The 72,089-nt window shown below is 38.8% G+C and overlaps 1 protein-coding gene across 1 annotated transcript; it reads left to right on the top strand.

Annotated features, from left to right (window-relative positions):
* Positions 1 to 15,027: 15,027 nt before the first annotated feature.
* SLC5A7 (solute carrier family 5 member 7) lies at positions 15,028 to 49,975 on the top strand. Its single transcript, XM_070405840.1, has 9 exons — positions 15,028 to 15,200; positions 16,459 to 16,686; positions 21,989 to 22,102; positions 22,841 to 22,996; positions 29,804 to 29,952; positions 35,684 to 35,827; positions 38,814 to 38,967; positions 44,057 to 44,274; positions 45,244 to 49,975. The coding sequence occupies exons 2-9, from the start codon at positions 16,509 to 16,511 to the stop codon at positions 45,871 to 45,873; spliced, it is 1,743 nt and encodes a 580-aa protein (XP_070261941.1). The 5' UTR covers positions 15,028 to 15,200; positions 16,459 to 16,508; the 3' UTR covers positions 45,874 to 49,975.
* The last annotated feature ends 22,114 nt before the right edge of the window (positions 49,976 to 72,089 follow it).

Genomic DNA, 72,089 nt, shown 5'->3' with positions numbered 1-72,089 from the left:
CTGCTTTCCCCTAACGAATTCTGCCTTCCAGCCCATTTGCCCCCTAACTGCTCCCTTGCCAACCTGATTGACAACTAACTGCTCCCTTGCTGTCCTGATTGCCCCCAACTGCCCTCCTCTGCTGGTCTAATCATCCCCAAGGCTTTTATTAGTATAGATAATATGTACATTGAAATGTACAGATGTATCAGGCCAGCAGGGAAGGCCTATCATGTAATAGTAGACCTTCCTTCCCTCAGCTGCCAACACTGGCTTCCCTCTGGTACCCGGGAGGGGGTCCCCTTGCAGCCCTGGCTTTGTCCAGAAGGATGTCCAATCTAATTAGCATATTATGCTTTTATTATTATGGATATATAAAATCTCAGGACATTTTCTTGAAATTTCTTGAAGCAAACAATAGAAATCAATTGCAAATTCTGAGAATCTCAGAACGTCCCAGAACTCTGATGGCATTACATTGCTAGGTCAAAGTCCTTGACCTGCCCAAACTGCAGTTTCCATTCTGCATTACCTGTACTGCTTCCTCACCTTTGCTTGTTTCAGAATGGCAGCTTGCCAATAATTGGATAATTGTCAAAGTCTCCTAGAAAGTGCCTAGACTGGAGCAGCATCCACTTTCCTTTGAAGATGCACACATATCATTTTGTCTCATTTCCAGCTCCTTCTTACACCATCTAGTATTTTTGGGATGGTCATCCACTGCCACATGCCCAGCTTTCAGAGCTGAACAGAAGCTTTCCACCCAGACAATTGTTGATTCAGACCCTGAGCCTATCCCTCCTTATCTGGAAAATAAAGTTTAAAACACACACACATCTATTTTATAACATCCTAATGATAGGAATAAAGTGTCTAATATGTGAATGATGCTTAAAGGTGACAGACCAGTAAAATAGCAAAGAGCTTATCCTTTTTGAGTGAGTCTGCTTTTCAGGGAGTCAGGCCCTTTAAGGGGGCATCACCCTAGTTTCCTATGTGAATCGTCCTGCCTGTCCTGGGGCTGGAGGCGGCAGCCTTGTAATCCAGAATTGATGGCTGTGAGCTGCCTGTGCTGCCAATCCACATCCTGGAAGGAGCGAGCTTGAGGCACATGAGCAAGTGAGTGATAGCGGTGCCACCTGCAGGTGGCAGTGCAGCTGAAGCCTGCTGTTCCCCGCCTCTCTCTCCTTGGAATTCCTCCACAGGAGGTGGGTGGGCTGTGTGCGGCTGTGCTGCTCCTCTTTGTGCATCCGTTCCCCAAATAGGGGCTCCTTATTCCCCACTGCCCACATCCCTACATAGCCTGGGCACTCCATCCACACACAGTGCCCCACTGTGGCGCCCAGACTGGATGTAGCATCCCCATCCTGCTCCCATCATTGCCCATTGCCTCAGAGGCTGGGGTGGGACTAGAGGACTTCAGCAGGGCGGCCGCTCACGCTGCCCTCTCTCAGTGGCCGACCCCCTCTGGGACTGGAGGACTTTGGCAAGGCTGAGAGGACTGGGCACCACCATCTTGTGGCTATGGGTGCCGCCATCTTTGTGACGGAGTGACAGTTAATTTGCATATCTCCCTTTTATTAGATAGGATGATAGAAGCCTTCTCTACACTATCCTCCATTTCAGGGGTCCTCAAAATACAGCCCGTGGGCCACATGCAAATACAAATATTGTATTTGTTCCCGTTTTGTTTTTTTACTTCAAAATAAGATATGTGCAGTGTGCATAGGAATTTGTTCATAGTTCTTTTTTAAACTATAGTCCGGCCTTCCAACGGTCTGAGGGACAGTAAACTGGCCCCCTGTTTAAAAAGTTTGACCCCTGCTCTATTCTTTCTGTGTCCTCACAAGAATTCCCTTTCATTTCTATATTTCTCTCAATAGTTTCTTCAAAGAAGTCTAAGCTGCCAGCCTTTACCTATTACTTAGTTCCAAAGCCACTTCCACAGTTTTAGGTATTTGTTTCAGCAGAACCCCACTAGTGTACCAAAGTATGCATTAGTAAAATTGAGCTGCAATAACAGAACCAAGACTGTGATTATAAATACAAGATCAAGATGCCAGCAAGGTTGATTTCTAGTGAGGCCTTTCTTCATGGTTCATGGACCAGACAACTTTTCACTGTGACCTCATTTGACCTTTTATCTTTGCACTCGCAGAGAGAAAGTTCTGATATCTTTTCCTTTTCTTATAAGGACACCAGTCCTATTAGATAAAAGTCTCACCCTTATGATCTCATTTAACCTTAATTATCTCTTTAAGGCTCTATCTCCAAATATAGTCATTGGTATTTAAGTTTCAACATATTAATTTTGGAGCAACAAAATTCATTATATAACAGAAGGGGTTCAAACATGCCATTACAAATTTTTTAGAGACATTTTGTCAATAAACAAAGGAGGACAATAACGGAATAAATGAAGTGCAAAAGAAGTTGTAAGACATACACAAAACAAATAATAAAATAAACTGAAAGTACCAAAATAATATTTGGAGACTTTCATCTTTTTCAATAACTGATAGAATAACCAGCAGAAGATTAAAAAGAATGCATAGGACTTGAACAATAATGTAACTCAATTTAACCTAAAGACATATAAAGAATATTCCACTCAACCACAGCACAACAAACATTCTTCTAAATGTATTTGAAACATTCTCCAGGACAGGACATGTATAGGGCCCAAAACAAGTCTTAATAAGTTTTAAAATATTTAAATTACACAAAGTATTTTAGCAATCACAAGGGAATAAAACTGGAAATCTACATCACACACACACACAAAAGAACACCCTGGAAAATTCAGAAATATGTGAAAATTAAAAAAATAAAACACCCTAATAAAAATATGTTAGGTCCTAGAATAAAACACAAAAGAAAGTAAAAATAATTTGAGATAGATTAAAATGAAAAGAAAATATACCCGTATATGTGGAATATAATAAAAACAGTGTGCAGAGGGAAATTTATAGCCATAAACACTTATATTAAAAAGAAAGAAATACCTCACATCAATAACCTAACTTTATACCTAGAAAAAGAACAGCAAACTAAGCTCAAAGATAGAAGGAAGTAACAGAGGTTAGAGTGCATATACATAAGATCAAATGTAGAAAATAATAGATAAAATCAATTAAACCTAAAGTTGGTTCTTTAAAAGTATCAACAAATGTGACAAACTAACTAGATTTACTATGGAAAATAGGTAGAACACAAAAATTACTAAAATTATAAATGACAGAGGAGACATAACTACTGAATATGTGAAAATAAAATAGATTATAAGAGAAGACTATGAACATTTACATGCAAACAAATTGGATAGATGAAATGGACAAATTTCTAGAGACACATAATCTAGCAAAACTAATTAATTAAGAAATGGAAAAAATCTAAAAAGATATATAATTACTAAACAGATTGAATCAGCAATCAAACTTTTCCTAATAAGAAAGGCCCTGACCCAAATGGCTTCACTGGTAAAGTCTACCAAACATACAAAAACATAACACCAATTTTTTTCATACCCTTCTAAATAATTAAAGAAAGAGAACACTTTCTTATTAATTAGATGAGGCTAGCATTAGCCTGATACTACAACCAGACAAAGACACTACAAGAAATGAAAACTACAGACCAAAATTCCTTATTACTATTAATACAACTATTTCAACTAATATTAATTTGCATAATGCAACCTACTAAAAGGATTTTACGCCATGACCAAGTGTGACTTAATCTTATAATGCAAAGGTCATTCAACCTGAGAAAATAAATCAGTGTAATATATTATAATACAAAAAAAGCCAGGAATATAAATAAAATTCTTCAACATGATAAAAGGTCCATATGAATAACTTACAATTGACATCATAGTGAAGACTTGGTGCTTTCCTGCTAAGATCAAGAAAATGATATCTGAATTTACCACTGCTATTTAACATAGGTTGGAATTTTAGCCAAAGTAATTAGGCAAGAAAAATAAATAAAAGAAATCCAAACTGAAAATGAAGAAGTACAATTATCTCTATTTTCTATTGAACATATCTTATATGTAGAAAAATCCCAAAGAATACACACACACACACATACTTAGAGCTAATAAATAGCTAATAATTAAATTCAGTAAAATAGGGTATAAGATGAATACACAAAAATAGTTGTGTTTCTATATATCAAGGGTAAACAATCTAAAAAAGAAACTTATAATAGTATCTAAAATAATAAAATACCTAGAAATAAACTTAAGCAAGGAGATGTTCATGGGTTGAAAGTCTTAATATTGATAACATGTCAATATTACTCAAAACAACCTACAGATACAATTCCTGTAAAAATTTCAATGCTCATTTATTTTGCAGAAGTAGAAGAGATAATTATCAAATTCTTATGGAATTATAATGGGCCCCAAATAGTCAAAACAACCTTGAAAATGAACAAAATTAGAGAAATGATACTTCTAAATTTCAAGACATACTACAAAGCTACTCTTAATAACATAAGGACAGACATATAAGATGAATGTAAAAGAACTAATGGTCCAGAAATAAACTCATATTCATGGTCAACTAATTTTCAAAAAGTATGCCAGAATCACTCAATGGGGAAAGAGTAATCTCTTTAACATATAGTTCTAAGACAACTGGATAACCACATGCAAAAGAATGAAGTTATACTTCATACCATATACAAAGTTAAGTCAAAACCATAAATATTTTAGAAGAAACATAGGGTAAATCATCATAATCTTGGAGTTGATGATATTGTCAGATATGATACCAAATGTATCAACAACAACAACAAAGAAAACACACACATAAATTAGACAATCAAAGTAAGAACATTTGTGCATCAAACATATTTTCAAGTAAACAACATATAGATGAGAGGAATTATTTGCAAATCATATATCTGATGAAAGTCTATATCCAGAATACATAAAACTCTTACAAGTCAAAAGGAAAAAGACAATCATCCAATTATAAATGGACTAGAAATTTAAAAAGACATATTTCCAAAGAAGATGGCAATGGCCAAAAAGAAAATTAGCAAAAGATGTTCAACATCATTAGTCTTTAGATAAATGCAAATCAAAACAATATAGAGATATCACTTCACACTCTTGCTATTATGTCATAAGTAAGAAAAATAAACAGGTCCTGAGATTTGGATGAATTGAAACCCCTATCCACTGCTGGTGTAAATATAAAATGGCCAAGCATTTTTGAAAACAGTTTTGTGGCTCCTCAGAATGTTAAATATCATTACCATATGAGCATGCGATTCAATCCTAGGTATATACCGAAGGAATTTAAAACAGAGACTCAAACATGTATACACACATGCATGTTTAATACCAGCACTATTCACAGCAGCCAAAAGGGGGAAACAAAGCAAATTTTCATCACCAGATGTGTGGGTAAATAAATCCTGTAATATACATACAATTAAAATACAATATTGTTTTACCATAAAAAGGAACAAACTACTGATCCATGCTACAATGTAAATTATATACTATGAAAACCTTATGCTAAATGAAAGAAGCCATATACATGGGGTCACATTTTATATGATTCAATTTACATGAAATATCCAGAATAGATAAATTCATAGAGATAGAATAAAGATTGGTAGTTGTCAGAGGCTGGGAGAAATGAGGAAGTGGGGCAACTGCTTAATGGATAAGGGTTTTACTTTGGAAATGTTTTGAAACTAGATAGAGGTGATGGTCACAATTATTGTGAATATACTAAATGTCACTGATTTTTTTACTTTAAAGTGGTTAATTTTATGTCATATGGATTTTACCTCAATAACTCTGAAAAAGAAACAAATGCTGTATTTGGATATGACACCAACATAGAGGGAATATTTTTTACCCTAAAATACATTATTCATCACTGTTGTACTTTTTTAAACCATGATGGAGGTACAAATTGAAAAATTCCTGTGTAACTTCTTGTTCTAAAATTACAAGGATTTAGTCATCCTATACCATTTATCATAAGAGCAAAGAAAAAAACAAAAACTTGGCATTTGCTGGGCAATAGCACTTGATTCTAATTAATTAGTAGCCAAGTGATTAATTCTAGTGTTATTATAATTGTCAGCACATGGAGGTCTATTCTAATAAGGTCTGGTCTTTATTCACTTTAAGACTCATTTTTTTTCCTTCTATAAATGACAAAGCAGTTCAATTCCACTAAGTTTTTAACTAGTAGTATTCCAGTGCTGAATATGAAGATGAATGGAATATGATCTTCTCATACACATAGTTCACAGGCTAATAGAGAAATAAACATATGATCTGCAGACAATTGATATGTAGTAGTAAGTGCCCCGGGTGAAGAGCTTCAAAAATAGGCACATTTACCCAGTCTCAGCATAGAAGGGATTCTGAAAGCTCTCTTTGATCCATGTCTGAGTTGAGTCTAAATGAATGTAAAGGAATTAGCCCCATGTAATGTGAAGAGGATGTCATTGAAAAGTTGCCGGGGATCTGACCGGTATGGCTCAGTTGGTTGAACATAGTCCCATGTACCCAGAGGTCACCTGTTCTATTCTGGTCAGGCCACAGGCCCAGGTTACAGACTTGATCCCTAGTAGGGGGTGTTCAGGAGGCAGCCAATCAATATTTCTCTCTCTTTTCCTTTCCCTTCTCTGACTAAAAAAATAAATAAACCATCTATAATAATAAATGCATAATATGCTAATTTGACTGGACAGCTGAACGACCTTCCGGACATCCTTCCAGATGAAGCCACGGTGACGGGGGCCAAGGCAGAGGCGGTTAGGTGCAATCAGGCAGGCAGGCAAGCAGTTAGGAGCAATCAGGCAGGCAGGCAGAGGGGTTAGGGGCAATCAGGCAGGCAGGCGAGTGGTTAGGGGGGGATCAAGCAGGCAGGCAAGTGATTAGGAGCCAGTGGTCCTGGATTGAAAGAGGGTGCAGGCCGGGCTGAGGGACACCCCCCCTCCCATGCATGAGTTTCATGCACTGGGCCTCTAGTATAGAGTAAATCCTCAGCTAATATCATCCTCAATGGTGAAAAACTGAAACCTTTTCCTCTAATATCAGGAACAAGGCAAGGATGTACACTGTCACTACTTTTATTCAACATAGCGCTGGAAATCCTAGCCAGAGCAGTAAGACAAGAGAAGGAAATAAAAGGCATCCAAATAGGGAAGGAAGAACTAAAACTGTCACTTTTTGGGAATGACATGATTCTGTATATAGAAAACCCTTAAGACTCCACCAAAAAAATAAAGACCTATTAGAAACAATAAACAAATACATTCAAGTTGCAGGATACAAAATCAATGTGCAAAAATCTATTGCCTTCCTGTATACTAACACCAAAACTTCAGAAAGAGAAATGTAAAAAACTATTCCTTTGGCAATTGCAACCAAAAGAATAAAATACCTAGAAATAAACTTAACAAAGAATGTGAAAATCCAAAATACTGAAAATTACGAAGTATTATTAAAAGAGATTAAAGAAGACACAACAAAATGGAAACATATCTTGTGTTCATGGATTGGAAGAATCAACATAGTTAAAATGCCCATATTACCCTGAGAAAAATACAGATTTTATGCAATCCCTATCAAAATCCCAAAGTCACTTTTTTTAAAGAAATAGAATGAGAAATCATCATATGTGTATGGAATCACAAAAGATCCCAGATAGCCAAAGCAATACTGAGATAAAAGAATGAAGCTGAAGATATCATGCTCCCTGACGTCAAATTATACTACAAAGCCATGATAATCAAAACAGCATGGTATTGGCAGAGAAACAAGACACACAGATCAATGGAACAGAATAGAGAGCCCAGCTATAAAATCACATGTATATGGACAGATAATTTTCAACAAAGGAGCCAGAAACATACAATGGAGTAAAGACAGTCTCTTCTATAAATGGTGCTGGGAAAACTGAAAAGTCACATGCAAATGAATGAAACTGGATTACAGTTGTCCCCATGCACAAAAATTAATTCAAAATGGATCAAAGACCTAAATATAAGACTTGAAACAATAAGTAACATAGAAGAAATTATAGATTCCAAACTTATGGACCTTGGTCATATAGAACATTTTATGAACTTGACCCCAATGGCAAGGGAAATAAATGTAAAATTAAATGAAAGGTACTATATCAAATGAAAATAAACTTCTGTACAAAGGAACTGACAACAAATCAGACATGCAGCCAATAAGATGAGAGATGATATTTGCAAACAGTATCTCTGAAAAAAGTTTAATTTCCAAAATATATAAAGAACTCATAAAACTCAACACCAAACAAACAAACAACCCAATCAAAAAGTGGGCAGAGGGCCTGAAAATACACCTCTCCCAAGTAGACATATAAACAGACAATAGATATATGAAAAGATGTTCAAACTCACTAGCAATTAGGGAAATGCAAGTAAAAACAACCATGAGATACCACCTCACACCTGTTAGAGTGGTTATTATCAACAAGACAAGCAATAACAAGTGCTGGAGAGGTTGTGGAAAAAAAGGCAACCCTCATTCTCTGCTGGTGGAAATATAGACTGGTCCAACCACTATGGAAAGCAATCTGGTGATTCCTCAAAAAATTAAGATTAGAGCTATAATTCCTCTCCTGGGTATATACCCAAAAAGCTTAAAATCATATACTAGGTATTTGCAAAGATATATGCACTCCTATGATAATTGCAGCATTATCCACGGTGTCCAAGACATGGGAAACAACCAAAGTGTCCTGTGACAGAGGACTGGATAAAGAAGACACACAATGGAATACCACTCAGCCATAAGAAAGGATAAAATAGCACCATTTGCAACAACATGGGTGAACCTTAAGAACATTATGTTAAGTGAAGTAAGTTAGTCAGAAAAAGCTAAGAACCATATGATTTCACTTATATGTGTGATATAAAACTGCAACTTGTGAACACAAACAACATTGTGGTGGTTGCCAAAGGGAAAGGGGTGGGGGTAAGAGGGATCTAATATATGGTGATGGTAGAAAATTTGTCTTTGGGTGATGGGCACACAGTACAATATACAGATCTTGTAACATAGAAACTTATACCTGAAAATTATATGATCATATTAACCAATGTAGCCCCAATAAATTTAATTTTAAAAAATTCAATAAAACCATTTTTTTTAGAAGAAAAGTTGCCAGGAACTGTTGGTGAGGCAGAAGAAGAAGAAGCTGTTTCTTTTCCACATGTATCTTTCTGAAAGTGTATTATTGCTCCAGCTCTAGCTACAAAAAAACAAACAAACAAACAAAAACAAACAAAAAAACAAAAACAAAACAAAACAACCATTGGATTTAAAAATTGGTCAAGAATCAGAAGTTACTTATTAGCCTGTGAAGTGGTTCACAGAACATGTGAACTCATTAAGCACCTCTGAATTAGTAGCAAAATACTTCTTTACCATCAGATAACAAAATAGGCTTAGACACTTACTCTCCCACTGGTTGTGAACTTAACCACTAACAGGGATGAAACACCAGCAGGCTTCTAGGAAAAGTCAAAGCAACTACAGAAGCCAGTGCAACAACAGTTGCTTGCCATCCACTGAGCATTAGTGTTTTAACATTTGCCATTCACATTAATCTTCACATTCCCATGCTATCAACACTAACCTGCACATTTATTATTGCCATTTACAGAACATAAAATTAAAACTCAAAGAGGACAAAATAATTTGCTGAAGATGCCTTAACTAGCAAATAGGAATTAGAGTTGTCTATTTTGAATTCAAAACTCTTTCCACTCTAAAACACAGCAAGATTTCCCCAACCTAGCTGGTCATCAGGATCAATGGAGAAAGTTTTTAAAACTTCTGTGTTCCTACACCAAGTGGAAACAAATTAAAAATACAATATCATTTAAAATAGCACCCAAATAAATGACACAGGAATACACCTAACAATATATATATAAGATCTACATGAGGAAAACTATATAACCCTGATGAAGGGAATAAAAAAACACTAAATAAATGAACAGATATTCCAAGTTCATGGATAATCTAGGAAGACTCAATATTGTCAAGATACCAGCTCTTCCCAACTTGATCTGTAGATTCAATGAAATTCCAATAAAAATTCCAGAAAGGTATTTTTTAAATATTGACAAACTTGTCCTAAAGTTTAAATGGAGAAGCAGAAGACCCAGAATAGCAACTAAAGGAGAGGAACAAAGTTGGAGGACAGATGTTACTTGACTTTAAGACTTACTATTAAGCTCCAGAAATGAAGAGAGTGTGGCACTGGAGAAAAAGGCAAACAGGATATACAACTTAGAAATAGAGCTACATAAACATAGTCAACTGATCTTTGACAAAGGAGTAAAGAATTATAATTGAGCAAAAACAGTCTTTTAAGAAAATTTTGCTGGAACAATTGGATATCCACATGCAAGAAAACAAACAGAAAATCTCAACACAGACCTTAAAACCTCCACAAAAATTAATACCAAATGAATCACAGACCTAAGTGTAAAATACAACACCCCAAAACTCTGAGATTATAATAGAGGGAAAGTATAGATGACTCAGGGTTGAAGGTGACTTCTTAGAAACAATACCAAAGGCACAACCAATAAGAGAAATAATTGATGAGTTGGAATTAAAATACAAATGTATGCTTTGTAAATGGCATTGCCAAGAGAATGAATGAAAAGACAAGCCATGGACTGGGAGAAAATATTTACAAAATATCTGACAAAATACTGTTATCCAAAATAGAAAAAGAACTCTTAAAACTTAATAAAAAAATAAATGACCTGATTAAAAATAGGACAATGACTTTAAAAGACATCTCCATCAAAATAAAAAAATAAACAGATGGCAAATAAACACATGAAAATATACTCCCTCTACATCATATATCATTGGGAAATGCAAATTAAAATAAAAATGCGCCCTGGCTGGTTTGCCTCAGTGGATAGAGCATTGGCCTGGGGACTGAAGGGTCCCAGGTTCAATTCCAGTCAAGGGCATGTACCTTGGTTGCAGGCACATCCCCAGTAGGGGGAGAGCAGGAGGAGGCTGATCGATGTTTCTATCTCATCAATGTTTCTAACTCTCCCTCTCCCTTCCTCTCTGTAAAAAATCAATAAAATATATATTTAAAAAATAAAATAAAATAAAATAAAAATGCAATACCATTGCACATCTATTAGAAGGGCTAAATTTTAGAACACTGACAACACTAAATGCTAGTGAGGATGTGGAACAATAGGCACTCTCATTCAATGCTGGTAGGAGTCCAAAATGCTGCAGCCACATTGAAAGAGAGTTGGACACTTTATTATAACTAAATCACTTGGGCATATACTCTTACCATATAGGATCAAGCAATCATACTTTTTTGTACTTAGCCAATGGAGTCAAAATGTATGCCCACACAAAAACCTGTACATGGACGTTTATAGCAGCTTTATTCATAATTGCCCAAACTTGGAGGCAACTAAAATATTCTTTACTAAACTGGTACATTCAGACAATTAAATATTATTCAGCAATGAAAATGAGCTATCAAGCCACAAAAGGACATGGAAGAAACTTTAATGCTATTACTAATTGAGAGAAGCTAATCTGAAAGGTTACTTACTGTTTGTTTCCAACTCTATGACATTCTGGAAAAGGCAAACTATGGAGACAGTGGGGAGGGAGAGATGAATTGATGAAACACAGATGACTTTTAGGGCAATGAAACTACTCCATATGATACTATAATAAAAGATACACGTTAATATACATTTGCACAAACCCACTGAAAGTACACCGAGAATGAACCCTAATGGGTACTGTGGACTCTGAATGCTGATGTGTCCCGGTAAGTTCATCCATTATAACAAATGTACCACTCTGGTAGGGGATACTAATGATGGATGTTAATGAGGCTATGCATGCATGGAGGGAGGGAGTATATTGACAATAAGTTCTGCCCAAGTTTGTTGCTAAATTAAAGCTGCTTTTTTAAAAAATGGCCTACTAAAAAAATATTTTTTTAATTCTGCCCAAGATTTAGTGAATCAGAATTCTTGCTATGGGGCCCTAGAATCTGCAGTTTACAAAGCACTCTATGATTCTGGTGATCACGCTGGTTTTGAAATGACAGGCCAAGTTTCAATTAAACCTAAATGTAATCAATTAAAGTTATGAAAAGTTCAAGTAAAAATTGTATGAGAAAACTGGGACATTATGAGGGATAAGGACTTAAAATAGAACCCCCAATATCATCAGCATTTACATTCATGTTCAATACATGTATGCCAAGTTATGTTCTTCTCAAATCACCAGTATTATCTTAAAAAGATGATGCTGCCAAAACCAGTTTGGCTCAGTGGATGGAGCTTCGGCCTGCGGACTGAGGGGTCCTGGGTTCGATTCCGGTCAAGGGCATGTGCTTGGGTTGCGGGCACATCCCCAGTGGGAGCTGTGCAGGAGGCAGCTGATCGATGTTTCTCTCGCATCGATGTTTCTAACTCTCTCTCTCTCTCCCTTCCTCTCTGTAAAGAATCAATAAAGATATATTAAAAAAAAAAAAAAGATGATGCTGACAGTGTTACTCCCAGGGCCACACTTCAGTAGCGAGGTTGTAGACCATTAGCTCATTGAACAGGGTTAATTTGATTTCAGTCACTTGAGTATATACCTAGTTCATATGATAATTCCTGGAACATAGTGGATGCTTGCCATGTGTTTGTTGAATGAATAAATCTCCCTCTCGTCCCATGTGATTAAGGACTTTAGTTTGTGCTTGCCTAACATCTGTATACAGATATGATACATCTTTCCATGGCATTTATAATAGCTTACTGAAGTAAAGCTTTTGTTTACTTTTTCCTTCTTTCCTTTCACAAAAGATCAATTGCTTAAGGGCAGGGTGTCTATATAATTTTCTACATGTTTCTTAGTTCTTAGGACAGTGCTTGGAACATAAAAGCCACTTAGAAAATGTATCTGAAATAAATAAATGATTTGGAAATGAAAAAAAACTGCTTTTTATCCTCCAAAGCTGCAATGGATCTTCAACTGACATGTATTTCTCTAACTCCAAGCATGATCACATATTCTCAGGAGACTGAAAACAGAGGTACATACTGAAGACAAAAGAGTAGGTGTCTGGGAGGGTACGTTCTGGAGCAGAAATCACTGCAGTGTCATCCTTAGATCAGACACAGGAGCTCAAAAGACTTGGCAAATGAGGAAATGTCTACAGGAGTAGACTCAGTGCATCAGCAGTTGTTATTTTCAACTGGTGCTTTTGTCATGAAAACAGCTACTCTGCCAGGTCAGAACTTTTTTTGGCCACCTTCAAGGTCATTGCATCTTCCTAGATTTGGCACTGAATCTAGTCTGGCAAGTCTGGCTTCTTAAAGTGGATTAGGTGGGACCCAAAGAGAGTCGTGTCCTGGCTGCATTCCCAATTCATATACCTAAAAGCTTTGGTGGTATTTCTGTGAGGACAGCCATCTCTTTTGTCCCTCTTTGTACTTGAATCTAGCTTCCTGACCTAAGCCTTGTGCAGATTTCACACACTGCCATAGCCCATGCCAGTCCTGTGACACCACTAGCTGCTTGTCACTATCACCTTAACTCTATTCTGGTAGGTAAGACATAAATTAAACCTGTGGTCAAAGTCCAGAGTCCGTTACTCAAAATTGCTTCAATGTATAACACTTTCATGTGAAAAGGACTATGTTGAGAGGCTGTCTCAGCCTTTTCCAGAAAAGCAGAAAGACATAGCTGTCCATGCAGGCCCTTCTCCCTGTCTGTTCTCTCTGAACTCCTAGAGGCTTCCTTATCTCACACAGGGTGGAGGATGCAGTTACTCTTTTTACAAGAACAAAGGAAAGGAATAGTGATATAAACTTGAGGGTTCATTTCTATATCCAGTGTAAAAAGATTGGGGGTCATCAGAAATTTTGCCTAGAAAGAGGTGAACAAGAGTTAAAAAATACTCTTATTTGTTCTGTCGGTTTAGATTTTTTATATTTTACTGTTTAATACACTGGTAGGTGAACTATGGAAATGATATAGATAGTTATATATACTATGGATATGTAACTATATCCATGAATATCTAAATAATCTAGGTAGCACGTAAATATAGATATCTAGGTGTGGATAGATAGACATTTTAAACTTCTATAGAAAATTCTTTGGAGTTCTGGAATAAATATTTGTGGGCAAGCAACCTAGTTGCTGTACAAGGAAAGCTGTCTTGCCTGCCTTATGTAGTAACTTTATGTGTTTTGGACAACTAGAATCTTTCATTTGATTCTGTTTAAAAGTGAAGGGGGATTTGATAAATGACTTTTGAAACATTCTGGAAATGTCTGCTGGATAGAACCCATCTCCAGGGAAGCCACAGTCAGGCTCCCTGAGGCCAGGGAGGCAGCAGGAGCATGCATGCCTCTGGGCTCTCAGTGACAGAAGCCTCCAGGCACCAGACAGACAAAGTCTGGGAAGAACACTGACCCCTCTTCTCTATTGCACTTCCAGCTGCTCCCTGAAAATATAATTGTCTGAGACCCTTCCAGTTCCCTGCTTCCAACCAGAGTCCAGGGAAGTTAGAATTGGTAATGACCCTAGGGAATCACGCCCTCTTTCCTGGAGGAGAGAAGGGGGATTGGTGGGACTCTCCCTGCAACTGTCAGGGACCAGGGTGTCACTGTGGCACTGGCCTAGAGCCCAGACTGCGCCCCAGTTCTTCAGACCGGGCTTCCTGGGCACCCACCTTGCTCCCGAGGACACTGTCCCCAGCACCCGCCCCAGCATCCGCCCCAGCACCACTTTCCTCTGACGTCCGATCTTGAGATCTGACGATCGCCCCCACCGGCCGCTCTTATAAAGGGGACTTTTGCCAATACTGGGATGATCGCTGCCTCGCCCCATGCCTCGCGCCCTCCGCCAGCGCCCACACCTGTCAACTCCGCGTGCGCCCAGGTTCTTGGAGAATCTGGGCGAAGAGCTGCGTGGGCATCCTGACCCCAGCACCTGGCCCTGCCCCCACCCCTGCACCCCCGGCCACACCCTCCCACTCACCCTTACACACACACACACACACACACACACACACACACACACACACACTCCACTGCAGCCTTGCAGACCCCGCCACCGCGGTTCCTGGGGACAGCGGTCCCGGAGCAGCCAGAGGGGCTCAGCGCTTCTCCGCGTGGGGATCACTCAGGTAGGCGCGCAGCAGGGCGTTTTCAGAGCCCAAGGATGCGGCTATTTTGCCTCTTCGTGGTGATGCGCGGGCCGTCCACTCCCTTGCACTCAGGGTTCTCAGGTGCCAGCGGCTAGAAAGTCTGGTTAGAGAAGCGACAAGGTCCTCGCTCGCGCAAGCGGTGGGCGGAGGGGCCCAGGAAGGACGGCAGGGTCGGGGAGCACCCCGCTGGGGCCCCAGAAAGAACTTCCCGGTTAGGCTGGCTTCTTTTCCTTCCTCCTGAGTCCTAGGGAAGCTAGCTCTTCTCCCAAGGAAGAAAATACTGGCTAAGTATGTGTGGCTGGTGTATCGTGTGTTACTGTATTTTCTCTCTTACCCACCTGCGTGCACAAATAGCAGTTTCCCCCAGAACGTGTTTGTGTGAAATGGGTGCGTGAAATAGCTGTGGTCGTGAGGGGGAAAACAAAGAAAAAGTGAAGACGTAAGAAGTTGACATCTGTCTTCTGAGAATCTTAATTTTAATGTCTTTGACACTCTTACATTTTTAAGGACTTGATGTAATTTTTAAATAGTTTCTTGTATATACCATTGAGGGGGAGGGGTGAGATGAAAGGAACAAAGGACAGTGGATGGGGAAGAAGGTTGATCAAGATGTTACCCATAACGTCGTTAGTAGCTACAGAAACTTGAACCACAGGCACTTGTTGAAAATTGGAGTTGATGTGCTTTAGGAATAGATTTTCCTAAAGTTCTTTTGTTTTTTTCTTAAGATATCTTCACCTCACATTGCTTTTGGACCATTTCCTGAAACTGTTTAAAGGAAGGGATAGAAGAATGAATAAATGAACAAATATGTTATAATTCTCAGAGTAGTCTTTTATGATATACTTACCTTACTGAATAATTCTAGATGGAATAGCAAGTTAGTTCTCAAAAGCAAACAGATGCATGCTCTTTCTAAGTGATTTCTTGACTGAATTACTGAGTTAAGGTACAAGAAAAGGTTAATTTCATATTGAAAGAATTTATTAAACACAGAACGATTATGATTACATTTGTTACAAAGCACTTCCATTTTTTTTCCTTGAATGCTCAAAACAATGCTATATTGTTAAATAGAATAATATAATAGGCACCTGTTGGTGACTACTAGTTTAACATGCGATTTCAATGTACTTTTTCTTCAAGTGGTAAAGGATTTCTCATGAGCTAGTTGATTTACTTCCAACTGGCTATGTATGTATGACTGGTTTATAATGTGCTACTGTATTTTCTTCAGAAGTCTAATGAAGTAGCCAGCTGTGGAAGATTCCAGACCTCTAGATAAAAATGGCTTTCCATGTGGAAGGACTGATAGCTATCATCCTGTTCTACCTTCTAATATTGGCTGTTGGAATATGGGCTGCCTGGAAAACCAAAAACAGTGGCAGCGCAGAGGAGCGCAGGGAGGCCATCATAGTTGGTGGCCGAGACATTGGCCTGCTGGTGGGCGGCTTCACCATGACAGGTAGGTTCAGATGTCCAGCTCCATGCTGCCTGTCCCTCCTTGGCCTCTCAGAATGACAAAGCAAATGTTACTCTTTGTCTTTAGGATCCTTTGTGTTCATTACATATATATTTTAAAAATAATTTTACATTTATTTAAAACAAAAATAAAACTGTTCAACTCAGTAGTATTTGAACAAAGTGATTTTATAATTAACCACTATGTAGAATCTGAATAAAACAAACCTGGGCTGTCTGGGCTGTGCAGTGGGTGGGAACTGGGAAAACAAAGAGGTGGATGAGAGTGCAAAAGTGTCTTAGTCTTACAAGTTATGTATCTGGTAATTAATGTGATAAGGTCAGCATCTCATCTTGCTCATTAGCATCGGTATGAAGTTGTGACTTTGCACTCCCTGAAATGATGAGTATCAGTAAACAATAACTAGTGATGGCTTTAAACAATAAATTCAGGGGCAACGCAATTCCGAATTGATGGCCTGATTTGAAATTAATTATCCCATTTGATAAACTCATTTCTTTGCAGGAGGACAATCAGATGTTAGGAATCCACAGCACTGAAAGAAAAGATTTCCAAAAACCTTGAAACAAAAGGAAAAAATTCAGGGCATGTCTTAACAGGAATCCCCAGCCCCCACCTGCAGCTCTCTCTCTCATTTGAACCTTCTCTGTGCCAGGAGGGGCTGATATTCTGTCCCCTTTTGCCCAGAGGTGATCCTGTTTAAGAGGTGGCTTATTTCTCTTTTATGTTCTTTTTGGTCATGGACAATCTTTCTGAAAAACAATTTAAAATTATATTTTTAATATTATTGGATACATATTTACTAAAAGTACCTTTTCTTTTAGAATCTCATTAGTTTTTAAACATCAGCAATATAACCCATACTAACAGCAACTCTGAGTGCTCATGGGAAAATAAGCCTTTGGAAATCATATCCAAATGATGCCCACTTTTAGCCCTAAAGTGTTATTTAAAAAGGATTTGCTCTCTATGGGAAATACTTTACCAAACCGATCTGTGAAGGCTACATCTCTGTTTGGCCATCTGAAATCTATAATGTCTATAATAATTTGTGGACTATAGGTTTTTCTTTCAGATATTCACATTTTCTTTTGTTAACTCTTGGCCAAGTATATGTATGTTTCATTTGGTCTTTCTGAATGTCTTTATCTTTATATTTCAGAACTATGAAAGCAGTTTGGGGTTAAGTGAATACAGAGATTTACATGGTTAACAAAGACCAGAGTCAGGGCCAGACCCAGGTCTTTTGGGAGCCACGCCCAGGCCTTTTTTATGATCTCATCACACTTAGCCCTCTCACTGGTTCCTCTTTATTTCTTTATAAATGTACACGGTTGTAAGGACTTTTATCCTGTGTCTTTTTTTTTCATACACACATATCTGGAACAAATTGTATTGTACAAAATATTTTCTATGATGCCTGATATGTGAAATTAGATAAATACAAAATCACAAAGAATAAAAAGCATTCACTGAAATTTTGGCATGGATCTTTTTATTTATGTTCTCTTATTATTCACCTATTGATGAACAGTGAACACAACTTTATATCTTCATCTCCAGTTTTCATTATAGCATTTCCTCTTTCCCTTAAAGATCCAGAACTGATACTGACTTTTGAAGAGGATTGAAAAAATTGTGATTATATTTTCCTCAGATTTCTCCTATTATGAAGAAAATAAAAATAAAACAAAGGTGGTTGATTTCACTAAAAAAAAAGTTGGAAAGAATAAATAAACTGTTGTATATCAAAGCATTTTTATTATAAATTGTTATAATGTTTTATTACTCTAGTTTAACATTCTATTTATATTGCCCATAAAGATATTTCAGAATTTGTTTTTTATCATTTACAGTAATTTTCTTCAATCTAATAGGCTGTTTTCTTAATAATCTTTTTCATTTTTTCTCCTTTGTTTTTATTGATTTTTGTTGAATTTATTGGTTTGACATCAGTTAATAGAATAATATAGCTTTCACATGTACAATTCTATAATAAATCATCTGTATATTGTATTATGAGTTCACCACCAAAAGTCAAGTCTCCTTCCATCACCATGAATATCCCCTTTACCCTCTCCTACCTCCCTCTACCCCACCCCCATACTCTTGTCTGTGTCTATGAGGATTTTTTGGGGGTGGTGTGTGTTGTTTTTTTGTTTGTTTGTTTTATGCATAATCACATAATCCTTTCACCCAGCCCCCAACCTCCTTCCTTCTGACAGCTATCAGTCTGTTCTCTATGAGTCTGTTTCTATTTTTTTGTTGTTGTTAGTTTATTTTGTTCATTAGATTTCACATATAAATGAAATCATATGGCATTTGTCTTTCTCTGACTGGCTTATTTCACCTATAGTCTATTAAATTGTATAGAAAAGTTGAATTATAATGTTTCTTATAAAGAAGCATGGTTTAGCTCAGTTTTAAAAGATTTTCTAATCTCTCAGAACTGAAAAGAATCTTGATCAATATTCTAATTCTTTTAAAATATGAACCATATTATCTAACCCTTGTCAAATTAATTGATTTTATATTTTTGATAAAGGATAAAAATGCATGTGACATGAAATTTACAAACATGCAGAGCAAACTCTATCCTCTAAGGTGCTAGCTTGATAAAAATGGAGGGGCTCTACCTATGACAAGTAACTACATCTTCACTTCTATGTTATAATGTTTGTGATTATTCAGGCACCAGTTTTCTTTTTGGATAATGGGAGGAGACCTACACAATGAAAAATGATTAATAATAAACTTTGTGCTCATGAGACCATCAGGCCATTTGGTTTGTGCAATGAAACATTGCCGGTGCTGTTACCAGTTCTCGTTGCTAGGAGGGAGATGGAAGATAGTCTCGGGTCCTGTGCCTGAGAGGATCCCTCTTTTCAGGTCCCAGTTACCTCCTCAGTGGGGCTGGGAGAGGGAACCCTTCTAAAAATTTCAGCAGGGCTTCGAATGAAAAAGACAAATGCTAGCTTTGGTTATTTATTAACTCCCATGCAAAAGCTACTATGAATACGACAATGGTTGCCAACTGTGTGTTTGTCCACTATAGGGTTTTGTACAAAAACTTCCCATTTAAGTATACTTCAAATTACTTTTCAGGGAGGTCTTTTTATGTTGACCCTTTAAAAATAATATTCTCTCTTCTTTGTTTTGCATTTGAATTTTTTTAAAAAGCTAGATAGATTTTGGTGTGAACACAAGAGAAATGCTTGTTTTCTATAGCTTCATATACATATTTTTGAAATTTTATTTACATTCTGTGAGATTTTAGAGAATTTTTTAGAGTCAAAGTGTAATATACAGCTTAGAATTCAGTCTCATATCTGGTAAGCTTCTTGCCAACCTATGTTCCTCATAATTTTACACAAATTCTCCATAGGAATTATTTTAAAAATTTTATTAATACTCTTAAAATATATAAACTGCAGAAATTTAAGTGTTTCATTAACTTTAGTTTTTAAGCAAGAATCAAATATTATATTGAACTAGAGGCCTGGTGCATGAAATTCGTGCACAGGGGAGGGTGGGGTCCCCTCAGCTCAGCCTGCACCCTCTCCAATCTGGGATTCCTCTCACAATCTTGGACCACTGGCTCCTAGTAGCTCACCTGCCTGCATGTCTGGTTGCCCCTATCTGCCCCTCCTGCCAGCCTGATCACCCCTCACTGCCTCTGCATATAGGCCTGATCACTCCTAACTGCCCCCCCGCCAGCCTGGTTGCCCCTAACTGCCCCCCGCTGCTGGCCAGGTCACCCCCAACTGCCCCCTCCCTGCTGGCCTGGTTGTCCCCAACTGCCCCCACCTGCTGGCCTGGTCGCCCCTATTGCCCCCCTGCTAGCCTACTTGCCCCCAACTGCCCCCCTGCCAGCTTGTTCACCCCTCATGGCCTCCCACCTGGTCATTTCACGCAGCCTGCTGTTCAGTCGTTTGGTCGTCCCTCACTAACCCCCCTGCAGGCCTGGTCGCCCCACGCAGCCTGTTGTTCAGTCATTTGGTAGCCTCTCACTAACACCCTTGCCAGCCTGGTTGCCCCACACAGCCTGCTGTTCAGTCCTTTGGTCATCCTTCACTAACCTCCCTGCCAGCCTGGTCATAGGCAGCCATCTTGTGAGGGTGTGAAGGTTAATTTGCATATTACCTCTTTATTATATAGGAGTCTCACAGAAAAATGGCAGTTTGTACATCATGTTCAGAACTGTTTAACCAAAATGAAGGGTTCTTTTTATTGGGGAGGGGGGTCTTCCTTTACCTCTCCTTCAGCTATTATGCTACAGAAATTTTATTAAGTAACATCTAAAAATATTTATTATACTCTATGAAATATCAAATATCTCACTAGAAGAGCCATATTAGAACAGAGAATTGAAAATGGATATGCAGTCAACATTGTAAATTTTTCTGAATGATAGTCTAGGTTCTAAGTGTATGTTGGGTACTTGGGAAGAGAGTAGGAAAAGGTAACTTAAACTCACTTTAGGACACCTGGGAGTAAGTGACATATCTTTCCCCCCTTCACTCTCCTAACAATTTAAGGTAGTAAGTACAACTTGATTATGATTTAAACTGACTCTATTAACAAAAAGTACACACACTGACAACTACACATGTGCATGCGCACACACAATACACACACACACACACACACACACACCTTGAGGACAATAGTCACGATCAATAGGAATAGATCAATACAATTAAAACACAAGAACTTTGAAATAAAGACATTTGACTGATGTTATGGAGGCTAGGGGGAAAGTTGTAGTTTTATTGAGAATAGAAATAATCGTGTACCACATTACATATTATCTCAAACTTTGTGTACTGATAATATCATTGAAAAGTGTTGATGACTAAATGGATTTAGAAAATATCTGGGGCAACCCTGTCCAATAGAAATATAATGAGAGTCACAAATGTAATGCTACATTTTCTACAAACAACTTTAGAAAACATAAAGAATAGTTGAATTACTGTAAATAATAGAATGTATTTAACTCAGTATATTGTAAATGTTTTCATTTTACAATGTAAGCAATACAAACATCATTGTCATATCTTACATTTAATTTTTCATACTAAGTCTTTTAAAAATTGTTTAACATATTAAGTCTTTGAAATCCATGTATATTTTACACTCGTAGAGCATCTCAGCTAGACTAACCACATTTAATATACTCAATAAATAGCCACATGAGGCTAATGGCCAATATCTAGACTGAGCAGGCCTAGGGTGTGACAGGTGTGAGAGTATCTTTCCCTCATTCTTCATTCTCTTTCAGCCACCTGGGTTGGAGGAGGTTACATCAATGGGACAGCTGAAGCAGTGTATGTACCAGATTATGGTCTAGCTTGGGCTCAGGCACCAATTGGATATTCTCTCAGTCTGATTTTAGGTAAGTGAAAGTTCAAACCTCAGTGACCCACTCAGTAAAGAACAGGAATATTAATAACAAGTGAAATAAGTCAAACAATGTAAATAACTATTGTGGGAAAATGTTACCAGAAATCTTTAGCTACTACAGAAATTGGTAGCACATGCTTAGATTATTCGACTTCTTGATTATGGAATACATAAAAAAATCCCTTGATATTATAGCTATCAGAACAGTGATTTCTTTAACATAATGATATTTCTTTTTCTTTCAAAAATAGCCTGGATATATAATTTAAAATGAATCAATTTGAATTGTACCTGAATTTCTTTGTATAAATCACACTAATAAAAGGTCAAGAATATTATGTAACAGAGTATTCCTAATTTATTTTTGCACCTAAAATACTTTAATTAAATATTGGGCTTAATCAAAATATCTGAACACTTGCTGTGCTCAGCGATGCATCAAGGCATTTTAGTGGGTGCTGTGCTGGTCCATGTTTTCTAATCCGCATGTCTCAGATACACCACTCTATTGTCCTTTAGATACATACAATAATAAAGGTATGAAGAAACTTGCCTTTGGTTGCTGAATATTGCTTGGTTCTATATTTATATTTTAGACTGGTTCCTTAATACTTATGTGTCCTTAAAAATTCATTTCCCTTGAGAAATTGTAGCATAATAAAAGGTTGGCAAAGACTATTACATTAAGAATTAGTAATTTTGTCATAAACACTTTTTTCATTCCTTTTAGGTGGTCTGTTTTTTGCAAAACCTATGCGATCCAGGGGCTATGTGACCATGTTAGACCCATTTCAGCAGATCTATGGCAAACGCATGGGCGGTCTCCTATTTATTCCTGCACTAATGGGAGAAATGTTCTGGGCAGCAGCCATCTTCTCCGCCTTAGGTAAGAACAAATGAAACAGCGCTCTACTGGATTCTCTGGTTGATTCACCATCAGATACATAACTTTACTTTCTTCAGTCACAGGTCAGGCCTCCCCTGCCTCTTCCTAGATTAATGCAACCATCTCCCTGCTTACAGTTCTATCGTCTCCTGTAGTGTCCTCATGGTAGCCAGACTCATCCTTCTAAAATACAAATGTGACTATATCCCTTTCCTGCTAAAACAAACAAACAAACAAAAAACACACACAAAACTTTGTAACCAAGTCCATAAGCTTTATATGACTTAGCCTCTGACTTTCTCCTCTCATCATTCCCCTCTCCTCCTTTCTTCTTTCATAACTACAGTCCTCTCTTGCCTCTGACACTGTGCAAGTCCAGGTGCCCTCTGCCTTGGACTCCTCTCTCCTCCTTCCTTTCTCACATCTGCCTCACCAACCAAAAAGTGTCCTCCAGATCTTCTCAGAGATACCACTTCCTCAGATAAGCCATCCTAAACTTGCTGAATGCTTTTCCTATGGGCTTCCTTAGACACACAAAAAAATTATTTTCAATAGACTTATCACTTCGTGTGATTATGGCCTGTTTATTTCATGCTCAATTTTCTATCTCATAAAAAGAATTAAAAATTTCTTAAAAGGTGGATTTATATTTTGTTAACAGTTGTAATCCTATTACAAATTAATGAATAAACCATCTATGGAGATGATATGTAGATAGATAGATGATAGATAGATAGATATTTGACTTGTCCTTTAGTTACTTATTTCTTTTTTAATTCAATTTATTGGAGTGTCATTGGTTCTTAAAATTACATAGGTTTTAGGTATGTAATTCTGTGAACATCATCTGTATTTTGTCTCCTTCCATCACCATTTATCCTCCCTTTACCTTCTTCTAACTCCCCCACTACTCTTCCCTCTGGCAATCAACACACTGTTGTCTGTGTCCATGGGTCGTTCTTCTTTTTTGCTTAATCCCTTCACTCTTCTCATCTACCCCAAACCTCTTCCATTCTAACATCTGTCAGTACATTCTCTATACCCATGAGTCTGTCTCTACTTTTTTTGCTAGTTTATTTTGTTCATTAGATTTCACATATAAGTAAAATCATATGGTACTTTTCTTTTCTCTGACTGGCTTATTTCACTTAGCATAAAACCCTCCAGGTCCATCCATGCTGTCACAAAAGGTAACTTTCTTATTTACAGTTGAGTGAGTAGCATTCCATTGTGTAAATGTACCACATTTTTATACAGTCATCTACTGATGGGCACTTAGACTGCTTTCAAATCTTAGCTATTATAAGTAACACTGCAATGAACATGGGCGTTCATATATTGTTTTGAATTAGTGTTTCAGGTTTCTTTAGATATATTCCAAGAAGCTGAATAACTGAGTAATAAGGCAGTTCCATTTATAATTTTTTGAGGTAACTCCATCCTGCTTTCCACAGTGGCTGCATTAATCTGCATTCACACCAAGAGTGCAACGGTTTCTCTTTATTCACATCCTTGTCAATAATTCTTGTTTGTTGATTAATTCATGATAGCCATTCTGAAAAGTGTGAGGTAATATCACATTGTGGTTTTAATTTGCATTTCTCTGATGATTAATGAAGATGGACATTTTTTCATATGTCTATTGACCATATTTATGTCCTCTGAAGAAGTGTCTATTCAGATCCTTTGCCTAATTTCTTAATTAGATTGTATTTTGGTGTTGAGTTTTATATAAGTTTTATAAGTTACTTAAAAATTTTGGATACTAACTCCTTATTAGAAATATTGGCAAATGGGTTTGTCATATATGGCCTTTATTATGTTTAGGTATGTTCCCTCTATTCCCGCTTTGCCAAGAGTTTTTATCATAAACGGATGCTGGATTTTATCAAATGTTTTTTCTGCATCTGTTGATATAATCAAATGATTTTTATCCTTCATTTTATTTATGAGCTGTATCACATTTATTAATTTGTGGATATTGTACCAACCTTGCATCCCTGAAATAAGGCTCACTTGTTCATATTGTACAACCTTTTTAAATGTGTTGCTGGATTGGGTTTGCTAATATTTTATTGAGGATTTTAACATCTATGTTCATCAGGGATATTGGCCTATAATTTTCTTTCTTTGTAGTGTCTTTATCTAGTTTTAGAATTAGGATAATGCTGGTCTCATAAAATGAACTTGGGAATTTTTCCTTCTCTTAAAATTTTGGAATAGTTTGAGAAACATAGGTGTTAGTTCTTCTCCGAATGTTCGATAAAATTAACCTGTGAAGCCATCCAGCCCAAGACTTTTGTTTGTTGCAAGATTTTTTGTTTTGTTTTGTTTTGTTTTTGTTTGCTTGCTTTTTTACTGCTTCAATTTCACTAATTGTGATCTGTCAATTCAGATTCTCTGATTCTTCCTGATTCTGTTTTGAAAGATTGTATGTTTCTAGGATTTTTGTCTATTTCATCCACATTGTTAGCATATAGTTGTTCATAATATTTTCTTACAACCCTTTGTATTTCTTTGGTGTCAGTTGTTATTTCTACTCTGTCTTTTTTTCTTGATGAGTCTGCCTAAAGTTTTGTCAATCTTCTTTATATTTTCAAAGAACCAACTCTTGGTTTCATTGGGGTTATGTGTGTGTGTGTGTGTGTGTGTGTGCGTGTGTGTGTGTGTGTTTTACTCTATTTCACTTATTTCTGTTCTGATGTTTACTCACTTTTGACTTTGTTTGTTGTTTTTTTATAAATTTCTTTAAGTGTGAAGTTAGTTTTGTTGCTGTTGTTTTCTTGAGATTTTTCTTGTTTCTTGAGGTAGGTCTGTAATGCTATGAATTTCCCTCTTAGGACTACTTTCCCTGTGTCCCATATATTTTGGGTTGCTGTGTTCTCATTTTCACATACTTAAAAGTATTTTTTGATTTCTTCCTTGATCTCATTGTTAACCCATTCATTGTTTAATAACATGTTATTTAGCCTTGATGTGTTTGTGTATTTTTCAGGGTTTTGTTTTTCCTTGGGATTGGTGCCTAGTTTTATATTTTATGTGTCCTTTAATTTTAAGTGATAGCCTTGCTGGGTAAAATAGCCTTGGTTGTAGGTCCTTGCTTTTTATCACTTTGAATATTACATGACTTCCCTTCTGGCCTGAAGTATTTGTGTTGAGAAATCAGCTTACAGTCTTATGGAGCTCTGTTGTAGGAGCTCCCATTACTGCTTTTCTCTTGCTGCTGTTATGATTCTGTATTTGTCTTCAATATTTGCCATTTTAATTATGATGTGTCTTGGTGTGGGTCTTTTGGAATTCATCTTGTTTGGTACTCTCTGTGCTTCCTGCACTTGTGTGTCTTTTTTCTTCACTAGGTTAGGAAAGTTTTTGGTCGTTATTTCTTCAAATACATTCTCTATCCCTTGCTCTGGCTCTCTCCTTATGGAACCTCTATAATGAGAATGTTGACATGCTTTATGTTGTCCCAAAGTTCCCTTAAATATCCTCACTCTTTCTAATATTTTTCTGTTCTGATTTTGTGGGTTTTTTCTACTTTGTTTTACAAATTCCTGATTTGATTCTTTGCTTCATCCAAACTACTTTTTATTTCTTCCAGTGTATTCTTTTTTTAATGTTTTTTATTGATTTTAGAGAGGAATAAGGGAGAGGGAGAGTGACAGGAATATCAGTGGGAGAGAGAGAAAAATATCAATTTGCTACCTCCTGCACACACCCCACTGGAAACAAGCATACAACCCATGCATGTATCCTGACCAAGAATTGAAACAGCAATATTTTGGCTCATGGGATGACACTCAACCAACTGAGCAACACCAGCCAGGGTTCCAGTGTATTCTTGATATCAGATATGCTATTCTTCATTTTTGACTGGTTCCTTTTCATGGTTTCTATGCCCCATTTCATGCTGTGCTAAATTCATTGAACATTCTAATAACCATTAATTTTAACTATTTATCTGATACATTTCTTGCCTCCAAATGATTTGGCTCTTTTTCTGGGGTGTTCTCCTGTCCTTTCATTTGGGGCCTGTTTATTTGTCTCCCACTGATGGTGCAGAGCGATTGGGACTGGTGCCAGCAGCAGGTGCGAGCAGCGGCTGCTGCCCCGATCGCTCCTCAGGAGCAGGGGGAGGTGGAGAAGCACTCAGGAGCAATCGGGGCCAGCAGCCACTGCTCGCACCTGCTGACAGCACCCAGTGGTCGGGACTGGTGCCAGGAACCGGCAGCAGGTGTGAGAGGCAGCTCTGGCGCTGGCTGCAGGTGCAAGCAGGGCTGGCACCAGCAGTGGGTCTGAGTGGTGGCTGCCAGCCCCAATCACCCCTCAGGAGAAGGGGGAGGGGCAATCAGGGCCAGCAGCTGCTGCTCGCACCTTCTGTCAGCACCGAGTGATCAGGGCTTGTGCTGGGCGCCAGCAGCAGGTGCAAGCACTGTGCGGGACCTTGGTGGATGGGAGCAAAGGATTTTCAGTAACCACCAGAGGCTATCCCCGAAGACAGTGACCAGTGCCCTGCCTTGGTCTGGTGCCCCTGCTCACCTGCTCCACATCCCGCCATGGCTGATGCCACCGTGTTCCATGCACTGCCGCCTGCTGCTGATGCCCACTATGTTCCGCGTGCACCCCCTGGTGGTCAGTACACATCATAGTGACTGGTCAGTTGTTCAATTGTTCTGCCATTTGGTCTATTTGCATATTAGGGTTTTATATATATGATTAATCTGGTCATCATTCTTCAATTCCCTGCCAGGCTTTTCCTTTTATTAATTGGTTTTTACTTAGGAAAGAAATTTAATTTTGTTACCAAAGCCAAAACACTAAGAAAATTTTGTTTGAAAAATATTTTGATTTATCTTAGATCAAAATCTTTTATAATTCTCTTTGAGATATTGGATTTTTATCTCTGGTGGGTTGCATACACTATTAGCTTACAATTGAAGAGAGATAATAGAATATAAGATAACAATTAAAATCACAGGTTTGTTGTATGTATGTTAGCATTGCTATTATTGCTGTATTTAATAATATGAATATAAACTACAACTTTTGAGAACAATGGGTAAAAGTTCTGTAAAACAATAAATCCAGATCTGGCAGTCCAAGGTAGTCCAACTGTCCACATCATAATATCCTGAATGGAAATATAGACACAAACAAACACAATAAACAAAGTCATAAAGTAAGAAAAACATACACTTGATTTCTAAGGTAGGTTAACATTTTGATGGTGAATATTACTTAAAACTGTGATGTTGAAATCTGGGGTTCTTCAATGCATTGTTGTCCCAGGAACAGGACAGGAATGCTCCACCAATAAAATAAGATAAAATAAGATAGAACTTTAACAAAGCTGAAAGAGAAAAATGATAATAGATGCAATTTGCCAATTTTATTTATTTATTTATTTTGCCTAGAAATTTGTCTCAAAGCTTGGTATCTTATACCATCTGCTATGTAATAAAAGCTAGCAGGGGTCAGAGTTAATACAAAACAGAGGGTGAATATTAATTGTAATATGTATAAGTCAGTCATTATGCTTATCATAAAGAGTTGTTTTCTCATAGGTGAGAGTACAAATATTGCATATATTTAATATTAAGTTGGAGTTTCCAACAGTTGGTGGAATTAATGTAAGTTTTTATGGTAGAATTAAATTTAAAATAGCTCATGGGATTCTGAAATTATATTATGAATTTCAGGTGCCCTCACATAAATAAGTTAGTAAAGCACTAATTTTTAAATTAGAAAGAATTTTAAAATATATCTATATCTATATACATATATATCTATAATAATAAAAGTGTAATATGCAAATTAGACTGGACATCCTTCTGGATGAAGCCTGGTCTGGGGTGCCTGCTAGTAGCCAGAGGAAAGCCCGGGTCCCGGGCGCCAGAGGGAAGCTGGTGCCAGCAGCCGGGGGAAGGAAGGCCTACTCTTGTATGAATTTCATGCACTGGGCCTCTAATATATATATATTATATATACTAGTGGCCCGGTGCACGAAATTCATGCACATTAGAAGGAAATTAATTAGAGGAAATATGTTAATATTGCTATTTGCCTTTTCTCTATAATAGAAGTATCAGAGATGAAAGAAAATTAGTAAAATGCATATGAAAATCTTCCTCCTGTCAGAGTCTGGGGCATGCCATGGGACCCAGAGTCAAGTCCCCACCCACCCGTGTGCACCTCGAAATCACGCGAGACCCAGACCCAGTTGGCCCCACCCCCATTGGATGAGATTCAGAACCGGCTGGCCCTGCCCCTGTCAAGCTCTGCCAGGCGGGGGGCACAGCCTCAGGTCCCCCATCAAGCCCTGCTAGGTGGGGGGTGCAGCCTCAGGGCCCCTGTTAAGCCCTGCCAGGTGAGGGGCACAGTCTCAGGACCCCCGTCAAGCCCTGCTGGGTGGGGGGCACAGCCTGAGGTCCCTCATCAAGCCCCACCGGGTCAGGGGGTGCAGCCTCAGTCCCCCACCCTGGCCTGGCACCACGCAGCCTCAGGTCCCTGCTGATCGCTCATTACAGCTCGTTACGGGAACACTGCCTCCGCTATGGGTGCAGCCATCTTGTGCCAAGTGAAGGAATGAGGGTCAATTTGCATATTACCTCTTCATTATATAGGATATGCATAATCAATTTACTGAGATTTAAATTTTCCAATATGAAAACTAACTTTAGCTTTCACATTTCATATGACACTGGGAAAAACATCTGCTGCTGTCACTGAACATTCAATATATTTTTAGACAAAAATCTGAATTTACTTTAGTTCCTTGATTAGAGCCTTCTCTTGTTTGTGTTCTTCCAGGAGCCACTATCAGTGTGATCATTGACGTCGATGTACATGCTTCTGTCATTGTTTCTGCACTCATTGCCATTCTGTACACCCTGGTGGGTGGTCTCTATTCTGTGGCCTACACAGACGTTGTACAGCTCTTTTGTATTTTCATAGGACTGGTAAGTGGGGTCATTCGCAGATATCCTTTCTCTCTCTCCCCCTCGACTTATTCCCTCCCTCCCTTTCTTCCTCCCTCCCTTCTTCCCTTCTTTCTTTCTTTTCTTTCCTACCTTCCTTCTTTTTCTTTTGTAAAATAAAATGTGGAATTTTATACTAACTCAGCAAAATCTAATAGAAATGTTATTTTTCATCTTGAGTAATACACAGTAAATCACATATCATTAAATGTTGTCTCTTTATAATTTAATTAAATGGAAAAATCTAGTTGTTTTGTTAGATTTTTCCAGAAAATTGTGCCCTCAGTTTACTTTTTAGAAAGGTCAAAGTCTTCCTTTCCTTCAAGTCTACATCTGATGGAAGCCTATGTGTGATCTTCCTTTAAGTTTGAAGGCAACACACTTTCCTCAACCTGAACATTTAAACCTTGGTGCTAACCTGTATGAATCTCTTATACTCCTCTTATATTAGTGTCAGTTAATCTATAAACTCCTCATAGGGCATATAAATTCTCCTCTTGGGAATTCTGTGGGTTTCAATATTAATCATCACTATTTGTGGTCTAAAAATGAAGAAAAGGCTTAATTATTATGTAAGGCACTAAAAATATTTATTATGTATTGCATATACATCCTAGGTTAAATTAAGTGATATATTTGTGCTTTATTAAATAAAAATTACTATATAATTATGAGATATGAATATTATTAGTATTACATTAAAAGCATTTTTGTTTGTTATGAACACATTTTAGTCAATGTTAAGCCTTTGCAAACTAAAATCTTAAAATGTGACCATTGTGCCTTGGCCTGTGTGGTTCAGTAGTTAGAGTGTCAGCCCATGCACCAAAGGGTTGCTGGTTCAATTCCAGGTCCAGGGCAGCTATCTGGGTTGCAGGTTCAGTCCCCAGCCTCGGTCTGGGAAAGTGCTGTGGGCAACCAATTGATGTGTCTCTCTCACATTGATGTTTCTCTCTCTCCCTCTCTCTCTCTCCCTCTCCATCACTCCTTTCCACTCTCTTTAAAAATAAATGAAAAAATATCCTTAGGTGAGAATTAACAAAAATTTTAAAAATTTGATTATTATAATTGTACATTTAATAATATCCACCACCTAAGACATACTGAAGTATACAGTAAATTGAATATGCACTCTGTGCTGGTGGCTGTGATGATTTGTGCATGTACATGACCTCAGGTGTGTATCCTACAAGAGCAACACCCTTGTGCAAAGGCCATGGACAGTGAGCTAAGACTGCTGATCATGACTCATTTCCTGTGGGTGATCTAAGCACCCTTGGTTCTCCTTGATGTTTTTTTTTTAATATCATGAAAAGCTTTTGACTCTATTAGTGTTTATACTAGCTACTTAAAATGGAAAATGAAGAATGAATTTTATACTCATATCTGGTTCTTTTGTTCTTTACTTCCTTGCATCTCTAATATACAGAAGGAACATTTAAAAGAATGAATTACAGTTATAATTATAAATTATCCATTAATTTACATAATTATAATATTTAACAATGATTACAATATTTCCTCTTTTTCTTCTAGACATTTTGTTTTCATTTCCAAGTATTTTACTCACTTATATTTTAGTTAAATTCAAAAATATTTAACTAGCTCAAGGATTTCTACATTTTTATTTTTAAATATCCAAAAGCAAGTGAGAGTGCTGAGATTCTGAGTTTTCTTAGCATCATCATAAACTTCCAGAAATACAGGTCCATTATGAATGTTAGAGATGAGGTTAGTTTGGCATATGACAGCTTTCATAAAAGATGTACTTGGTATTCTAATGAACACAGCTCCAGGGATGAATCTATTTATTCAGGATGTATTGCTTTGTATGAGACCAGAACTTAAAATATGTAAGTGCATAGATCAAATGTGCTAGTAAAACCATGCAGGGCAAATATATGTAAGGATGCATTTTAGAGTGGGTTTCTGCTACAAAATGTATCTAATTGATAAGGAATCAAGTTCTGTTTGTAACTACTTCAGGCCTTATTAAATTGGTGGAATAAAAGGCTAAATACAGGTTCTTCTTTAAGTTTCAAAGTGCTATACATACATATATAATTAATCAACTTACAGCATAAACCATCTCCTCTTCTCAGATTCTTTAATTCTATTGATTTTATCATCATCCTACAACTGTAAACTTGAGGTTCATATGTTAGTTATTTTTCCTTCTGACTTCTTTCTTCTTATTGTAATTGATAACTGTTGAATCTTTCTTTATAATTCTTTTTTGTAACAATATATTTCATTCCCATTGTCATGACTCAGCTTCAGGGCTTTACATGGGTTATATCAGTGCCACCTTATTACTCTTCCTGATTCCTCCCTTTTTGTAAACTCACTGTTCATATCTATGATAAGAAAATGAAGAAGACATTTTACTAAAATATTTTTTAAATCCAGAAGGAATTCCTCTAGCTTCTAGTTGTAACAAAACAAAATAAAAATCTCTTAGCTTACAATTCAAGGTTCTCTCCACATATCTATCTCTATGTATCCCATTTCCCTAAGCCACCATCATGCAAGCAAAGCGCCTAACCCAACAGTGTGTACATGCACTCATGTACACGTGCACACATGTGTGTGTGCATGCGCGCACACACACACACTATATTCTGCTGTTTACCTTGCTCCACATAGACCATCTGTCCCTTAACTTGCTTCTTCTTCTACAAATCAGGTACTGGGATCATGCATGAAGATTTGTTTCATCCACCAATTTCTCAATCAAATCTTTCCTTGTCACTTTAATGAATGGTTATCTTTTTCTAATTTAAATAAAACAATTTATATTATATTATTATATTATATTATTTATATTATTTATATTAATTATATTATACTAGAGGCCCAGTGCATGAAATTCATGCAAGGGAGGGTCCCTCAGCCTGACCTTCACCCTCTCACAATCCTGGACCACTGGCTCCTAATCGCTCACTGGCCTGCCTGCCTGATCTCCCTAACCACTCTGCCTGCCTGCCTGATTGCCCCTAACTGCTCGCCTGCCTGCCTGATCACCCCTAACCATTTCTGCCTTGGCCCCTGCCACCGAGGCTTCATCAGGAAGAATGTCCGGAATGACCACCGGAAGGTCGTTTGGCTGCCCAGTTTAATTAGCATATTACACTTTTATTATTATACTAGAGGCCTGGTGCACAAAAATTTGTGCACACGGGGAGGGGAAGAGGGGGGGTCCTTCAGCCCGGCCTGTGCCTTCTCGCAGTCTGGGACCCCTCAGGAGATAACGACCTGCTGGCTTAGGCCTGCTTCTGGGTGGCAGAGGGCAGGCCCAATCCCTAGGTGCAGCCCCTGGTTGGGCTCAGAGCAGGGCTGATTGGGGAGTTGGGGCGCCGCCCCCTGTCATGCACAGAGTAGGGCGGATTGGGAGGTTGCGATGCCACCCTCAGTCACGCTCAGGGTAGGGCTGATTGGGGGGTTGGGGCACCGCTCCCTATCACACTCAAGGCAGGGTCGATGGGGAGGTTGCGGCACCACCCCCTGTCAGGCACAGAGCAGGGCCAATCAGGGGGTTGGGGCGCTGCCCCCTGTCACTCACAGAGCAGGGCCCATCACGGGGGTTGGAGCTCCGTACCCTGTCACGCACAGAGCAGGGCCAATCAGGGGCTTGGGGAGCTCCCCCCTGTCATGCACAGAGCAGGCCCCATCAGGGGGTTGAGGAGCTTCCCCCTGTCACTCACAGAGTAGGGCCGATAGGGGAGTTAGGGCACCGCCCCCTGTCACACACACAGCAGGGTGGATCAGGGGGTTGGGGCGCTGCCACCATCACACTCAGGGCAGGTCGATGGGGAGGTTATGGCTCTACCCCGTCACACACAAAGCAGGGCCTGTGGGGGGGGGGGGGTTTGAGGCGCTGCCCCCTGTCACACACAGAGCAGGGCCGATCAGGGAGTTGGGGCGCCGCCACTCTCACACTCAGGGCAGGGCCTATGGGGAGGTTATGGCTCTACCCTGTCACACACAGAGCAGGGCCTGGGCGGGGGGGTGTTGGGGCGCCGCACCCTGTCACACACAGAGCTGCAGGGCGATCAGGGGGTTTGGGCGCTGCCCCCTGTCACGCTGATCCAGTGCCAGGAGGCCTCGTGGCTCCGCTGATCCCCATGCTGGGAGGCATATTACCCTTTTACTATATAGGATAGAGGCCTGGGGGCCAGCTGGTTTGCCCTGAAGGGTGTCCTGGATCAGGGTGGGGGTCCCCACTGGGGTTCCTGGCCAGTCTGAGTGAGGAGCTGAGGGCTGCTTTCAGGCTGGCAATTGACTGAAGCTCCCAACCACTCCTTTTTTTCTTTTTTTTATTCTGAACCAGCTTTAGCTCTGGCTCTAGCTCTGAGGCTTCTGCTGCTATAATTGAAACAATGTATAACTCTAGCTCTGAGATCCCAGCTGGCTGAAAGCTTTTTTCTGGGGTTTTGTTTAGCTTCTATATTTGCAACATAGTTTCTTAGAGTTGTAGCTCAGAGGCCAGCAAGTCAGGCAGGGAACGTTGCAGTCTGCAGTCACTGGAGCAAGCAAGCCTCATGTTCGCTTCCAGCTGCCTGGCTGCCAGCCGCCATCTTGGCTGACAGTTAATTTGCATAAGGATATGCTGATTAGCCAATGGGAAGGGTAGCGGTCATGCGCAATTACCATGTTTCTCTTTTATTAGTGTAGATATTATAGATTATATTATATTTTATATTAATTATATTAATTATATTATATTATATTATATTATATTATTATACTAGAGGCCCAGTGTACAATATTCAGGCATTGGAGAGGGGTGTCCCTCAGCCCAGCCTGCACCCTCTCCAATCTGGGACCCTTCGGGGGATGTCCCACTGCTGGTTTAGGCTGATTCCACAGGGATCAGACCTAAACTGGCAGTCAGACATCCCTCTCACAATTCAGGACTGCTGGCTCCCAACCGCTTGCCTGCCTGCCTGCCTGATTGCCCCTAACTGCTTCTGACTGCCAGACTGATCACCCCCTAACCACTCCCCTACCAGCCTAATCGATACCTAACTGCTTCCCTGCCGGCCTGATTGCCTCCAACTACCCTCCCCTGCCTTCCCCTGATGGCCTAGTCACCTCCAACTGCCCTTTGCTGCTAGCCTGGTTGCCCCTAATTGCCCTCCCCTGCAGACCCAGTTGCCCCCAACTGACATCCCCTGCAGGCCTGGTCCCCTGCAACTGCCCTCCCCTGCTGTCCTGGTTGCCCCTAAGTGCCCTCCCCTGCAGACTTGTTACCCACAAATGCCCTCCCCTGCCAGCCCAGTCACCCCTAACTGCACTCCCATGCCGGCCATCTTGTGGTGGCCATCTAGTGACCACATGGGAGCAACCATCTTTGACCACATGGGGGAGGCATCTTGTGCAAGGGCATGAAGGTTAATTTGCATATTACCTCTTTATTATATAGGATTATATTCTCAAGTTTAATGTTCTCCCCGCAAAGTTTCTAGTGACTTCTTCTCTACTTGACATTATTGGTACAGTTAAACACAGAAGTATGTTTACTTTAACTTCTCTAAGTCAATATTCATGATGTTCCCCAGATAACATGATTCCAGTTTCTTCTCTGTCTGAATATGAGAAACTACTGAGCTATGTGGTCTATGAAAAAAAAACCACAAGAACTAGGTGGCTAAGTCTTGGATATATTAAAGTTATAAATATTTGCCTAACAATCGAATGTCTCTGGTTGCAGTGGATCAGCGTCCCTTTCGCACTGTCACATCCGGCAGTTACTGACATTGGGTTTACGTCTACCCATGCCAAATACCAGGCTCCTTGGCTGGGCACCATTGAATCATTTGAAGTCTACACTTGGCTTGACAGTTTTCTGTTGTTGGTAAGTGGTGTCTTAACTGATAAATGCAACCTAATTTTTCCCTAAAATCAAATGCATTTTCAAGATTTAAATGTTTCTATGTAAATTTCACCTACTGGTTCATGATCATTTCTGAATATACTACTTTCTATGGAAGGATGGTGCTGACTGGTGTCAAAGCGGAGAGCAAGTGAGACCCTAAAGGATAACGGCCATGGGATTGTGTGTACACATTCCTGTTGTGCTGTAAATGAAGGGACCCCATGCCACACTCCCGGATACCTCCTCAATCTGAGGGCCAAGCCAACTAAAAGTTTTCACTTGTATTTTGAATTAGGCTTTAAAAGACAAATTCTTCTGAAATAATGAACTCATTTAGTCTCTACATAGTAAGTAAATTAGTGGTGCTGCAGCCTCACGTGTCTGAGACAAACTGGGAAAGGCATCCTCAGGGAAGAAGGCCTGGGCAGTTCGAGGCAACCTGGGAATAACAGAACCTTGGGGCAGAGGTGCTGTCAGTGAGAAGTGAGTACGGAAGAAATAAAGGCAGATCACAGATTAAGAGAAGAGGGAAAAACAAAGGGACCTACCTGCTAATTAGGAGGATTTTGTATAAAATAAAATAATTTTATATCAAAATTAAGGGGAAATTGTTTATGTTTTCTCTTTAGATGGTTCATAATTTACTATGATTTTACTTTGTCTTTGTGGTACTTGTTAAGTTTTAGCACTGAAATTAGATGTATCTATCTCAGTAAAGAATTTCCTGGTAAGAAGGCAGGAGAACAAGAACAAAAAATGTTTATTATGGAGGTGAGGGGTCTTGTTTTCCAAGGATTGTTACAAAATGTATTGGCTAAAGTTATCCTTCAATGGGTCACAATTTTGAATTTAATGGAGAAAGTATCAAGCATTATATGTGTATGTAACTGTACCTGCATGGTGGGTATGTTATGGTTATATGGAAGAGATGAGGAGATGCAGAAATGAAAGGCAATTTGTTAATAATAACACCATTGTCTGAGCAAGACATTGAAATAGAGATGAAGCACAACCCCAAGGTCCTTTCTTCTATATCAATTAGTCCTCAGGTTTGCTAATCTTCAAGATAAAGCATTATATCCAATGACTAAATTTTGCCAGCTCAAAAAGTTATATGATTAAGTCATGTTCATTCTTTAAATTGTAAAATAAGTTGAAATGAATGAATGACTTAACTATAGAAGTGAGCCTTGAAATGTCTCACCAATGGTCTATGATCTTCCACTTGTCATATAAAGGGGGATCTCTCAATCCCATTCTGAGCTGCCCACTGTCCCTGGACTAGCACAAGGTAAGGCTGACAGCTTTTCTCCCCTGGCCTATTGTGATAGCCCATCAGTGGTCTCCCTGAAGTCAGCCCTCGCACCTCTCACTCCTCCAAGCCCATTTTCCACCTGGCCACCAGAACTCCTGTTTGTCAGTGGAGGTCAGATTTTACCCTACTTGTGACCTAAATGTCAAAAGAGATTGGTATGTAAATTATTATATATCAACTCATAGAATCAGTGATATTATTGAGCAATATCAGGTTAATTATATGTTGATTCACAGTTTGCAAAACAAAAATTTGGAAAGAATATAGACTTGAGATGTGATCATTAGTTTTAGAACTTTTTTTACGTTTTTATCTTTTACTGTTAAACATGTGTGGATTTTATAACAAAGGAATTGCTCTGGAATCAGTATGTGCCAGGCCCTCTAAATTGGCACAAATGTGACAATGACTAACAAGATGGATTTTCCTGAGTTGAGAGCTGGGTGAGAGAAACAGGCAATTATATGGGAAACCCATTCATCAATTCTTTCATTCATATGATATACAGTATGTTTATTAAACACCAACTCTATGCCAGTCAGAGGAATGTGACAGCAATGAATGGGAAGGTATTTTCCCAGCCTTCCCTCTATCCATTCCCACATACCCTGACTTCCATTTCCACAAAACACATAGTGTTCTCATAGCTGCTTCATCATTCTTTTTCTTTCTTTCTTTTTCTATTGGATTCTCTCCCAGGTACTCTCTCCTCTCTTCATCTCCATCTAGTGACACTCTCCCAGGACTTAAGGACTTATTCAAATGTCATTTCTGTAGGTTTCCCTAATTACTAGGCAGTTGTGCTTCATTGTGCCTTTCCACCCCTTAGTTACCCCCAAATAAGTAATTGCTTCCCGCTTCTGTTCCCATACACACCTCTTTATAGCAGGCAATACATTATATAATAGTTCAATGTCACCAAGCTTTTTTCACAGTATTTCCTCAATATAAATTTTAAATATACTCTCAATGTAGGTAAATGTACTTATAAATTATTTATATACACTTTACTGATACATTGTATACTTTAATAAAATAGCCATATGAGGTTTAGGTATGAGGTAAAATGAGTACCAATAGAAGTTCTGATAATTTGGATGCCGAGTGCATTGTCTGGAGGCTCTGCACACCCTGCTTTGGAGAACCCTGCACTGCACTGACTCTCCTGGTGGACAGGGACCCAGAGAAGAGCCATCCCTGCTCCTCTTTGTGCTCTGACAACCATTACCTTGCCTGGCACATACCAGAGTTCAGAAATATTCATTGGGCTGTATGGATTCAAATTTTAAAACGCCATGTTTTCAGAATCTTAACTTTTGAGGCAATTTTGTGGGGGTTAGTTCCTCCAGATAAGAACAAAGAGACTTCTAGGACATTGTAATACAGCTTAGAGTAGGTAGATTTAGGAAAAGATTGTCTTGTGTAATTACGAAGGAAAAGAACTGGAAGAAATTCCACACAATTGTAAATATGGTAATAACAAAATAATAACCATTGAGGTATATGGCATATAGGACCATTCTTTATACTTTAGCAATATACATACAACTATTCTGAATGTGATTATATAAATATAATCTCATGTTGAAAGTATCTAATACATGCTATTTGCCTCTAATAAAATCCTGAGTCCCTTTGGTTCCCATGCAGATGTTGGGTGGAATCCCATGGCAAGCCTACTTCCAGAGAGTCCTCTCTTCATCCTCAGCCACCTACGCTCAGGTGCTATCCTTCCTGGCAGCTTTTGGATGCCTGGTGATGGCTATACCGTCTGTACTCATCGGGGCCATTGGAGCATCAACAGGTACCTCTCTTGCAGCTTCACTCATTGACCCACTCAAGCTCCAGCAAAGTTACCAATTGCCACAGTCCACAGCTACTCTCCCTCTCTCACTGTCCTCTTTACCCACACATAGTCCATTGTTATAGTGTTTAACAAATTGTATTATACATTCCTAGTCTCCAAACATTTTCCAACTTCTCATCCCACTAATAAAATATTTATAATCATCCCCTCCCCGGACATTGTTATATTTATCAACTGTGTATATGTAATCCTGTCAGCCGTTCTACTCAATCAAGGTACAATTCACATCTGTGCAGAGGAGAGAGACTCTAAAAAATATCTATTTCTGTCTCACCCCACAGGGATTTTACTTTGATAATTAAGATAGAGCCAGTAACCAGGGTTTTTTAAGTCCCCTTGATGAATCAAAGTACAGCCAGAAGTTTGCCTGCCATTACCATGACCACTTTAAACCTGAAAGTGCTGTTTTACCTTTCAATTGTTTGTTAATGAAGTTTTTCTTCTTAGAGAAATCAGTCAATAATTGTGTAGATAAAGATAAACTAAGGCACTAAGTCTCCCAGAGAATAACTTATTCAAGTTGGTAAAAAGAGCATTATAAAATCTTTGCCTCCCAGTTAGCCTCTATCTTGAACAGTTTTTAAATCTCACCCTTAATTTTACTGAACTTATTGATTTTTCCCGAATCATATGTTCCCTTGTTATACACGTTTTGAGTATTTTACACGAATATGTCATATTAGCCCTGTAGGTTCAGCTAATTAAAACAGACTCCAGAAGTTGACCTTTTACTCTGCTGTGCTTGTAAATATTATCCAGGATGATACCCACAGTTTGTAGAGCTATTTATTGGATGACAAATTTTAAGAGAGCAGTTATGGTTCATATAGTATGCTTTTATTCCAGTTGTACATACATGACATAAGCAAACATTTAAAACAATGTCTGATAATGGTGACTGAGTGCCTTTGAATAAAAGATAGTATTTATGTCACAATCACAAGACAGATCTGGCTATTAGTGTATGCATGTGTGTTGCAGGACAATCCACTGAAAAAAATATAAAATTTATTTTTTATGGATTAAGTAGACATTTTAGTTGCTGTTTTTTTTGGTATCATGACATATCAGTTAATGCTATAAAATTGGCTTCATCAAATCATGGCTTTAACAATTGTAATGGAAAATGGGTTGGGCAGGGGCGGGGAATGGCAAGGGAAAAGACTCCTATTTGATTCTCTAATCATGACATTACAGAAGTTAGACAAATAAAAAAGAGCTATATTAATGTACATGTATTCTTTAGCATATGCTAGTACAGAAGTACCCCATTATCCACGGAGGATACATTGCAAGGCATGCAATGAAGGCCTGAAATTGCAGGTAGTACCAAATATCATATAGTAAGTCCTCACTTAACATCACTGGTAGGTTTTGTGACTTTAAGCAAAATGATGTATAATGAAATCAACTTTACCATAGGCTAACTGGTAATAAGCAAGAGTTAGGTTCCTATAAGATCCCATCAATAATATAACAAAACTAGAGGCCCGGTGCATGAAATACATGCCTTCAAGGAGCATCCCTCATCCTGGCCTGCACCCTCTTGCAGTCTGGGAGCCCTCGGGGGATGTCTGAGTGGTGGGGAGCAGGCTTAAGATGGCAGTCGTATATCCTTAGTGCTGCCACGGAGGTGGGAGAGGTTCTAGCCACTGCCACTGTGCTCTCCAGTGGTAAATCTGGCTTCTGGCTGAGTGGCTCTCTTGTGGGAGCACACTGACCACCAGGGGGAAGCTCCTGCATTGAGCGGGATCAGGCCGAAACCGGCTCTCTGACATCCCCCAAAGGGTCACAGATTGCAAGAGGATGCAGGCCAGGCCGAGGGACCCCACTGGTGCATGATCAGGGCCAGGGAGGGATGCGGGAGGTTGGCTAGCCAGGGAGGTACCGTGGGGGGGATCCAGGGCATGTCCTGCCCATTTTGCCCAATTGGCTGGCAAGCTAACCTATCAGTCACAGTGTCTTCCCCCTGGTGGTCAGTGCACATCATAGTGAGAGGTTTAGCAGCCTTAGCAAATCATTAGCATATTACACTTTGATTGGTTAAATGAACGACTGGAGGACTGGACGACCAGACACTTAGCATATTAAGCCTTTATTATATAGGATGATACTGACTGAAATGACATTATTCAAAGACCTTATGTATATGCTATGTTTTATTTTATACATACACTAGAAGCCTGATGCACGAAATTCATGCAAGGGGCTCGGCCCTTGAAGCCACAGTGGCTTGCCTCAGCCTGAGGCAACCACGGTGGCTGCCTTGGCCCTTACAGTCCCAGCTTCTTCTGGAAGGTTGTCCAGAAGGATGTCCCATCTAATTAGCATATTATGCTTTTATTATTATAGATACCTATGATTAACTTTAACATACGTTAGGCACACTAATAGATTAACAACAATCTAATCTAATAAAAGAGAAACAGGCAAATGGGCAGTACCTTTGCTATGCCCCAAGCCATGCCCACCAGCCAATCAGAGCGACTATATAAAAATTAACCTAACCAAGATGGTGGCCGGCAGCCACGAAGCTGGAGCAAGCAGGAGGCTTGGTTGACCCGGCGATGGAGGAAGCCAAGCTTCCTGCCTGCCCTGGCTGGCTGTGGCCTCCACTAAAGGCAATAAAGTTCCAATTATAGAAGATAAATAAATCCCAGATACCTGCTTCCAGCCAGCCTCCACTAGGAGCTTGGGTGGCTGGGGGCCGTGGCCAGCCTGAAAAGAGCCATCAGCCCCTCACCCAGGCTAGCCACACCCTCATGGGGTGAGGGTCCCTGCTGGGGGTTTGGCAGCCTGAAAACAGCCATCAGCTCCTCACCCAGACTGACCAGGCACCCCAGGAGGACCCCTCTCCCTGAAGCAGGTGTGACCAACCTGAAAATGGCCCTCAGCCCCTCACCCAGGCTGGCCAGGCACTCCAGCGGGGACCCCCACCCTGAAGGGGGTGTAGCAAGTCTGAAAACGGCCCTCACCCAGGTTGGCCAGGCACCCTAGCGGGAACCCCACCCTGATCCAGGACACCCTTTAGGGCAAGCCAGCTGGCCCCCACCCAAGCACCAGGCCTCTATCTATGTAATAAAAGAGTAATATGCAAATTGACCATAACAGCAGAACAACTGGGAATGACTGGTCACTATGACACACACTGAGCACCAGGGAGCAGATGCTCAATGCAAGAGCTGCCCCCTGGTGGTCAGTGCGCTCCCACAGGGGGAGCTCTGCTCAGCCACAAGCCAGGCTGACAGCTGCCAGTACAGCAGTGGTGGTGGGAGCCTCTCTCGCCTCCTCAGCAGTGCTAAGGATATTCGACTGCAGCTTAGGCCTGCTCCCTGCTGGTAAGTGGACATCCCCTGAGGGCTCCTGGGCTTCCAGTTTAGGCCCAATCCCCTAGGGAGCAGGCCTAAGCCAGTAGGTGGACATCCCCCAAGGGGTCCCAGACTGCGAGAGGGCGCAGGCTGGGCTGATGGACCCCCCCCCCCCCAAGTGCACAAATTTTTTGTGCACCGGGCCTCTAGTAACTAATAATAAAATAGAAGAATTACAACATTATTTTGTAATAAAAGTGATGTGAATGTGGTCTTCCTCTCAAAATATCTTATTCTGTGGTACTCATCCTTTTTTTCTTGTGATGAGGGGAGATGATGCAATGCCTACATAATGAGATACAGTGAGGTGACTGGCATAGGCACTGTGACACTGCCTAAGGGTTACTTAAGCTCAAGCACTGTGATACCAGACAGCTACTGATACCACAATGACTGATGGTGGGAGCATGTATAGCATGGATGTATCTATGGCCAGATTGGGTGGGACCATACAAGACTGCATCACACACTAAAATGTGGTACAATTTAAAACATATAAATTGTTTATTTCTGGAATTTTCTAATTTCAGATCAAGGCTGATAGTGAGTAACTGAATCCAGTGAAAGCAAATCCACAGATGGGTAACTACTGTATAACTAAATATTAAGGGAGCTATCAATTAAAAAATACTTATGTTTCAAATCCTTTTACCACAGAGTCCAAAAACCTTCTGAAAATTTCAGCCTGGTATCTGCACTATTTTTAAAATATGTTTTTATTGGTTTTAGAGAGAGAAGACAGGAAAGGGAGAGAGAAAAACTTCTATGAGAAAGAAAAATCAATCATTTGCCTCCTGCACACCTCCTACTGGGGACCCACCTGCAACCCTGGCATGTGCCCTGATCAGGAATCCAACCAGTGACTTCTTCCTGAAGGGAATGATGCTCAACCAACTGAGCCAAACAGTCCAGGCATATCTGAACTTTTTAATCAATAAAAAGGGAATTTCCTTTATCTATCATACTTCCTATTTCTAGTAACTGATAACTAATATAAAAAGGAATTTAATTGGGAAGAAGTAATGCTGAGGAAGCTCCAAACCCAAGTTTATATACAGAAAGAGGATGAGTGAGAATAGCCCCAGTACTGTCTTCATCCATTTATGCATTTATACCTGAAGACTAAGGAATGAAACATTGTGTCTGTTCAAATGACTGAAGAAATCATCTATGTTTCAGTTTAATACTTTGTATATGATTCTGTACAATGGAATGCCACAATTTCAGAAGATGTAGGTAGGTAGGTAGGTAGGTAGGTAGGTATGTAGGTAGATGATAGATTGGTAGATGATAGATGATAGATGATAGATAGATAGATACATAGATAATAGATAGATAGATAGATAGATAGATAGATAGATAGATAGATAATAGATAGACAGATAGATAGATGATAGGTATATCTATCACAACCATATTCCATGCTGGTCTTTTGAATAAGACTAAGTATAACCAAAACCCATTAGAATCTAGGACCTATAAGGTAATTTCACTTGACCAGTACATACCTGGTTAGAGTAATTAGACTTCCCACCTAATTAAGCTAATTCATACATTCTGATTTTGTCTTAAAAACTATCCAGTAAATAAGATGACCCCAGATTGACAAAGAATATATAACTTTTGGTTCTCCTTATGCTTTTGTTTCTATTCAATAGACTGGAACCAGACTGCATATGGGATGCCAGATCCCAAAAGCAATGAAGAAGCAGACATGATTTTACCGATTGTTCTGCAATATCTCTGTCCTGTGTACATTTCTTTCTTCGGTCTTGGTGCAGTTTCTGCTGCTGTTATGTCATCAGCAGATTCTTCTATCTTGTCAGCAAGTTCAATGTTTGCTCGAAACATCTATCAGCTTTCATTCAGACAAAATGTAAGAAGGATGTCTTAAATCTTACATTCTTGTTTTGTTGTTGTCTTTGTTAGTATATTTATTATGTATGTAATATTACATACTTATTAATATTATATATTAAAATTTGACCCTACTTTCATTAAGCACATAAGGTTAAGTAATGAGTTTCACTTATGCTATATATAGGTATTTTTAATGCATGTTATCACTCATGTTAATACTAAAGGAAACAAAGAAATATAACTGTTTCCCAAGATGTTTAGTTACATTGTTACAATTTAAACCCTCCTGTCTAGTGAAAGAGTAATGAAACCTAAAATATCTTAGAATAACTTTGAGTTTAATCAAACATGTTAAGAAACTGAGAACTCTAGTAGAAGTAGAACATGGTAAATTATTTCATGGGGATTTGTGTTAACATCTGTCTTTACTCTTCACTTGACTCTTAAGTCCACCTTTGTCCAAAACTAATCTCCCAATTTGGTTTCTTTACTACGTCTAGTGGCTGTAGAACACCATGCTACTGTGGGCTACTGAGGGTCCCTCTGCCCTTCTCCACCTTCTTCCTTGACTAAGTCTTTGCCTTTCTCTAGATTTTCTACGTCACTGTTAACAAAATGTTCCCACTTGTTTTTGAAAGTGGTAGCCTTAAAGATGGTAGGATTCCTATGGAGAGAAGAAGCAAGGATAAACCATGCCTCCTCACTGCCACATAAGAACTATTTCTTAATATGTAAAATGAGCAAAGCCCCAAACCCCCACCTTTGTGCTCTTCTTCTATGACAGCAGGTTAGCTCAGCTCATCACTGGCCCTGCACAGTCCTGGAAAGGTGTGGGTGGTCTGTCCCTGCATGCTGTACTCAGCAACCTTCCCAAAGGCCAGCTAGATTGCTTGCTTCATAGGCTGTGTTTTAGGTTGTTTTTCCCATAAGTTGAGCCAATTGAAAGCAAGGAATTCTTTTGACCAGCTGTGGCAATTTCTTGCAGGCATCAGACAGGGAAATCGTGTGGGTCATGCGAATCACAGTGTTTGTGTTTGGAGCTTCTGCAACAGCTATGGCACTGCTCACAAAGACCGTTTACGGGCTCTGGTACCTCAGCTCAGACCTCGTTTACATCATCATCTTCCCGCAGCTCCTCTGTGTGCTCTTCGTCAAGGGAACCAACACGTATGGAGCCGCCGCAGGTTATGTATCTGGCCTCTTCCTGAGAATAACTGGCGGGGAGCCGTATCTGTACCTGCAGCCCTTGTTCTTTTACCCCGGCTATTACTCTGATAAGAATGGCATATACAATCAGAGGTTCCCCTTTAAAACTCTGGCCATGGTGACCTCATTCTTAACCAACATTGGCATTTCTTATCTAGCCAAGTACCTATTTGAAAGCGGAACCTTGCCACCAAAATTAGATGTGTTCAATGCTGTTGTTGCAAGGCACAGTGAAGAAAACATGGATAAGACCATTCTGGTCAAAAATGAAAATATTAAATTAGATGAACTTACACCTGTGAAGCCCCGACATAGCATAACTCGCAGCTCAACTTTCACCAATAAGGAGGCCTTCCTTCAAATGGATTCCAGTCCCGAAGGGTCTGGGACTGAGGATAATTTACAATAGCCCATCTAAACAAAACACTGCTTTCTCAGACTTATGTAGCAGGCTAGTGCTGGAGGGATGGTGTGAAGCATGTAAAATATATTTAAAAATAACATCCAGGAAGACAAAAGTCCATATAAAAGTGCACTTGTACAAGCGCAGGCCATGCTAGGAGTACCTATGAAAGCATCAGCTTTGTTTCTCTTTGCTGTTTCTCAGTCCCACTTGGTTTTGTCTCTGGATAGTTTTCCTAAATTTTCAGTAATAAGTAAAGCCCCACTCAAAGAACAGAGGGCCAAACGGAGTAGCTTTATTATGAAAAAATGAAGTAGAAATGAAGGAACCAAGGCAATTAGGTCATTTGATCCAGACCTTGTCTGCTAACACACTGGTGAATGTAGTTTAATCACCTCCCAGAAGCTATGAGCATGACACACTGTTACACCAATGAATGGTGCAACGAATGAGCCAGCTGATTTTCTTGATGTATGATGCACCCCTTAACTTATGTTCTTAACTATAGCACATGTTGAATATGCAATTTGTTTTTCTGTTGGTAGTGGCATGTATTACTCTGAGCATAGGCAAGCAAACACAAAACATTTTATGGTGATTTTTTTATGTGCAGGGTGATAGGAAAATAGAATCCATTTGCGTGGAGGAGCACTGGCTTTTTGAGTGTGTCCACAGCCACTGTATGCGCTGAGGAGAGTACCTGGGGCAAGGAAGACATGGGTAGTGGGCAACCTTAAAGCCATAAACACAAAGGTCATTAAGAAGAAGTAACAGGAAAAACAGTGGATTTTTATCTTCATTTTAAGTTTATGAAGTTCTGATTCATGATTAAAGAAGTAATGTCTTGGCTTGGAAGTGAATGCGAGCCATGTGTAAGGTGAGGTAGCTCCATAGCACCAATTAAGGCTAATGAGAGACAAACTGTGAGTCCTGACAGGAGTAAAACTAAAAAAACAAAACCCACCGATTTATTTATTTATTTATTTATTTATTATTTATTTAAATTTTTATTACACTTTATATTCAACATTATTTTGTATTACTTTCAGGTGTAAAGCATAGTATTTAGACAGTCATATTTTACAGGATGATCACCTTGATATTTCTGGTACCCACCTGGCACCATACATAGTTACTACAATATTACTGAATTTATTCCTTATATTATATTTCACATCCCTCTGACTATTCTGATTACCAATTTGTACTTTTTAATTCATTCAACTGTATTAATGAGGATAATTTATTGCTAAGAGTATGAGAGGTGCTGGGGTTGGTGCTGGGTGAAAAAGGTGAAGGAGTTAAGCAAAAATATCCCGAACAAACTCGTAGACACAGACATCAGTATGGTGAGTACCAGAAAGGAAAGGGGTAGGGGCTGGTAAAAGAGGGTAACGAAGGGATAAATGGTGATGGAAGGGACTAGAATTTGGATGGTGAATAAACAATACAATATACAATTAACATATTATATAATTGTACAATTGAAACTTATATAATTTATTAACCAATATCACCCGAATAAATTCAATAAAAATACATTTTAAAAAACCTACTTCATAGCACTTTTTCATATAAGCCAGTCTTAGGCACTGGACAAATCACCACTACAACAAGTATACAGTGAATTTTATAGTGTGGAAGAAAGCATAAAGTAAAAATAAGTCCTAAAGGGAAGAAGCACCAATTTTAACATTTCGTGTCTACATAACTTTCATGAGGTTGGTCACTAAATATTATTTCGTTCCTTTTCTAGAGTGAAAAATATGTGTGCGTATATATAATGGTTTATATCCATTTTAGAATTCTAAATGCTTTCCCACCAGTGACATAACAGGGATAATTGAAGCTGTGTGTAACAAAGCAAAGAAAACTGTTGAGCTGAAAAATTACCTGAGCATTTGACCCAATTAAGAAAAGCAGACTGAATTATTCAAATGAAAGCACTTTTTCTAAAAGTATTTCCTTTCTGTGATTCTTAGATGAAGTGAGGTTCATTCAATGATGGACATTCTGTATAAAAGTGGTGATTGAGAAGCTAGACTTCCTGTTTTTAATTGTACTTGTTTAAAAGCATTAGATACTATATCTTTGTTATTAAACATGAGTTCAATTTACAGGGTAATTTTAAAACATAAAATTGAATAATTTTACCTATTGTAATATCCCATATTTTTAATGCTTTAGCAAATCTTGATGGTGACTATGACATTGCACTCAGAATCTCTACAGAACATCATCTGTACATAAATGAAAAGAGAGTTCTTTCTACTCATTTATTTGCTCAGAATCTGCTCCATGCTCAGTGCCCTCTGGAGAACTTGCAAGGAGCAGTTTGGGAACCACTAAGAGCGGGCGTCCTCAGATTCTCAGACATTGATTGAGAAAAGAGCCAGGGGCAGGAAAAACATTAGAGTAAAACTACACTGATGACATAACTTGACATGTAAAAGTGATTAATTGATGGGGCTACAGTGTCTGGAAAACATGACACTTCAGATGTGCCATGTTTTCTAGCCTACTACCTGAATCATATTTGTATCCATTTTATCACCACCCATTTTTGTTTCAACCTATTTAGGCTTGCGTGTTTACAGAAAATCTTGGTAACAGAGTACAGCATTATAGCAGAGTACAATAGGGGAGTTTACTCTCTTTACAGACATTTTACACTGTTGTCTGGCAATAATTGTTCAAACAATCATGAAATCCAGTGAAAAAGAATAAATATTAATAGTGAAAATTAATTTTATTTCATTCATTTTGTAGAAATAGAAAGATGAAGGGGAAATAGTTTACTTTATCAAAAATATTAAAAACTAGATAACTCATTTTAGCTACCACATAATGTTCTATTTTATTAAACCTACTAGAGGCCCAGTGCACAAATTAATGCACCAGTGGGATCCCTCAGCCTGGCCTGCAGGATCAGGCTGAAACTGGCACTCTAGCATCCCTTGAGTGGTCCTGGATTGCGAGAGGGTGCAGGTCAGGCCGAGGACCCAACCAATGCACAATCAGGGCTGGGGAGGGACACAGGAGGTTGGCCAGCTGGGGAGGGACCACAGGAGGGCTCCAGGGCATGTCCAGCCCATCTTGCTCAGTCCTGATCAGCTGGACCCCAGCAGCAAGCTAACTTACTGGTTGGAGCATCTGCCTCCTGGTGGTCAGTGCATGCCATAGTGAGCCGTTGAGCAGCCTTAACATATCATTAGCATGCTACACTTGGATTGGTTGAATGGCCGACCAATGACCAGACACTTTGCATATTAGGCATTTATTATATAGGATTATTTTCTACCTATTCTCAAACTAGATGATTTTAAAAGCCTAGGTTACTAGAAAAACCCACTAAAAAATGCTGAGTGAAATAAGCAAGATGATTTTTTAAAGGAACAAAAATAGTAAAAGATCAAGAGGAATGAAATAATAATTGTAGAGTCTTTAATTAAGAACCTTCACAAACAAATTTACCCCAGTTTCCAAGGAAGGAATAAAGTTGTGAAGTGCACAAGACAATGTTTTATGCTCATCACTTGCACTGTGATGAGCATAAAACAGGTATTAGAGATATCATAGGCATTAGAGACATCGCAGGTATTAGAGACAGCTTTGTACTCTTCCAGCTTTGCTCAGTGGACATAATTTTCAAAAACCCATTCTCAATAAAAATAAAGCAACAGAAACATTTTAGACACTGGCTATATTAACCTTGGAGGCAATGCCTGTATAATAAAGCATTAGAATAAAACATTTTATATTTATACTCTTACACTATTAGAATATGCTTATTGGGTAATTTCAGTTTCTTCACACATGTTTTTCAAAACATCAAACTTGTAGATGCAACACAACTGTAGAGTCACCAACAAGCTTTCAAATACCAGTGTCAAAATCCAATTTCATTGCTACACTTGTAAGTAATGATTTTTATGTGAATATTAAATGAATGTAAGCTTAAAATAAGTTCATCTAATGTAATGGCTATTAGCTTTCTTATTTAGAAATAATAAATTAGCATTGTATCTTAAAGATAAATCAAGACTTTCTTTTTAGTCTTTCAGAACATTTACTGTGATATAATGTATGATTTATTGTAGGTTTGCTACTGAATGAACAGATATATAAAATGTTGCTAAACATATATTTTTGTCTGTTAAAACACATAAGAAAATTTGCAACTCTACATGTAAATGTTTTAAATGTGATGGTTCTATATTAAATTGTGCTCATATAATTCAGCATATTCTTGTCCAGGTTTGACTTTTTGGGGCCCTTTCTTCAAACAAATATAAATGATGCTTCAAGACAAATGCACAATGGGATTGAAATAAACCATCCAACTAATGGAACTTGTGTAAATGCCAAATGGAAATGTTGCACCTGCATAAGTCTTGGGGAAATATATGATATCATATCTCAAAATAAGTGAATTATTTTTATTGGAATAGAAGTGCAACCATGATACACAAACCTTTCTTTGAATCAAAGAAGTCAATAGATATCATATATATTCAACTAATATCGAAATCTGATGGTAAAAACCAAATAGCTGTCTGATAATTGTTGATGTAGGATATAAAATCACTAAATGACAAACTGGTTCCCATTATGCTTTAAATATGTACTTCATATCTCTTACCAAACTCTCAAGGTGTCTTTAAAAGTGTAACTACATATAACGTCGAGTGAACTGCAGCCTCTTACACCTTAATCATAAACATTTGTGCCTTAGGATGTCTATAGGGAGCAGGGATTTAGAGAGAGCTTAAGGATGAATGAAGGAAAGCATAGGTAGTTGTGGCAGGAGACATCACAACCATTGGTCTATCATTGTGGACACACTTATAAAGAACATGCATTTTTGCTTAACCACAAATCTATGCTCTAGAGGAAATTATTAGGAGCTAGAAAAGAGTGTCTAAAATATGATATTGAAGCCTGTGTTTGCTTTCTTTATTTTACTCAATAGTGTTAAGAGAGTTTAATTTGATCATTAGCATTCTCCTTAGACAGATATTCAGAGAGAGATCCAGGGAGCTACAAGATAATGATAAATTATATTAATTAGCCAGAAAAAAGCTCCAAATTGTAAAAACAGACATTTCATATTTTTATTTATTTTATTTTTTATTTATTAATGTACTTTTTATTTTTGATAGTATTACAGATATCTCCCATTTACCCCCATTTACCCCACTCTTCTCAGCCCCTACCCACTCACCCCAGGTCTTCATGGCTTATTGCCCATGTCCATGGGCTATGCACGTAAGTATATAAGTTCTTTGGTTTAGCTCTTCTCATCCCCTCAATCCCACATTGAGGTATGTCGGTCTGTTCCATGCTTCCATGCTTCAGATCTCATTTTATTGGTCAATTCATTTTGTTCATTAAATTCCACAAATAAGTGAGATTATGTAATATTTGTCTTTCTCAGATCGGATTATTTCACTTAGCATAATATTTTCCAGGTCCATCCATGCTGCCCAAAGAGTAAGAGATCCCTCTTTCTGACAGCTGCAGAGTATTTCATTGTGTAAATGTCACATAGCTTTTTTATCTACTCATGGGCCCTTCGACTGTTTCCAAATTTAGCTCTTGTAAATAATGCTGCTATGAATATAGGAGTGCATTTATTCTTTCTGATTGGTGTTCTAGGGGTTTTAGAATAGATTCCCAGAAGTGGAATCCCTGGGTCAAATGGGAGTCCATTTTAATTTTTCTGAGGAAACTCCATACTGTTTTCCATAGTGGCTGCACCAATCTGCATTCCCACCAACCATGAACTAGTGTTCCCTTTCCTTCACATCCTTAACAGCACTTGTTGTTTGTTTATTTTTTAATAATAGCCAATCTGACAGGTTAATAGTGACTGACCTAGTATGCCATTTAAGGCCTATTTCCTTGGGTTTTGTTTGTTTTTGTTTGTTTTTGTCTGGAATATCTATTCAGTGATGTCAGTGGGTGTTAAATTCCTCTACTGTTACTGTATTGCTATCAATCTCTTCCTTAAATTCCATCAAAAGATGTTTTATGTACTTGGGTGCTCCTATATTGGGTTTATATATGTGTACAAAAGTTGTGTTTTCTTGTTGATTCATTCCCTTTAGTATTATGAAGTGACCTTCTTTGTCTCTTGTTATGGCTTTTGTTTTGAAGTCTACTTTGTTTGATATGAGCATTGCTACCCAGATTTTTTTTCCTTTCCATTTGTATGGAATAGATTTCTGATCCCTTCACTCTCAGTCTGTGAGTATCTTTTGTTCTCTTGTATATATATATATATATATATATATATATATATATATATATATCATGTTTTCTTATCCATTCAGTTACCGTACATCCTTTAACCAGAGCATTTAATCTATTTACATTTAAGGTTATTATTAATAAGTATTTATTTATTGCCACTTTTATTTCTTTATGCCTATGATCCTCTCTCTCTCTCCAGTTCTTCTTTTTTCTTAAAGCAGTCTCTTTAACATTTCTTACATTGCTGGTTTGGTGGTAATGTAGTCCTTTAACTTTTTTTTCTTTTGTTTGGAAAGTTTTTTATTTCTCCTTTAATTTTACATGATAGCCTTGCTGGATACTGTAGTATTAGATTTAAGCCCTTGCTTTTCATTACTTTGAGTACTTCATGCCATTTCCTTCTGGCCTGAAGTGTTTCTATTGAGAAGTCAGCTGACATTCACATGGGAACTCCATTGTAGGTAATTTTCTGTCTCTTTCTTGCTGCCATTGAGATTCTTTCTTTGTCTTTAAAATTTGCCATTTTTATTATGATGTGTCCAGGTGTGGGTCTCTTTGGGTTCATCTTGGTTGGGACTATCTGTGTTTCCTGAACTTGTGTGACATTTTCCTTCACTGGCTGGGGAAGTTTTCTGTAATTACTCCTTTAAACAGGTTCTCTGTTCTTTGCTCACCCTCTACCATTTCTGGTATTTCTATAATGCAGATGTCATTACATTTCATGTTGTCCCAGAGCTCCCTTAAGTTATCTTCCTGTTTTTTAATACTTTTTTTTCCATTTGCTGCTCTAATTGGGTATTTATTTCTACCTTTTCTTCCAAATTCAATCTATTTAACCCAATCTAATTTTAATACCTTCCAGTGTGTTCTTGATATCAGATATATCACTCTTCAATTCTTCCTGGCCTCTATTTCCCTTTTCATACTGTTGTAATTTTCACTAAGTTCCTTAAGCATCTTTATAACCATTGTTTTGAATCCTGTTGGATAGGTTGCTTGCTTCCATTTCATTTAGTTCTTTTTCTGGATATTCCTTCTTTGCTCTCATTTGGAGGTTTCTTCTTTGTCTATCCATTTTAGCTGTCTCTTTGTATCTTCTTATGTGTATTACATAGAACTATTTTGCCTCTCAGTCTTTGTGGGATGGGCTAATGTAGAAAATGTCTTGAGGGGCCCAATGGTGTAGTCTCTTTGTTCACCTGAGCTGGATGCTCTAGGAATGCCCCTTGTGTGAGTTATTTGGGCTCTCCTATTATAATTGGGACTTGATTGTTGATGTCTCAGTTGTGGGAGTGATCTCCCTTCTGACTTGCTGCCAGAGGAAAGACTAAGAAGGAAAAGCAAAGCAAAGAAATAAATAAAAATAATACTAAAAGACATGTGACCAAAGACTTAGAGGGGATATAAAGAAAAAATGGAGAAGAAGGATACAAAAAAAAAGGCTATATGGAAGGAAGGAGGAAGCTAAAAGAATTAGTATAGAAGGACAAAAGAAGAGGAAGCAGAAAATAAATGAAATAATAATAAAATCAAAATGTAGTAATAATGGGTATATTAGTATATAGATAGGAAAACTAAAATGGAAAATAAATAAGAAAAATTAATAATAACAATAAGAATAGGCTAAAGTAGAATAGAATAAAAAGAAAAGGAGAGATTAGAGATATGCAAGAAAAAAGAAGGAAGGAAGGAAGGAAGGAAGGAAGGAAGGAAGGAAGGAAGGAAGGAAGGAAGGAAAGGAGGAAGGAAGGAAAGAAGGAAGGAAGGAAGGAAGGAAGGAAGGAAGGAAGGAAGGAAGGAAGGGAGGGAGGAAGGAAGGTAGAAAAAGGCAAAAAAGCAAACAATAAATCCACTCATATACACATACACACACACCAAAAAACAAAACCACACACACTCAAAGACCTTTGGGTTCACTATTTGTGGGGCTCTCTGAATTTTTCTCTGATGTTGTGAATCTGGTCAATTGGTGTGTCTATCCTGAGCCTCCTGGGAGCTGCTCTAGTGCAGGTGAATGTGAGTCACTGTCCTTTTCTTGCCCTGGGCTACCTGATTGAAATTCAATAGTTTGAAGCCCCTAGTAGTCCAGTAGTCAGGGACTCTTTAGCCCAGAGACTGGTCTGCCTTGAGCCTCATGCCTTGATTGTCCCTGTTCTCCCTTCCCCTAAGGAGCTGGTCCCACAGGTTTCAGCTGTAAGCACTTGGAGTCCCGCTGGCTTTTGTCTCATGTTGTGGTCCAGGGTAGTGTCTGTGGCAGGGGCACATGTGAGGTCCTTGCTGGTGGTTCCAAGCCATCTCATATTATTTAAATTTTCTGGAACCAACGAGCATATGGTAATTTTGTTTTGATTTTTAGTTGAAAAACTATGGTTAAGTATGTAAAAGAAGTGCTGTTTTATGTATTTTGAAGCCAAAATATTGTGTTGATTAATTTTTTTTTATCTAGAAGCAGTTAAAAACATAAACCAGGTGGGACTTAAGGGTTCATGATAGATCTGAGTAGAGGGTGTTAAAGACACAAATAATTAAAAGCAGCCCTGATGGTGCTTCATGGCTCAGGTGACAGTGTAGCACCAGAATCAGACTTGCTGGCTTCTGGCTTGAAATAAATGCACTTGGGAGAACTATTGAAACTCTCTGGGTATGTTTTGTCAATGCAAGCTTCTGATTTAGATTATCTTTAAGGTTTCGCATATCTCTAAGTTTTGACTGCACTCTTAGTTGGAAACTGATTTAGATAACAGTAGCATAAGTTGGTGGACAATAGATAAAATTGGGGCTCTGGACTGAGACACATAGATCTTCCAATAGATCTGCTTCTAGTGAAGGGTCTCAATAGTCATATGATCTTAGCCATGTGACTCAACCTCTGAGTTCAATTCTCCAAACGAGAATTGTGTTTACCTGTTACTAGGCTGAAATTATACAATGCATAAAAGGCTAAATGGCACCAACACACTTAGGTATAAAGATACAGGACTATAAACACAGCTTTATAACTGGAAAAATTAGGACAAAATGTATCTAGCTATTTGGGGAAATCATTTTGACTTTAAATCTTGTCATATTGAACTAGTTTTAAGTGCAAATTACAAATCAGAGATAAAGAAAAAGGAATCATGTTTTAAAGTATATTAAACTATAGATCATATTTGCTTTATTTGACTTTCCAAAGACCTAATTTAACAGAATTTTGGTGCTTCTCTGAATGCACCCAAATTGTGGGCCATGTATGAACAAAAGCTTAACTGTGAGTGGCTAAGTCTATGGAAAAGTTTGCTCATTATTCACATCGGAGTTTTCAGGCAATACCACCTGCCAAGAGTGCTTTGTGCTGAGAGTAAAAAATCGAAAGCATATAGGAGCTTTGTAGGTTTGAAAAGTCAGTAAAATTTTCTTTAGCTGCTTTTTAGATTTCTGGTCATTCCATTACAAAGTGTAACACTTAATTTTTGGGGTGCGATAGTAAATGGGATTATTTTTTTAAATCTCTTTTTCTGTAAGTTCACTGTTAGTATATAAAAATGCTATAGATTTCTTGGCATTAATTTTGTATCCTGCTACATTGCTGAATTCATTTATTAAGTCTAATAATTTTTGATGTAGTATTTAGGGTTTTCTATGTACAGTATCACGTCATCTATGAATAATGTTTTATTATGTTGAGATATGATCCCACGATTCCCATTTTGCTGAGGGTTTTTATCAAGAAAGGGTTTTGGATTTTATCAAATGCTTTTTATGCATCAATTGATATGACTATGTGATTTTTATCTCTCAATTTGTTTATGTAATGTATCATGTTTATTGATTTACCATCGCACCAAAAAAAAAAAAAATTAAGATACCTAGGAATAAACTTAACTAAGGTGGTAAAAGACCTGTACTCAGAAAACTGCTGAAAAAAAAGATAAAGGAAGACATAACCAGATGGAAGAACATGCCGTGTTCATGGATTGGTAGAATCCACACCATTAAAATGTCCATACTACCCAAAGCAATCTATAGATTCAATACACTCCCAGCATATTTAACAGACCTAGAACGAACTCTCCAAAAATTCACTTAGAAAAAAAAAAAAAGACCCAGAATAGCTGCAGCAATCCTGAGATAAAAGAGCAAAGTAGGAGGGATCTCAATACCAGATATCAAGATGTATTATAAAGCCACTGTTCTCAAAACTGCCTGGTACTGGCACAAGGACAGACATACAGACCAATGGAATAGAATAGAACCCAGAAATCAACCCAAACCACTATGCTCAATTAATATTTGAATAATGCCAGACCATACAAGGGAGTCAAAACAGTCTCTTCAATAAATTGGGTTGGGAAAATTGGACAGATGCATGCAAAAAAAAAAGAAAGAAAGAAAGAAAGAAAGAAAGAAAGAAAGAAAGAAAGAAAGAAAGAAAGAAAGAAAGAAAGAAAGAAAGGAAGGAAGGAAGGAAGGAAGGAAGGAAGGAAGGAAGGAAGAAAGAAAGAAAGAAAGAAAGAAAGAAAGAAAGAAAGAAAGAAAGAAAGAAAGAAAGAAAGGAAGAAAGAAAGAAAGAAAACCACCAACTTACACCATACACAAAAATAAACTCAAAATGGATAAATGACTTAAAGGTAAGATGGGAAACCATAAAAACCTTAGAGGAATCCACAGGCAGCAAAATCTCAGACATATGCAGAAGCAATATCTTAAATAATACAGTTCCTAGGGCAATGGAAACTAAAGAGAAAATAAACAAAGGGGACTACATCAAAATCAAAAGCTTCTGTACAGCAAAAGAAACCATCAACAAAGCCCACTGCATGGGAGAAAATATTTGTCAATGTTATCACCAATAAGGGTTTAACCTTCAACATTGACAGGGAACTCATACGACTTAACAAAAGGAATGCAAACAACCCAAACAAAAATTGGGCAATGGACTTAAATAGATACTTTATGAAAGAGGACATAAGGAAGGCCAAGAGACATATGAAAACATGCTCAAAGCCACTAATCATCTGAGAGATTCAAGTCAAAATGACAATGCAGTACCATCTCACACCTGTCAGAATGGCTATCATCAACAAATCAACAAATGACAAGTGCTGGTGAGCATGTGGAGAAAAAAGGAACCCTCATGCACTGCTGCTGGGAGTGCAGACTGGTGCAGCCACTGTGGAAAACAGTATGGAATTTCCTCAAAAAAATAAAAATGGAACTCCCATTTGACCCAGTGATCCCACTTCTAGGAATATATCCCAAGAAACTAGAAGCACCAATTTAGAAAGAATATATGCACCCCTATGTTCATAGCAGCACAATTCACCATAGCTAAGATTTAGAAACAGCCTGAGTACCCATCAGCAGGTGATTGAATTAAAAAACTGTGGTACATCTACACAATGGAATACTACACTGCTGTAAAAAAGAAGGAATTCTTACCATTTGCCACAGCATGGATGGAACTGGAGAGCATTATGCTAAGTGAAATAAGTCAGTCAGAGAAAGATAAATATCACATGTTCTCACTCATTTGTGGAATATAATGATCAACATAAACTGATGATCAAAAACAGATCCAGAGACAGAGAAGCATCAATTAGACCATCAAACCTCAGAGGGAAGGTAGGAGATGGTGGGGGTAAGGGGGAGAGATCATCCAAAGGACTTGTATGCATGCATATAAGCCTAACCAATGGACACAGACACCATGGGGGTGAGGGTATGAGTGGAGGGGTGGGAGGCAATGGGGGGGGGGTGATAAGGACACATATGTATACCTTAATCAATAAAGAAAAAAAGAATGTAACACTATTAGAACAATTTATACAAAGGTAGTAAAAAGTATAGGAGTTTGAAAAATCAAATTTTATTTGAAAACCACCCAAAGCTGGTCTTCAAAGCCCATAATTGTATATGTTGCAATGGGAGCGGAGAACAAGTGTGGACAGGTGCAAATAAAAATTAAAATACAATTTAAAAACATGAAGGTCAAGAAAGTATTACAAACCACATTACTCTATATAGGTTAAAATGTCCCAGGCATAGCTGGCCATGGGCATAATGCACAAGCTGTGATTTAAGTGCAGAGAAGAATCTGAGTTGAATCCATGCAAAGCAATTGCAGTCCAAACCCCATTTGTTTGTGTTCACAGAGCTTGAATAGCATTAGTGAATGCTGCATGATCTATTTTCTGTTAATCACACTAAGTTGAAATTTAGCCCTCAGAAAAACTCTAACCTATATAGGTTTCCATTTTATAACAACATTCTTTTCATTTTATTTTAGTTTATGTAGTAAAATTTCAATAACACTAGGTTTAGTAAATATTTTCCATATTTCATTTTTTCAGAGAGAACTATAATACTCCAGAAAGCCAGTTTATGCAAGAGGTTTTAAAACAATAGAAATTTAATTATAAAAAAACACAACACCTAGAAACAGAATTGTGTTTACCTGTGATTAGGATGAAGTTAGTAGATTTCCAATATGTGGAGAAGAATAAGAAATAAAAATAAGAAGGGGATAAATGAAATTTAGAGAAGCCAATGAAAATGAACATAACTTTGAAAAATCCAATAAAGTTGATAAACCTCTAGCTATAGCCTTCAGGAAAAAATAAGAGATAGCAAGTGTTGGCAAGCATGTGGAGAAATTGAAACTCTTGTACACTGTTGATGAAAATCCAAAAAGGTGCAGCAGCTTTTGCAAACAGTATAGAGGTCTTCAAAAAATTAAAACTGGAACTACCATATGACTCATCAATCCCATCTCTGTATCCAGAAGAATTGAAATCAGAATCTCAAAAAATGTATCTTTATTTCTAGGTTCATTGAAGCATTATTCACAATAGCCAAGATATGGAAACAACCCAAGTAACTTTCAACAGATGAATGCATAAAATGTGATATGAACATGCAATGGAACATTATTTCTCTTTGAAAAATAAAAAACTGCTACCTTTTGCACCAACATGGATAAAGTTGGAGGACATTATGCTAAGTGAAGTAAATCATGGAGGACAAATGCTTCATGATTTCACTTACATGACATTTCTAAAATAGTCAAGCTCATAGAATGAGAGAATGTAAAGGTGGTTGCCAGAGATGTGGGTTGAGGAACATGGGGAGTACTTTTTCAAAGGATGCAATGTTTTGCTTATATCAGGTGACTGAGTTCTAGAGATCTCCTGTACAGCATAGTGTGGGCTGTGCACTTCATAATTTCTTAAAGTGTAGATCTCATGATAAGTGTTTCTACCACAAACAAAGTACACAAGGAAACCTTGGATAAACATAGTATAAAATAAATACATCTTTGCATGGCTTCATACATATTTGATTCAGTTTTGTATTATTTTTCCCTATTATATTTTATATAATTCTGAGATCAATTTAAATTTAACTTTAGTTGACTCTGCCTTCTAATTTAACAAAATTTATACTTTTAGACAATGAAGTCTGAAGTAAAAGTAAGTTATCAACATTCATGCTGAACACCTAGTAGGGATTCTTTCTTACATTCATCTCCCAAAGGGAAGAGTTAGGAGATATTACCCTTTATTCCAGGTTTTGCTCCTGTTTGATCATAGGTGAGCTAATTGACTTTTCTTGGTCTCAAGTCACTTTCTGTAAAGGATTATCTTTAGGTCACCTCTCTGACTTGGAATTTAACAATTACTTGAGTCTACATCTCCCCACCATATCAGTCGAGACATTACTCATTACTCGTTCTGAAACTATTCAAATTATTGTGTTTCCAAGACCTCAAATGTAGAATTGACTGTAAACTGAAGCATTGTGGGAGTGGCATTAGGACTTGTGGTGATGTATCTGTTCTGTTTTGTGACTGTGACAGTGGTTTTGCAAATCTACGCATCCGACACAATTGTGTAGAGTGATGAGAAACAAACTTGCCTGGATACCTCAGTGCTCCTGTGAGAGCCCACCCACATTTTCTGAGACTTGATATCATGAAAATTAACTCTGTAGCCATTTTTTAGTTAACTGATCTGATCCAAAAGTTATTTTATACCAAATGACTATAGCCCAGCATGGGGCTCTAGTCACCCAAGGGCGTCAAGAAGACTGTAATGTTTTCTTACCATGTATTTATATTCCAGGAGCAGTAACACTTAGACCCTGAAGGACTCTCCAGCTCACAAAAGCCAAAATACACAGGACTTTCTGAATTTTGACAGATTTTATTTAAATACCCAAAGAGTGGGAATTAAATCTATGCCCTTTATCTTTTCAAAGATACTCAGGATATAAGGAGTCAGCTGCCTCCTTCACCTTAGGAAAATCATGTGCCCAGGAATGTTGTGTGCTTAAACTACCTCCATACATCTCTGTGAGTCAATCCCCCTTTATGACCACCCAGTTGCTTATTATAATAATTGTGTCTACTGCCTTCTGATAGTTAAGCATCTTCTCTTGAGTGCTATTTCTTTCATTCTATCTCCTATCAGTGAGCCCTACTACTACTGCCTTGGCCTACAGAGAAAAGTGCCACTGAATTTCAAGCATTATTTAGTATACCCACCCCAGTAAGGCCACTTCCCAGAATGATTTAACCCTTTCTTTCGTTGTCTCACATGGCAATTCTAGTATTTCAACTTCATTGAGCTACACCAAACTTTTTTTTCTTTCCAGAAGCCATCCTAAGTAGTGAGTTCTTACCATCTCCAGGGGACCTTGCCAGGATGTTAAATCCTGTATCTCAGGTGAGTTCTCCATTAGAAAGTTTGTACTCCAGAAAAGACACTAAAGATCAAGTATACAAGATACCGGCCAGCCCTGGTCATTGGCCACTCAAGTGCTGGCATGGTGAGTGCATGAATGAAGCATTAATACTGGCAGAGATAGAGGCTGTAGATGAGACTGACAACACAAGCTCTTGCTTACTAAGACCAGTATAGATACTATTGCTCCAAAAGTCTGGTCTGCTGGTAACAGAGACCAACACTGAGTCCTGATATGAAATCATTCCTGGAGAAAACCAACAGACCACATGGTGGCAAGTTTTTCATAGGGCTTCTTTCACTGTGGAGAGTAAGCAGTTAGTTCTGACAAGAATAGACTATACATATATTCTGGGTATGTGTTGACTCTCTTAATAGCACTAGTATCTAAGGGTTTATAGAGTGCTGCTTCACCAACACCGGCTCCCTCATAACCTCACATCAAACCACAAGAATGACTTTATAACCAAGAATGCAAGGGAGCAAGCCTATGATGATGTGATACTTTGGTCATATTTTACAACATGTGAGCCAGAAGCTGCCTGTGCTCAGAGCATGGAGACAGCCTGCTTAACATTCAGCTGAGACACTGCTTCAAAGGAAATGCTTCAACTTTACATTCAAGTGATTACTGTGGCACCTTTTGATACTACCTTGCTTATTCGGGAGGATAAATAGACAAGAGCAACAAGTCAGCATGAAAAGATACATGGCATCCCACTCTCAGTGCCCTAGGCAGTGGTCGGCAAACTGCAGCTCGCGAGCCACATGCAGCTCTTTGGCCCCTTGAGTATGACTCTTCCACAAAATACCACGTGCAGGCGCGCACATACAGTGCAATTGAAACTTCATGGCCCATGCGCAGAAGTCGGTATTTTGTGGAAGAGCTGCACTCAAGGGGCCAAAGAGCCGCATGTGGCTCTCGAGAAGCAGTTTACTGACCACTACCCTAGGGGATGAAGTCAGCTACTAAAGTCAAGATGTGTGAGCTCAGGGTGAAGGGAATTAGATTGGTTAGCAGAGAAGGGAGACAATGAGCAATTGTGGTGACTTTGAAACCAGATGCAGTGGTGGCAGCTGTAGTTGGTACCATTTGCTTTCCTCTTCCAAGTTTTCCCCAGAAAAGGGATCTACTATAATCCTGCAAGAGTTGCTAAAAACTTCTGGACCACTAGGTTCTGTTTGCCTACTCCCTCCCATCATGAAGTCCTTCAGTGCACATTGGAATGTATTGGTGAAGGAAGCCCTCAATTTGTGAGTCAGTCTACTTATGCATTACAAAGTTTCTACTACTTGACACATTTATTTTATTAAGCAAAATCTGTATTTCCCTTAAGCTTGAAACAAAATACTTTATATAACAAAGTGCAAAATTGTTCTATGTCCCCATCAGCTAATGAGTGGATTAAAAAACCATGGTACATCTACATAATGAAATACTATGCTGCTGTAAAAGGAAGGAACTCCTACCATTTGCAACAGCATGGATGGACCTGGAGAGCATTATGCTAAGTGAAATAAGACAGTCAAAAAAATATAAATATCACATGTATCCATTTGTAGAATATAATGAACAACTTAACTGATGAACAAAAACAGATCCAGAAACAGAGAAGTATCAATCAGATGCTCAAACCTGAGAGGGAAGGTAAGGGAGGGTTGGGGTAAGGGGGTAAGGGAGAGAGATCAACCAAAGGACTTGTATGCATGCATATAAGCACAACCAATGGACACAGGCACCATGAGGGTAAGGGCATGAGCAAGGGGTTGGGGGGCAATTGGAGGATAAGGACACATATGTAATACCTTAAGCAACAAAGAAAAAAAAGTAAAAAAAAAAGTATAAAAATATATTCCATGCAAGTAGAAATGTAAAGAAAGCTGGAGTAGCTATATTTGTATCAAACAAAATATACTTTAAATTATATTTAAACTCAAAGTAGATAATTTCATAATGATAAAAAATAAAGAGTATGCAAGAGTTTCTATTCCTTGCATTTTTCTGTGTGCCTGGCTAGTAAATACCTGTCATATACTAAAAATAACACTTACAAATATATGTGCATCCAACAGAAGAGCATCAAAATATATAAAGCAAATGTTCACACATGTAAGGAGATAAAATTAAACTAATTAAGTAATAGTAGGAGACTGTAAATATATTACTTACATCAATGAGTAGATTATCCAGAGAGAAAATCATTAAGAAAATATATACCTTAAATGACACTTTAAGCCAGGTGAATTTAATAGACATATCCAAAACACTCCAAAAGCAGCAGAAGATACATTTTTCACAAGTGCACATGAAACATTCTCCAGGATAGATAACATGATGGGCCACAAAACTAGTCACAATACAAGAAGACCGAAATCATATCAAGGATATTGTCCTACCAGAATGGTATAAACTATACCATTAGACAGAGATGTGAGCATTTGTAGGCATATAAGAGAGACTTTATTGTAGACCAAGTAGCCATTGCTAACAAGGAACCATTAGCCAAAACAGTTCTTCAAAGTAGCTTACAAAGCAGCCGTAGCAAACATAGGAGCCATATAAAGTAGCAGCCCACTATCTGGTCAGTAACACACTCTTATACTAGCTCAGACAAAAGAGGTTTCTTGACAAATAGTGACATCAATATTTGCGTTATAGCAAGGTATGTCTGCGTAGTGCATGCAGTAAGATAGCTGTGTCCTTGCTTTTGCACCTGCATATGGCAAATTGGCCTTGAACATCCAGCTACTCTGGTCAGGGCCCCCACACTCAAATTGACGTACTCTGATTAAGGTTCCCACAGAGAAATAAAGAGCAATTTGATAGTAGTGGGGGATCTTAATACCCCACTTTCACAATGGATGGATTTTCAGACAGATAATCAGGAAAGATATTGGCCTTAAATGACACATCAGACCAACTGGATTTAAGAGACATATACAGAGCATTCTGTCCAACAGCAACAGAATATATGTTCTTCTCAAGTGCACAGGGAATATTCTCCAGGATGGATCATATGTTAGGACACAAAACAAGTCTTAATAGATTTAAGAAGATTAAAATTATATCAAGCATCTTTATCAACTACAATTATATGAAACTACAAATCAATTTAACAAATATGCAGAGATTAAACAATATGATACTAACCAACCAGTGGATCAAAGAAAAAATCAAAAGAGAAATCAAATAATACCTTGAGACAAATGAAAATGCATTACAACATACCAAAACTTATGAAATACAGCAAAAGCAATGTTAAGAGGGAAGTACATAGAGATAAATAGCTATCTCAAGAAATCAGAAAACAGTCCCAAATAAACAGCCCAGCTTTATGCTTCAAACAAAAGAACAAAAAACAAAAAAGTCAAAGATAGTAGAAGAAAGGATAAACAATGATAAAAATATAAATAAATGAAAGAGACTAAAAGAGATTTTAAAAAAGATCAATGAAGCTAATAACTTAATTTTGGAAAAGAGAAACAAATTTGACAAACCTTTAATGAGACCCACAAGGGATAAAAAAGAAATATGACTCAAAATAGAAAAGATCCTAAGAAACTAGTATGACCACTTGTATGCCAACAAATTGGACAATCTAGAAAAAAATGGGTAAAATCCTAAAAATATACAACTTACCAAGACTGTATCATGAAAAAAAGAGAAATTCTGAGCAGACTGATTACTGGTAAGGAGATTGAATCAATAAGAAAAGTCTCCCAACAAAAAATTCATAACCAGACAGCTTCACCAGTGAATTCTACCAAACATTTAAGGAAGAATTAATAATCATCCTTCTCAAACTGTTCCAAAAAATATAGGAAGAAGAAGGAACTGTGTGAATTACATACAGCCTCCATTTATAAGATTTTACTTATTTTGGGCACCTTCACCAACTATAACTGATGTGTAGGCTAAAAAGTAGGAAACAGCTGGACACAACCAGAAGCTTTGCTCAGCAGAGACTGCTTTATGGTTACATACTGAGTGCAGAATGGTAAAGAGACAGAAAGCATTTCTTGGGAGACTTTGAAAAAGCAGACCCTTAATAAGCTCATCACTTACAAAAGCTGAAGACCTGCTTAGGGACAGACAAACAGTAGAGCCATCAAACAAACCCATTCCTCTTCCTGTGTAACTTCTCAAGGCTGAAGCCAAAGTCCCTCTGTGACTGTTGCCCATAAGGAGGTGGGCAGAAGAGCAGGACTGAGTGAAACTAAGGCTGCATTAGCTCAAAGTAGCATGTTACATTAGGGGAGCCCAGGAACAAGAAGGCACATTGCTCAGGCAGAAGCCAGCCTACTTTGTTACTCCTCTGGGGCATGCAAAAGAGATTCTTTCCAAAATGTGACTTGTTCTGCCGGGTGTATTTTTTTTTTTTTTTTTAAGACAGTATACAGACATACACACTCTCTCTCTCTCTCTCCAGAGGAACTGTTTTGGTAGACATGAATATTTATGCTATGGAAACATGCTTTAAGTTGCCTTCAAAATATGCACATGTAGAATATAACCTTTCAGCATATAGTAATTCACTTAGATATTTGCTCATCCCAGATGTGATAGGCAGAATAAGAACATACATATTTGGTTTTATTTGTGTTTTTTATTCTCTACAGAGTATAAAACCAGTATATAAAATAAGAAGAAAATTATGATACATAAATTTTGACAGGCCTTAAGAAATTATTTTCTGTAAGAGCTACTTGCAAAAATGAGCCTATTTTGTTTATAATAAATATTATTCACATCTTCAAATATAATGTGGAAGTTGATTATTTTGGAGATGTTACTTGAATTTATTTAAGCTCGCACAGTGTTTGCAACCTCCAAGCAGAATAATTGTTACCAGACAGATGGCAGGGAAGGTTGACATCTGGACAAACAATTTGGCCATACACTGTTCTGCCGGAGTCCATTCATTGTCTTCACTAGCTGAGTTTAGACAGAGACGCCCCCAAAAGCTAGTAGCCATTGAAAGTCCTAGCGAAGGTCAGGGCTGTGCACCACCCAGTTAATCTAGGAACCATTCAGTTAATTTAGGTAATAATAGTTGAAGCATCCCTACCTTAGTTCCCTTAATTCCTTAGATAGTTATGTAGATCCTTGTTGATTATTGTTAATCAGATACTCCCAGAAATCTATTGATGAGTTAATCAGATACTTTTGTCTACTCCTGGAAATTGTCTGCTGATCTGTGTGTCATTGTAACTTCCTTACCCTAAGGGCTACTCTAGATCAATAAAAGATTGGAGCAGCCTGAGCATGGGAGGAAGTCCTTCGGGACTTGCCCGCCTGGTCCCCCAATATTGCAAAATTATCTCGTGTCTTTTTCTCTCATTTGCTGTGCGGCTCCTCTTTCAGGTACGGAACCCTACTCTAAGCAGAACATGGAGGGAGTGTTACTCGACACTGTTCCAGTGTAAAGGCCTAGGCTAAAAAGATGTGCCAAAGTTCTGAGCCATTAAAAATATAGAATGTAGGTTTCGGAGTAGGAGGCTAAAATTGAGTAAAGTGAAAGTTAAGATGAAGGCAAAAATTAAAGTGTTAGACAGAGGTTGACAGTCCCATTCAAAAGTCTTCAATTAAATAGGAGAGTTACAGGAAGTTATGCCAATGATAGGAACAAGAGGAGGGGATGATAAGAATAAGGTTTTGACTGTCAACAAAAAGGTTTTGATGAGGAAGAATAATGTTTAAAAGTAGCAATAGATGGTAACATGATGCTAATGGGTTCAGTAGACTTCATGAGGGTTAATAGCGATGTTCCGATCTAGAAAACAAAAAGAATGTAGAGTCTTTAAAAGGAAACCAGGGATCAAAATTTTAATAGAGGAGCATTTTCTGAAGATGTGAAGGATTCACTGGATTATAGTGGAAAATAACTAAGGATCTTGATGGAGAAAGCCCTGAGTCCCAGGGTAATGAGACTTTGGGTATCAGAAGCCTAAAGAGCTCCAGAATCACCACTCACTGAGTTCTCAGAGGAATGGGTCTCCGAGGCTTCACTTCAGTGCCCCTGGAAGAGAGACATAGGAAATACCGTGTTTGTGAGAAGAGTAAACCCCCAACTCTTCCCAGGAAAACTGAAAAGAGGTATGTGCTTAGAAGAAGGCTGGAAAACATATTTAAAATTCCTTGTTATTACAGAAGTTTCTACATAGGGGAGGTGGAAATTATTAAAGGCACAGGCACTGTGCAAAAGACATGAACAGCCACAGATGACCAATGTCCACTTAATCTTCATTACTCACTTCCACAATGTCTGACACAGTAGATGCTCCATAACTACTGGATCAGCTAGTAATAAGCATAACATAGGCCTAAATAAATTCTGATCCATTTCAACAAGAAGTTCGCTTCATGACAAAGTCTGCCAATCAGAGAACTTAAAACATAACATCACACCTAGAGTGGGTGCATCACAGGCAGGGTGGCAGAGCCAAAGTAGATCTGGACCATACCATAAATGCAGATGAAATGGGTACATACTTATGTAAAAATAAATTTATTTCTCATAGATAGAATCTAAATTTGTAACTATGAATAAAAATATCCTATATAATAAAGAGGTAATATGCAATTAACTCTCACACCCTCACAAGATGATTGCCTAAAACCAGGCCAGCAGGGGCATTAGTGAGGGACAACCAAACGACTGAACAAGCAGGCTGCGTGGGGCAACCAGGCTGGTAGGGGAGGCAGTTGGGGGTGACCAGGCTGGTGGGGGGGGTGCAGTTGGGGGTGACCAGGCCATCAGGGGGGGCCAGTTGGGGGCAACCAGGCCAGCAGGGGGTCAATTAGGGGCAACCAGGTTGGCAGAGGAGGGCAGTTGGGGTTGACCAGGCCGGCATGGGGGGCAGTAAGAGGCGACCACGCTGGCGGAGGGGGCAGTTAGGGGCAATTAGGCTGGCAGGGGGAGGCAGTGAGGGGCAACCAGGCCAGCGGGGCGGGGGGGAGGGGCGGGGAGGATCCAGTAGTTATGGAGCATCTACTGTGTCAGACATTGTGGAAGTGAGTAATGAAGATTAAGTGGACATTGGTCATCTGTGGCTGTTCATGTCTTTTGCACAGTGCCTGTGCCTTTAATAATTTCCACCTCCCCTATGTAGAAACTTCTGTAATAACAAGGAATTTTAAGGAGTTAGGAGTGACCAGACCTTAAGGAAAGGCACAGTTGGGGCAAACTGGCTTGCAGTGGGGGGCAGTTAGGGGGCGACCAGGCCAGCTGGGGGACAATTAGGGGCAATCATGCCGGCACACAGAGGAGGTGAGGGGTGATCAGGCCAGCAGCAGGGGGCAGTTAGGGGCAACCAGGCAGGCACACAGGTGAGCAATTAGGAACCAGCAGTCCAGGATTGTGAGAGGGATGTCTGACTGCCAGTTTAGGCCCGATCCCTGGGATCAGGCCTAAACCAGCAGTCAGATATCCCCCAAGGGGCCCAGGATTGGAGAGGGTGCAGGCTGGGCTGAGGGGACCCCCCCACACACCCTTGTGCATGAATTTTGTGCACTAGGCCTCTAGTATATTATAACAACTATTTTCTTGGCAAGCAATTTAGAAAATTATCTAAAAAAAAGCCAGTGGGCTTCTCTGAGGAAACAATGTGGCTATTGTGCCTGTTAATCCTGGTGTTATAACCTCCATGGCTTTGGTGTTATACTACGATATGATACACTTATTTTGTGGTGCGCAGGGAAATTGCATCATATCACTGCAGCAGAGGTCACTGACACAGAGAAATAACACAGAATAAAAAAAGGGGATTGGAGAGAAAGCCCCAAGGGGTGGGAGAGACTGTCTAGACATGTAGGAAGAGACTGGGGAGATAAGGGTTAAAGGGGAAGACAGGCCAGAAATGAGGAGCCTCAGCAGAAAGACCTCTGTTTATGATAGCTCATGAATGGCAAGACTTAGGAGCTGCAAAGAGAATATTAGACTTTTAGGATAATTTTTTTTATTTCTTGATTTTTCTCTTAATTTCCCCTTTGTTATTCCTGTGGTGACATTTTCACAAGTTATACTGTCTCTGCTAAGAGGAATCAGAAAGGTTTTGTATTTACTCTTGGCTCAGGTATTGAAGGTACAAGCAATATCCTTATTCTACTCCTGCCAGGGGTGAAAGTGAAGGAAGAGGTGAGCTCAGGGGCAAGAAATGTCAGGGCAGAGTCACTCCCATCGTTCAGCTGTCCCTTCCTGAGGGGAGAGTCTCTTTCACTAGTAAGTTTGGAGGTTTAGGGTTTTATTTTATAAAGCAACATAATAGTTCATTGCCTATAATAGCCAATAGTAGCTAGTATTTATCCTTTATAAAAAATAACTGAACAAAAACACAAACAACCACTAGTATGTATTAAGCAATTGCTCCATGCCAGACTCTGTGTTACACCCTTCACACATTTTTAACTTATTAAATACTCCCTTAATAATCCCCTGTTACAGACAAGTATCCAAGGATCAAAAGGTTAAAGAAATACTCCAAATGACACAGCTAGGAGGTGAAGAAACCCAAATGTAGCTTCAGAGTAGTCACTGCACTAGCTACAGTGTTTGCTGCAAAGATGGCTGTCATCTTGTCAACTCAGCAACTGACAGTTTCCAAACCTATGATCCTCCTAGGCTCCTGCACTTGCATAGCAAGGGGCATCCGTCCCCCTCCCCCCTCCCCCAGGGAACCTCCATATGCCACTGTGAGGCTGTGTGGTGGCAGTTTCCTAGGCTCTCTCCTGGCACTTGTATAAGCACAATTTGTCATACTTGGAATCTAACAGCTAATGCTCAGAACTGCACTTGACCAAGTCTCAGATTCTGGTCTCTTTTTCTCTTTAGTAGTTAGACTACCCTCTAACTACTCCCAGTCATGTCTCCAACTCTGAGGACATTGGTGGGAGGGCAGCTGAGTTCCTAAAGCATTACTTAGAGTTCTCTCCAAACTTTTAGGTGCCTACTTATTTCCTTGTTAGCACAAACAGACACTGCCAACAGGAGTTGCTGTGTAAGTCTAGACCTCACTACCTTGATAAATGTCAATATACCTAAAATCTATCTCAACTAGTACACCGGTAATCTATAAAAATACAGTTTTTTCCCTTACTCTGTTAACACTTGATAGAATGACTGAAACCTGGGAGTAAATGGGGCTGTTTACAATTGATTTTCACCTCCCACCTGGAGTTGCTAAGCTCCAGCCACTGGTGCAGATGCAAAGCCCATCTCAGGATGCTCAAGGTGATATGTGTCATTTATTGTGTGTACATCAAGGATGACCAGAAGGTCCCATTGGGACTGAAGTTACATAATACCTAGGGTCGGAATACCATGGGATTAAATTTGTAGAATCCAGAAGCATGAGAGAGTGAGACCTCCAAGCGGCTTCCCCTGTCCTAAGTACAACACTTTGAAGTTTGAAGGCAGATACCCACAGCAACATGGAGAGCAAGAAGGAGCTGCTGCTCTTAGCTTCACTTGAGGCAGGTCCTGGTCAGTGTAGGTCTGTGCCCCAACTTTAGTCATGAGCAGCTGGAGGAAAAGGATTATTTTAAAGACAATTCCAAAGACAGAGGCAGGGGAAGTCAGATGAGAAGCCTGGGGTCCGGTTAAAGTCTCTGAACGGCAGAGTGTAATTCTGCCCTTTGTCTGAAACAAAGAGAAAGAGCTCACTGTTGATTTTTGTTCAGAACCAGAGAAAATACCAAAGTAGCTTTACCTACACCGGAACATTCTATAACCATCTTCATGACTATAGTATGTGACAGGAAAAGGAACTGATTTTTAATTGACTTTCTACATCCAAAATAGTAGGACATTTCACTCCTCTGCTCTCATTGGCTTTCAAGAATAAGCTCACCTCCCTGGGCAGTGTTTCTGAGAATGAGTCCTGTCACCTGAATTGAAGACCAAATGAGCACAGGGTATCTAGGGTGAGAACCCCACCAGCTGGAGGACCTCACCGGAGAAGTTAGGCCTTGGTTCACAGTCACATTCCCCTGCTGCGGTCCCAGGGAGAGATCCTCTAAGGCAGATGAAACATGGCACCCTGAGGATACATAAGGTGAAAGACATTGCATGATTGCCTAGTAGCCCCTGTTCTTCAAAGCGCAGCCCTTAGACCACCAGCAGCAGCAGCAACAGCAACACCTGGGAGTTTGTACAAAATTTAGAAGTCAGGCCCCATCCCAGAAGTAATAAAAGGCACTGTGTAGTTTCTTCCAATCCCCAGGTGATCCTTATGTATGAAAATGCCTGAGAAGTCTCACTCTAGCCCAGTGATTCTCCAACCTGACTGCACATTAGAATACCAGAAGAGCTTTAAAAATCCTGATCTTAAACCTCATCCTCAGAGGTTCTGAATAATGGGTCTGGGACGAGGAGTGAGCACTAGAATCGTTCAAAGCCCCTAGCTGATTTTAAAGTGCAACCAATATTGAGAGCCATGCTCTAGACCAGTGGTTGGCAAACTCATTAGTCAACAGAGCCAGATATCAACAGTATAACGATTGAAATTTCTTTTAAGAACCAAATTTTTTAAACTTAAACTATATAGGTAGGTACATTGTTATTATCTTAATTAGGGTATTCCTAAGCTGGCCTTTGCTAAAAACGTCTGATTGAGGTACGTTCACTGAGGTGGACCCCTTCCAACTCTTCCATCCACACTCGTCTTGTATACTTGTTTCGTCTATCTCCTTTGGTTCATCCTCTCTATATGTCCAAACCATCTCAACATACCTTTCTCAATCCTCGACACTACATCTTCTTTCACTCCACAATGTTCCCTAAAATTAACTTAATACACTTTACTTAAAGTTTTAAGTCAACTTCGCACTGTACATGTGCGCCCGCACGTGGTATTTTGTGGAAGAGCCACACTCAAGGGGCCAAAGAGCCTCATGTGGCTCGCGAGCCGCGGTTTGCTGACCACTGCTCTAGACAAATGGTCTTCTCACAAAGAGAGCCAGTGAGAAAGAGCAGGCCCTCGGGGTGGAGGTAATATTTTCAGGCTACAATAGACAGTAAATATGGGTGTCCAGGCACAGAACAGAAGGTCAGAGACACACAGTAAGTTCAGATAGCAGATAGATGATCAAGATAGTGACATGGTAGATAAAAATACACATAAGACAAAAGGGCTATCAGGGAGCAACGCAGGACATTAGTAACTAGGGTGTTAGTATAGGCCAGAAACATTACTCAGTTCTGCTATAACTAAAGCTTTGAAAACATAAATTGGTTTCAATGTGAT

The sequence above is a fragment of the Myotis yumanensis genome, unplaced genomic scaffold, assembly GCF_028538775.1.
Source record: "Myotis yumanensis isolate MYYU_CA2020_CCGP unplaced genomic scaffold, mMyoYum1.0.hap1 SCAF_2, whole genome shotgun sequence".
NCBI classification, from domain to species: Eukaryota; Metazoa; Chordata; class Mammalia; order Chiroptera; family Vespertilionidae; genus Myotis; species Myotis yumanensis.
Note: the sequence above shows the minus strand (reverse complement) of the source record. Positions and strands in the feature narration are given on the sequence as shown.

Coding starts and splice junctions, on each gene's coding strand:
- SLC5A7 (XM_070405840.1), top strand. CDS start 16,509: ATGGCTTTCCATGTGGAAGGACTGATAGCTATCATCCTGTTCTACCTT. Junction 29,953..35,683: donor TTTGTATTTTCATAGGACTG/GTAAGTGGGGTC, acceptor CTCTGGTTGCAG/TGGATCAGCGTCCCTTTCGC. Junction 44,275..45,243: donor AGCTTTCATTCAGACAAAAT/GTAAGAAGGATG, acceptor AATTTCTTGCAG/GCATCAGACAGGGAAATCGT.